The following is a 72,089-nucleotide window of genomic DNA, read 5'->3' on the forward strand; positions in this document are numbered from 1 at the left end:
TAAGTAGACAAGCCATGAATTACATTCTAATGACAGATATTTTATAGGATTCATTTCACTACAACATACTAAACTTCAGTAGCTCCAGCAAGGTGGGAAAAAGAAGAATTTAGGTTTTTAGCCTAAATGCCAGAGTCTTCAATTTGCAAGGGCAACATACCATCAGCATCCACTCCTCAGCTGTAAAATTGCAGTGATACACAGAAAATGTAATCTGGCTTTAGAAACAACAATGCAAACAAGTACTTAAATACTGAAATACTGGCACAAAAATGAGCAAAGAGGTTTCTGGTGGCATCCTTGTGTACCTGGACCATAAGATGTGTTAGCAGAAGTATCTCATGAAAAAGCCATTGGTTTGGCTTTGCACAATGCTTTTTTCCACTTACTGTTAGTCAGACATTCAAATAAAACTGTCCTGACCCTGCTGCAGGAATCCACCTTGCTGCTCTGGAGGTACAAACTTCTCCCATCCTTTGACAGGCAGAATTCAGTCCCCAAGAGGTGCACACTTAAAAATGAAATGGAATATAACAATACCTTAACTGAAAAAAGTGACATTTCGTGAATTTCTGGAATGTCAGGAGAGCAACAGTTGTAAGTGAACCTGTTAAAAACTTCATCCCAAACAGTTATGAAAATGACAATATAATGAACTGATTTAAAACAACAGTAATTTTAAACACGAAATTGGACTGAAAAAACATGATGTTCCAGGAAAGAACTGTGTGCTTTGTGATCTATATTTATTTTTAAACATATTTATATTTTTACAGTACAGACTCAATCATTTATACATATAAATACAACAGTACTGAAGTTCTACTAAGATTTGATTTTTAGGAGCAAATAGACCAGATTTTTACACAGGTATGGAAGCCTTTCAGCACATTTTTAAATTTGATTCCTGCTGCAGTTGAAAAAGTGGAAACATTCTTTTATAATTTTATCATAAGCTTCTTTCCCCTCTAGTGAAAGGGAAGACAAATTTAACAAAAAGAAACATCACAGTTCTTAATCCCAACTTGGAACACATTTAACAGGATTTGCTCAAATCACACAGATCAGCTATTACAGTGATTCAAGAGAAAAATGTATTTTCACACAGTGGAATCCCAGTCTGACAGACAACCTCATGAAAATGGAGTTCTCACTCCTGGGTCACCTCCTCCTTCGGCTGTTTGAGTTCAGCCAGCAGCTCTTTCCCACTTTCTCCTGCTTTTGAGGCAAAGAGCAAAGCTCCCTCTTTGAAGCCCAGGAGCTTCAAGCTTCTGGCATAATCTGCATACACAGCATGGATCAATTTATGTAAATGAAGCATTAAGGAAAACACAAATGAATAGCAAAATGAAATAAAGTGCAGAATCTTATTTTCTCCCCTTCTTACTCCTTGGCTCTCCCAAGGTGAAATGCTGAACATTGCTGCCAGTTGTGTTAATCCAGTATTTTTCAGCACAAATAAGGAGCAAAAACTTGCTTTATATCCTCTTTTTGAAACCATATTAGTATTTATAAAGCAACATGCAGAGTGCTATGAACTAAACCACATACTTGTCAGATATCCTTAAGTACCTACCATGGTTCAATGGTATAACTTGCAACAGAAATTTTAATATCACATTTTTTGTTAACTACACCTGAAGTTAAGTACATGACTTATTAGTGGATTTTTTAATTTATAAACTGACATCAGCAATGACTCCATAAAACATGATCAGGTAGTATTTACATATGCATTAGTATTTATTGCATATAATACAAAAGTTTGAGCAGCTGTTCAGACTTTGCAGAACACCAGGTTAGATGTGAAGATTTTAGTGAGCAAAGAGGATTTCAGGAAAAGGATATTTGTATCATCATTAACTTCAAATGCCCCGTACTTCAGACAAGCTTCTACAAATAAAGCTGCTCTGTCAAAGTACCTCATACTGTTAAATGGAGGAAAAAAAAAAAATCATTTGTTAGGATACAAACCAGAAAAGTATTCCAAGACATTGCACCAAAACACTCGCACAGAGGCTTTCTACAACTTGCACTCAAGAACTGACATTTGCTATAAATTTTTCTGAAAGATCAGGGCTGAAGTTACTCAGAAAAAAATCACAGATACTACAAATCATTACTGCCTGGTCCATGGGTGCTGCCAATCTTGAAGCCTGCAGTAAAATGAAATGCCAGTTGCAGCCGACAGGTTAAAACTAATTAAAGAAAAACATGCTAAAACAGAAACAGATGTCAGAAACAATCCTGGACAAGAGAAAATACAGAAAATACTGTTTCACCTTTACCTGTGCAACATCTCTGCTACTTTTGTGAAGCAGCCAAGAGACAAAAGGACGAGAATGGCCTTGGATTTCTGGTTGACCTGCGGGGAGCAGAGGTGATCCACCCAACGCCGGAGCACATCGGCACACTCCTCCGAGTTCAGACGGACCTGGGAGACAGCAGAGCCAGGGCTAATCCCAGCTGCAGCTACACACAGCATTCTGCTGCTGCTCTGCTCTTTCCAGAGCAGAAGCAAAAGCATCTGACATGATCAGTTTTTAATAAAAAGCACACATATTCCTTGAATTAATACGACATAAAGGGAAATTTGAAATATCCAGGTATAAAGATAGTGCACTTGGGTCACTCCATTTTTACATGTGATTAAGATTACTTCAACCCCAAGGTTTTCTAAATCAAGAAGTTAGAAATCATCCTTTCCTGAAGCTTAAGGACGAAACATCTTTATTTTGCTTAAAAGCAGGATTTACTCATTCAGAAAATCTAAGTACAACTTTTTCCATTCTTTCTTCAGGAAACATAACAGAAACTTTACCTAAGAGATGGTGAAAAATCCTTACTGACTGATGCCCATTTATAATGTGGAGAATTAATGCTGTGTCAGGGCAGTTTAGCTGTAATTATGTCTGCACACCAAACCAGAAGGTGATGCAAATTTATGTGGGCGGTGCTAATTTTGAAATCAGCTCACACACTACACAGAGCTGAGCACAGAGTCACTGCCCAGCTCCCTATCCACATCCAGGAGTGGTTTCTTGTAGTTTATTACCAACTTTGTACTGCTGCAGCTATATGGACCTTCACAAACCACAGCTGGAAAATTAGGAAATTGAGTATCCCAACTCTGTTTAGGCCCCAGTCCTGTAATGTGGACAACAAGTGCAGACCTGTGTGGTGTGAAGGCTGAAGCTGTCAGCACTGATTGAACGGCTTGTTAAAACATGGAAAGAACGGATGATGGTATTTCTAATTGATGTTTCAGTTATTTAGGGAACTCCAGCACCCTCCTCAGCCTCCCTAAGTGCAGCTGCTGAGCAGGGGGTTGGTGTTAGCAGGCTGGGAAGTGAGGAATTTCACACCTTGGCAAGCCACGCTGCGCGGTTCCACTCGCCGTACGTCTGCAGGTAGCGACAGGCGTCTGCAGCCTTGTCTATCAGGCACAGCAGCTGCACCCCCTCTGCAAAAGAAAAATGCACTCCACTTAGCGAGTTCAGGGAAAAAAGAGTTGCTATCTAAGTGTGGAAAAGGATTTCCATCTCCTCAGCTTATCCTCTTTCGACATGAAGGTGTTGAAGCTGCCCTCCGGAGAACTGGGTGCCAATTATTGGAGCTTCATCCTGGGCCACACAAAGTTCTGATTTATCTTTGCTCTGAACACAAATTTGGGATTCAGAGGACTTCTCATCAGAAAGAAATAATCATATTTGTAAATCAAATAAACAGGTTTCATAGGTAATCCTTTATTTTAATGTAATGTTGTCCACATTGTAATTATTAACAGTCTACAGAGTAGGAAGTACGTTTTCCAGGCAAGTACAGACTTTTAACTTTCTCCGCATGTCAAAGTATTTCAGTTCTTGCATTAAGCAAAATTCACCTGTACTTGTGAGAAAACACGGATTTTGAAACAAGTTCTGAGCTGAAAAGGAGTCTAAGTCTGTATTTCATGTTTTGTAACACGACACAAAATTTTGATTAATTCTTTAGTTGGAAAAGTGGAAAATACATATTATGTGCTGAGTCTCTTTTTGTGCAAGAAACTGCTAGAAGATTTACTCCAGAAGTAACTTTTCCAGTGAAAATGAATCAAGAGAAGCTGAACTTTTTAACTGAGTTAGTGATCATTTTTGTGGTATCTACTCTGGGTAATGTCTACTACAGCAAATGCAACATAGAAGATCTATTACAGCAGGACTCATTCCTATTTCCACTGGCATCCTTAAAAACAATGAAAATTACTAGTTTATAGACAAAGAGAGGTATTTTACCTGCAAGCTTTCCATTTGCTATCATGTTGGTTGCCACCAGTTTGATGGTGCTTTGGGATGGCCCTGATGAGGTGACAGTTGTGACCAAGCAAGCTTTGAGTGAATCACAGTAATAATGGGCATTCTCTGAACTGGTTTCCAACAGGAGCTGCACTGCTCTGTCAGTCTGGCAAGAGAAAAAAATGTAACTTTGGCCACAACATACTCACTTTTGTTTAAAAGCTTTTGTATTTTTACCCTTAAGACATGGAACAAATAACAATGAAAGTTATTCTAAAACAGGCTACAAATATCTCCCAGTCGAGTAATGACTAAGATTTTATTTCAGTAAGGCACTTGTCATAAGGATAGCATTGAAAACCATCATGAATTTAACAAACTAAGAGTGCAAAAACTCTGCACTGGGTTAATACAAGCAGGAAATAACAAATATAGTTAAAAGAAGCTTTATTTGAACAGGCTAAATACACAAAACAGACAGGGAAGGAGAATAAAAAATTCAAATATTACCCACAAACCTGGCCCAAGAGAAGAAGCTGATCAGCACATTTCCTGGTATGATCATATGTTGATCTCTTTACTTCCTGGAGATTTACCCTTTCCAGCTGGAATTTCTGGACAAAGAAGGAAAAATATTTTAAATGGAAACCTACCATAAGAAATAAAACCTGGCATTTAAAAGGTATGTAAATATCTTGACAGTTTTTGGAACACCCTCTGTTTTTAAGTACCAGGAATGTTTTAATCCAGACTGGTACGTTACTAATAAAAGTGAAATATGTACAGTGAAGTGTTTATTGTGCTGATGACATTCTTATTAAATTTGGTTTTGAACTCTCTGACATACCTGGAAGTAAGAATTTTCACACAGTATGTCATAGCATATATCCAGAGGATTAACCAACTGCTCTTGAAGGACAACTGGGTCAGGTTTTGCAGGCTTCTCCTGGCATAAACTGTGCAAATAGTGGGCAGCAACAGTCCAGAAATGCAGTTCAGATTCATCCCCATACAGCCTGAGAAGACACAAAGCAGGATGTGAAACAGGTTTGTATTTTTCCATATGCCATGTAAAAATATATTACATTTAATTTTTTAGAAAGGCTGGGCATTGTTGTGGACTCCAGAAGTACTTTGCAAAACCAGTGGGACAAACTACAGGAGAGGATTAAGGAATGACATTCAGCAAGCTAGGGAATTACAACAGTAATTAAACTCTGGGAATCAAATTCAGCATAGAAATGCGTGGAAATGGGTATTTATTATTAATTTACACTTAATCTCCTCTTTCTCCTCTTTCAACCGCAAGTTAGTAAGTTGTAAAAAAACATTTCCTATATTTATCTGAATTTATTTATTTATTTCCTATATTTATCTGAATCTCTACTACCTGGCAACCAGGAGACATCTCTGCAGGAGAGTAAAATCAGGATCAAGCAGAAGTTTCTTTATGTCACTGCAAAAGAGAAAGTGTTAAAATCCTGTAAAATGCTGTGCAGGTTTTTTTGGTTGGTTGGTTTTGCACACAAATAGGATATATCACATACAAACTGGGAAAAAAAAACAAACAAACCCCCAAATAAAAAATTTATTTTCTGAAATGAAAAAAATTCATCCATGGAAACAATTACAACAGGAATTATATATAATTTGAAATATAAATGATTTCCAGGAGGAAGTCTAGTGAGTCCATCAGGAACTCCTTGTCCTTGCAATATAGGGAAACACCAGCAGGGTGTATGCAAAGCTGTCAATTAGTCTGCAGCAATTCTACTAATTACAGTATTAATTCAATTACAAATAATCTTGCAACTAGGTAATGTCACAACATAAGGGAAACACATGCAGGAATTCAGGTTTTCCACATATGCTTCAGACTGGAGAAAAATATGCTTTTACCTGTTCTGTCCTACTACATGAAAGGAGAAAAGGAAAATGGAAAAACTGTAATTTTCATGGTTTAAATGGAATGCTAAAATCTGTCTTCTGTGTAAACAGAGCAATGTGCATCTACATTACTCTGGAATTATATCTTCAATAAAGGATTTTTAGAATTGTTTTTTCTTCCTCAGAGCTTAAACATCCTAACAAAGCTCAGGGTATTTAAATAGCAGTGTCCAGTGCAGTCTGGGTCACCATAAAGAATCCTAAATCCCTAAGAAGTACTGCTAAAAACATCCCAAATGCTCACAGGTCAGTTACAAATCATACACTCACCCTATCAGCATCTTTACAGCACTAACTTTAAGGGTTACATGAAAATTAAGTTGTCTTTTTTTAAATAAAAACTGTCATTACTCAAGCTTATCTTTAGAGAGGCAAAAAAACCCCATTTCTCCTTTATTAATTGTGAATGGCCACAAATTTCAGATGTTTGGCCTTCTCAGAATTCGCAGCTTACACCAGTAATAATAGGAAAATTCTTACTTGGACAATGAATTCAACTGCTCTTGAAGAAGGTTTTTAATATTTTCATTCTCTGGATAATCACTGGATTAAAAAAAAAAGAAGAAAAAATAGAGGTTTTCTTTATTACAGAATGACAGAATGTCCTGAAATGGAGGAGCACTGCTTGTAGGAGAAAACCACAAGCACATATAAGGAAACAATCTCTCACATTCTTTTGGTAATGCCTTCATGCAAGATTCTTTATCCATTTATCAGCTCCAAAATAGTACTGAAAGTCTGGGTTTGCTTTCACTCAGTCTCAGAGTCAGTGCCAATCTTCCTTTGCCCATTTTTTTTTGATTCATTAACCTTACAATTAATGAAAATGGCAATGCCTAGAGCATCATTATGTGACCAAGAGCACAATCCAGAACACAGAAATGTGCTAGGATGATGTGAATGTGGCTCTCCAGGAGTACAGAGAGATCTATTAGAAAATCAGAGTAATCAATTTCATTCACACTTTAGGAACCACCTCTGACTGCTGCATTAACTTCTAAAGAAGAGAACACAGAGTTTTTCTCACAAGTAATATAATGCCATAAAAATATTGCCAGTACTTAAAGCAGACTGCAGTTTTTAATAGCCAAGTGCTACTGAAAGCCAAAAGAAATACCTGACCTTAGAGCCTTATCCATTTATTACTTTTAGTAATAAATAGTGAATTAATGATCTTTTTGATTGTCCCCAAGAGCAGGGAAACTTATACATCTAACAGCTATTTGCACAGAAAGACTAATAAAAGATATAGGCTTTAAAAAATAATATCATGTTATATATAGATCTATATTTCTTCTTACATGTCCATAACATCTAGAGAATATTTCTCATCCCACGGTTGATGCAGCAGGAATGCTTTTAAAGCTAATGAAGCTCTTGGAACAAGCAGGTAGGGACACCAGACAGGCTCTGAAACAAAAGGGAAAGATTCCTTGTCAAGAGGGTTCAGGAATCAGAAAATGCACCTCCAGAAAATGTGCCACAGGAAATGTACACCAGAAAATGTGTCACAGGAAATGTGCCAGCTTGTTTGCAAGCACCAGGAAAATCATAAATAAAAGTCTTTTTGTACACCCAGCACAGGCTGTTAGACATAAAAGCTTATCTCTACACTCCAGCAAAACACTTCATAGAAGGTACAGGGTTATCAACCATGCTCAAATGAGAATTTCAGGATATTCCCAAGTGAATTTAGCCATGGACTCCTGGAATGCATTATACTGGCATTAGGCAGAGCTGTGTACAATGATTGTTGCTACTACATGGACATGGTGCAAAGTAAGTAAAGCTGTACCCAAATAAAGCATGTTTAGTTTGGCTTTTTTCCCCACAGTTCCTACAGTATAATTTAAGGATTAAACCCCATAATCTGGAAAGGATGGTGGGAAGTTTAATAAGATAAAAAACATACATTAACTGCTGTCACACAAATGTAAAATCAGGTAGTCTGTGCTCAGTACAAGGTGTGGGTGACAAGCAGTAAATGCTACCCAGTGACATAGGAGTAAAACAAGTACCAAAACCAGCTCCTTTATTAAATATTCACAGCTCCCTGTACTTTGTATGCACTGAGTGAGGTAGGACTCTTGCAAATGTGATTTGGTAATTAAAACATAACCACAGAGCAGAAGGACAGCTAAATCACAGGCAGCCTTACAGCTGGCACAGCCTAATTTCAGTGTGCTTGGGTTTACAACATTCATCTTTATAACTTAATATTGCAGCACATTCAGCTGATAGCAAAAATGGCTGTGAAGAATTATATGTTTCCTCAAACACACCCCCAGCACAGCTCCCCACATCACATATGATGTTTGTTACATATGACTTAGAATCTACTGTGTTTTAAGGAAATGATTTACCAAATTTGTATGAGTCAAGGTAGGATTGAGTCAAAAGGCAACAAGAGCAATTATTTGGAACACCGGAAATAATAAATTTTAAAAATGTAGCTTAGTTAACTAGTTAAGTATTGAAATTCCTTTCTTAAATATATGGCTAAAATGGCAAACAACAGTTGCTATTTTAAAGGTTAATTTGAAAAACAATGAATCAGTTTATAAGCTGCCTTTGATATCTGGAAAACATCTGATAATACATTTGCACACATTAACAAATGATTCAAGCTCATGTCATGAATATCAGTGATGCAGGTACTGATATCTAATTGATGTACCAATGCTTTTTAAATCAACTCACTATGTATTTGTACAAAAAGCTCTTATTTTGCTCATACTTCAATTAAGATATTATAAAGTGTATGTTATTCAGGAGATTAAACTTGTACCCAAAAAACCATCCATATGACCTCGGCATAAAAAAATTATCTACAAAAAGCAGTAGAGAAGCACCAAAATCTCCACATGTGACAATTCTCTGTTCTAACAGACATGCTGAGCTCCATTTTCCAAGCAGGAGTGCAGAAGTATCAAGCAGTGGACAGCAAAAAAAGCCACGAGCATACCTATTAAATCCTGCTCATCCATCCTGAAACACGAGGGTTTCATGGATAAGTCCAGCACTCGGATGCATCCATCATCTGATGCCAGCACCACTTTGTCTGATGTGCACCAATCCACATCCAAGATCCGGAAATTCACATTTCTGCCACTCCTTAAACTGCTCACCATTTGTACCTGGAAAAGTTTGGTTATTTTTTATTTTTAGCAGCCTCTCCATCACCCTGGGTAAGGCTGTGTCACACAGCCAGGAGGCACAGCGCGAAATTCACAATAAAAGGTGAAGTTAGCCATAAATCATTTCAATAATGGTCTTTTCTGGAGAGCGGGGAATTTAGAAACCTTGGAGGAGGTCACATGGTTGCCCTGAAACAATACCATTTCCCAATTTAGAGCTGAGAAAAGATGTTTTTGAGCACAGTGTACAGCTGCCTTCTTGTTATCTTTTCCAACAGGACAGGATTAGATGTATAACAGAACTCAGACTAGAAAGTATTACTACAGATATTCTGAAAGATTTGTGACTGAAGATGTGAATTTAATTTTAAATGCTTTCATGTAGGAAACTCCTTTATCCTAGAAAAAAAAGAGGCAACAGCTACAGGAGGAGTATTTCATGGCATCAAAGCTATTCAAATGTGCTTCAAGGAGAGACTCACTGGATAATATCCTACTCTGCTTACATAATTCAGAGTAGTTGTTCATATCTGCTGTCCAATTCTTATCATCAAGAGTTTCATATTGCACTAATTAAGTGTCTGAGTTTGGAGCTGGTGCTCATTACAAAGTGAACAGGAAAGAAATTAAAGTTCCTGTTTCATACCCTGTTACCCTGAACTTATTCTGGGGGGGCTAAGTTAGAACAGTACAATTATTTTTCCTTCCCCATGGAACTATAATCCCCTAAAAGACCTACAAAGCAAACCCCAGAAGGTTTGTGAACATAACTACAGAGTTTCTGAGTAAGAAGAGAAGCTAGACAACACTAATGAACAAGTGTCTGGTTTTCCGGTATTCCCTAACAAATTAAATCTACTGTTGATTATATAGGAGAAATCTGTACTAAAAGCAATCTCTTGTCCACAGAATAAAGTCTCAGACTGGGGGCTCCCCTTATATTTTCAAGGTTTCCCTCAAAAGCACCACAAGAGGATGACGAAGAGGATCTCAGACACACTGTCAGCTTTAAGAGTGAAAGACACTTCTCATTGATGGCAGCTAAAAAGTGCTTTATAGGGTGTAAAAACCTTCTGAGGAAAGCCCTACTGTTTTATCATACAACTGTCAGCAAGAAATCATGACTCAGTAAAACTTAATCCCTCACTCCAGATTTTCAGAGGTGATGTGTGCTTTGAAGGGAAGTGTCTATCAAACCTACAGTCACTCACCTCTTTTGAATCCCAAATTTCTGCCCCATCGTTGTACATTGCAAGAAGTTTTTGATTTCCTTTTCCCGGGGCAAACCGGATTTTTTTCACCCAGCTCCGGTGGGTAGGAATTCCCCTAAAGAAAGACAAGATTAGGATCTATCACTCTATACCTAATATTACAGGAATTAAATCCTTTCCATGAACTTTGCAGATCCTGGTATCACACAGACTGAGGTGGAGAACAGTCTCTCTAGATATGCACACAGAAATGGATATTCAGATTATTAAAACTCAAATGATTAAATGATTGGAATAAATATTACAATACTTAATGTTTTACCAGAAGCCATTGCAAATTTAATGTAAAAAAGATCTCTAGCTGATTTTAAAACCTTGATTAAATGTTAATTCTCCTGAAAACACAAGAGATTAAATGTAGAGAACTGTAACACAGTAGACACTTTCTGAATTTTTATTTCAAAATACCTGCATTTTTCCCTACAGTGAAGAACAAAAATGAGGAAGGATGAAAACATTCCATATTCTAACTCTCATCATCTCAGGTTTGACAGACTCAATTTGCATTCATACCTGGATACTCGAGCTTTCAAATCCCAGAAGTTTAAGTTTCCATCAACATCTCCAAGAACCAGTATATCCCCTTTCCAGGCAATACATGTAATGCTACCCATACTTCCCTGAAAATATTTAAGGAGCAAAACAAAATCTTGTGATTAACAGACCCAAACATATGAATAAATATTTCAATATTGGTAATAATTTTTTAAAAAATATTATTTGACACAACAGACTAAATTCTACTCAGTTAAAACAGAAGAAATTATATGTAAGACATACAATGGAAACAGAATTGCTTTGGTTTTTGAAATTGGAATTTATATGTCACATTTCAAAGTACTGCATTAGTGACCCCTTGCTGCTACAAAGCTTACTCCTGATTTTTCTCTGGCAATCAAAGCTAAGCAAATAATTAAAGTATCAATGATATAAAAAATTGGAACTCACATCTGGAGGAATTCTTGCACTGTCTTTTACTGAGTTTCCTTCTACTGTGAGATGATAAACCTGCCCATCAGCACCTGTAAACACAAAGTGCTCTCTGGCAGAGATGTTCTGGCTCAGCTCTGATTTACTTTCAGCTTCCTGCAACAAGCTTTAGAAAGAACATGAGACACAATGATTTCTTTTTTGAAATCAGAATTGCAAGAAAAATGCTACCTAATCTACAGATGCAGCACCAAAAAAAAAAAGCAAATAACAGTTTTACTTAAAGAATCAGGTAACCAATGGACTGCTAGACACACCTGAAGAAATACATCAAACTACATCAAAGTCCCACATATAAAAACTAAATGGAGGCCCATAAAGTTGCTTTGCCTGCTACATACTCAAGAATCAGCTCCAAAATATTCTTTTCATTAGAAAAATGGCACATGGTGGAAAAAACAAACAAGGGATGCAGCACAGGATTCCTTCAGGAGGAGGGATACCTGATCACAGAGGATTCCACACTGCTGACTTCAGTGTCTGAGGCCACAGTCTGCCGGGCCATGGCCTCCCTGGCTGCCAGCTGCTTCTTCCTCAGGCTTTTTAAGTTATGGGAAGGTGACCACTCCTGTGAAAAATGGCAAAGACAAAGGTTTATTCCCTGAATTTACTGGGGATTTATAATAATTTCCAGGGAGACTGCTTTCTGTAATACCTCCCTCCATCATCCAAGGGGCAGAGCAGATTTCTTCACCAGAATGTCCTTTTCTCCTGCCTCCATTTGGTGCCAGATGAAATATTAAAGCATTTATCCCTATATGCTATAGCAACATTTTGCTGCAAAATTGTTCAAAGGTTTTTCTACTCTCTCCATGTTTTATCTCCTTTATTAAAGAGTAACAGAATTTATTCCTTACCAAAGCAGTGGCTGTAGGGAAGTTTTTGGACATTTCTCTGAGCAGAGTGCATGTTCTGACATCCCAGATCTCCAGTGGTTTGTCTTTAAATACCACAGCCAGATACTGCCTGAAACAAAGGAGAATTTACTGCAGCAAGAGTCATTTGAGCATTTTACTTCACAGATGTTGCTCACACCAGCACTCTGGAGACCCTCAGAAACTAAGAGTTAGCAGAGCAAATTAAATCCCTCTCTGAAGCTCGTGACTCCCTTGAGTTACTGAGGAGCAAAAGGATGTCTGACAAAGAGTTATGTTCAAAGCTAACAGAATTATACAATTCTGACAGGTGGTTCTGCACAATTACTGTGAAGGAGACAAGGGGAGTAATTCAGAGAGAGCAGCAGCACCTCTGCTCTCACCCCGTTCAGCCTGAGTTGATGGCACAAAACACTAGAAAGGCACACCAAGACTTCACTCTGGACAGACTTTTTTTCTCTCCTGCAGATGCAAACCACTTCCTAACCCAGGGATAAACGAGCATAAAATCATCTCACACTAAACCACTTGGCAGTGCTGCCTTCAGACTGTTAATCTGTGGAGCTGGATGAGTGTAAATACCTTTAATCCACCACTTTTCACATTTGACTTGGAAACAGAGAGGCTGTGCAGCAGTTTGTCCTCTCAGGCACTGCATTCATCTCTCTGCAAGTGAAGCTCCTTTCTTGTTCTCACTCAACACTCTCCAGACTCTTCAGCTAAGCCCATGGCTGTTCTTAATTTTTAATGCATTATTAAGAACATTATATGGTTGAACTCTTCCAAACTCTCTGGAACTCCTACACATAAAAATATTCCTAACCAAGCCAGAGGACATTAATTTTTTTTCCTCCACTGTAAAGAAAAGGTTTGTAAGATTTAGAGACAATGCCCTATTAAATTCAGCACAACTTTAATTTAATTTATACAAGAAAGTGAAGTAATCTTCCAGAGTACTACAGTTATGATTTTTGATACTATGAAGACCAAGGCCTCCTGTCACAGGCCTGAGCTCAAAATAATGAGGACTTGAAAGAGAACAATTTGGTCATTTATCAGCTGCCTTTTCCAACAATTGTATCTCAAATGTGGTTTTCCACTAGACAATTATTATAAAGGTACGAAATACTTACAGAAATGAAATAAATGTGAATAATGATTCAATCTTTAATGCCAAAAGACGCTTAAGTTATGGAAAAGAGAATTAACTAGAAACAGAATCAGAGCTGAAAAAAACAGCTCAGCACTTTTACTCTCCTTCATATGATCAAAATGCCTGTTCAGTAAACTCAGTTCTTGTAAGAAATATTAATTACTGATCTTGCAATATGATTGCATCCTGAAGTGACAAAGTCAATCACAGAAACATTTTGCGCTTGGAATTAATATTTTGAAGCATTTTCCTCCAGACACTGTTGAATATTTTTCTACACATACTGAAGTGGTTTTTTTTTCCCCTGAACTTCCATGATGTCCTGAGGATCTTCATGCAGCACAGTAACATTCAGAAAGTTGCCAAGCTGATGCACTTACTTCAAATGGGACACCTTTATCATTTCAATGGCTGGCTCGTCGTTGCCTCGCTCCCCTCGGAAGGCAATGCTCCTGCCTGGAGCACAAACCAGGGGGGAGAACAGAAACAGTTAATAAATTGAAGAGAAACAGAAAAACAATTTATAAAATATTCTGTTTGTAAACAGAAATAGTCTACAAACCAAACCAGAACATCTCCAAATCACCTGTCATCTCTAACATTACTCTTGTCATTGTCAAAGTTTTACTACATTACATTTTACTGCATTTCAAAGATTATATTAAATATAATGTAAGCTCTACTGTCAAATCTAACACCTGAGTTGCTTCCAAAGCACAGCAACTCAAATGGATGCATCAGGATTACATAAATATAGAGAAAGTTCAAAGAGTTACTATTTTCCACTCAAAGCTAATGAGAGATTCTCTCTGCTCTCCAAGGACGAAATTCATTAATAGATTTTAAGTTTGGTAAGAAAAATTAATTCTGCCATAAACTAAGTCTGATAGCATTTTCATGGTGAGCTACATTTTCCATTTATCAGAACAATTCTCTGTTTCTTTCCAGCTGAAAGAGTAAATCCTAAGAATGTATAGCTTTACCCCTAACAAAATTCTCACTCACTTGTACAAAGTGTTGCAGAATTATAGGTGTTATAGATATCACTAAAATAAATAATCACCTACCAACAGCATTTCCTAGGCAAGTTTAATTCTCCCTAGCTTTAAAGGAAAAGTCAAGCTATAAACTTTAGCTGTTCTTGTAGCTCACAGCTAAATTACTTAAGCTAATTACATGAATAAATCTAGTTATGAAGAACATTAGAGCTCTCATGTCAGAGGCTACAGGAAATCTTCCACCTCTATTTTCATGAGTCATAAAAATCTTAGGAATTTTCTTTCATATTTTTGTTCAGAAATAGAAATGTGAATTTTGTCAATGTAAAGATGAATCAGCACAGTTTTGCAAGGCCTAAAATAGAACGTTGGGCTTCTAAGTGATGGAAAAAGCAAAAATCAAACAGTTAAATTGCTGTGCCTTTCTTGAAAGCTTTGAAAGAGGAAATGCACCATTTTTAAGCAAACCAAATGCTAAGGGCTCAGGTATTTACATTTAATCAAAACTTGTTTGCCTGCAGAAATACCGAACCTTTTATGTCTTTTGTCTGTAAATGTTCTATACTGATTCACAAGCTGAGTGAAAAATCAGATTCCCATTTCACATCACAGTAATTTCCCCATGTAGGTATCTTTCCTGTTTTGATTTTAAACAGATGAACAAAAGACATTATATTAAAAAAAATTTACAATAATATTATGCTGCAAGAATAACCTCTCTGTGCAGCACCCTGGAAATGCAACAATTGAGGATTTTCCATAAGCTTAAAAAGACCCAATTAAAAAAAAATCACTTTATGCTACAGAAAGCTATTCAGAATTAGCCATGTATCATAAGATTCAGGCTCTTCAATTAGAAATTAAATGGCTCAAGGATTTCACATTCAAAAGTAATTTAAATTATTGAAGTGCTTCCTGGTCTGGGCTGTCTGATCTCCCCAGTTTTATCTCCTTGTATTGGGCAAATATTGAGCTCAATCACCAATATATTTATCATCCATTATAAAGCCAAAATAGCTGAAAAAACACACATAACCTGTTCTTTTTGCTACTGTCAGTATCTTTTAAACAGTTACTTATTTTTCAACTTTTGCCACTCTTTATAGAAGTATCAGATTTTATTGTTTAAAATCCACTTTACACTCATTCACAGTTCAATTCTGACCACGTGCCTGGGCTGCTGCTGAAACAAACCACAACAAAAGGTTCAACACTTTCAGGGGCTCATGAAACACTGGGTGCAGACTATGACAAAAGACATTTGGAAATAGGGAAATAAATGCAGTTTGTGATCAAAATCCACCATTAATACCCTGTGTGGCTGCTTCTAACACCCCTGCTGACACTTATTATTCTTTTTTTAAGTCCAAGATGTTTTTGCAAAGGTGTTGGTTTGAGTCTGTCTGCAGAGCACCAGGCAAAACACACTTTGTGGCTTCACAAAGAGCAGGGACAGTTAAAGCTCCTCTTTATTATTTCATTTTGTCATGACAACAGAAGGAATAAAATAAATGTAGTCAGAACTTGTCACTCCCCAGCAAATCTGTCAGCTCCTGGAGCAGATTTCTCAGGAAACACAAACCTGTTGGAAGATCCACCAGCTGCAGCTCATTCCTGACCAGTCCCAGATTGTTGGGTGTTGATGTGGCAAAGGAAATGAACCCAGTCAGGCTTATCCACTCAATTCCCCTGGGATCAGAAGGAAATATATGTATTTCCATGTTAGCAAAAATATCTGAATGGCTAGAAAAGAGTCTGAACTTAAGTACATTTGTTTTTCATGTATATTCTTCAGAAAACAAGCACAGATGTGATTTTCTAGACTTTCTGGAAACATCATATTTAAGCATAAAAAGCAGCTACACATTACCAACTATGATCTCAATATAAAGTTACTGAATTAAATTTAAGAGCAGCTTTCTTTTCAGTCTGCATTAGTTCTTCTTTGGTTAAAACAAAAAATTCAGGAAGAAACAGAGTTAACTTTTGCAAAAAGCCCTCACAGATACTCAGCACTAGGGTGGACTAAAAGCCCTGCTCTGATCAAACCAGTGGTTAGTACCAAACAACTCCCATTTCTCAGCACACAAGAAAATATTCATGTGGGTGGCACTGTGGGTAGACTTCACTCTATCAGTCCACAGAGAAGAGAAATAAAGATACAAAAAGAGAGGCCCTGAAGAGATTTCACAAAAGAACCAAAAATCTGGGGTTTTTTTTTGTTGTTTGGTTTTGGTTTTGGTTTGGTTTTGGTTTTTTGTTTTAGATCACAACCAAGGAGCTCCCAAGCAAATCACCTTGCAGTGCTGCAAGGATGTACACAGAACATATTGTCAGCACAGATGGGTTCTCAGCAAATTCCTGAAACATACCACAGGGCAAAAGGGACAGAAAGTGGCACTGGGTGGGACTGCTCCAAAATGAGACCCTTCTGCAGCCCATTTCCCACACACACTTGGTGAATGCAAAAATTTCTGAGTGCTTTAGCTGTGAAATAAATTAAGGAACTCACCTAAAGAAAATTGAGCTCTAATGCATACATGTGCTCAACTTCATTTTAACACAGACAAAAGGATTTACGGTTCCCTTAAATGCTTCAAACATTGATTACTTAAGAAGTGTTCCCAGGACAAGTATTCTGTTACATCAGTTGTGTGCTTTGCAAGAATGTATGTGTAGAATCAGAAAGATAAATAACAGTATTTATGATTTACTGTCAGTAAATCCAACTCACATTGTATTAAGTAGAAGTTTCCTAACTGCAATGTAGATGGGTGAAACCAAAAAGCACTCCCATAATATTTTGCACATATAATTTACAGCCATATTTATTACTTTAGTTCAAGCTTTAAAAGCATGGGAAGCTCTATTCCAAAGTCCTCAAGAAAAGTTAAAAGTTTAGGGCCCAGTCTTTTTCCCAGCAGGACCTATGAAAGTTCAACCATTAATTTTCATCAAAATTAGAAGTATTCAATCGTTAATTGAAACATTTCAGACATGATTGAACAGAAATCCACAACTGCAGTAAGGGGTGACATTGCAAGTCTCCAAAGGGTGATAAATCCAGGGAGCTTTGTGAAGTGGAAAAAATGTGAATTCTGACACATTTCCATTTATCAGTTCCTCAGCTATGTTTTTTGGAAAAAGTCCACTTTTAATGCATTGTTATTGCTGGTAGTTATTCACCACCCTCCTTCAAAGACCTGAAGCATTTTCTACACTTCTTTCATCAGCTCACATTTAAAAGGACAAGTCCTTTTTCTCTGCTGCTGCCTGGCCATCTGTCAATACCAATAAAAATCTACAGAAACCCAAGACACTCATAATCAAAAGGAAACTTTAGCTTAGCTAACTGCTTGCACCTGAAACAACATAATTTTTGTCACTGTCACACATAGAAACTGAGAATCTGAAGACAGTGGTTCAAATTTTAATGATGGAAACAAGTAATGCCTTCCCTATTGAAATAGCAAAAAATTCCTCATGAAAGTCATCTTTGCCTACGAGAATTAAGGGTTACATTCAGCTGCCAACCACTTCTCAGACTGAATCCACTCTTTTCAAATATAACATTTAAGGATTCTATACATTCAGCTTGTCTCAGTTAGTTCAAGAGTGAGACTCAGTTGTTTTGATTAATGTTTCCAATGCAAACAAATTACAAAGTGCACTGAAGTGAATAAAAACACAAATTACTTTTCTAGTTGGGAATAGATTGTAGTGACTTTATGACATGGCAGCTGCTACTTAAATTTAAGGATTGTAAGGGAAAAGAGAAAGGCAAAATGGGAAATAAAACCATATGTGCTACCAAAGTGGTAGTAGATATTTTTCATCCTGATTTCTCTATTCAAGGAAAGTTTTTTTTTTTAAGGAGGTGATAAACGTTTGCAAAGCAGTTTCCCAAAGAGCAGTCAGCTGAAATTCAAATGCTAAAACAGCTTCAATTCAACTGCTAAAATTTGGATGTAATGCAGTCATTTTCAAGTTGAGCCTGCAGGCCATAGACATTCTTGTTATAGTCAGTGAGATTTTAATTTTAAAAATAAAAGCTGTTGTAGCCTTGAACTTGCTGAGCTTCAGTGAAAAAGAATGAGCAGCACTGCTCCAGTCACAGCTATTCAGCTATCAGAACAAGCAAAAGCAGCACTGAGAGCTGCAAATGTGCCACTGAAGCTACACTGCAGGCATTTGATTTGCATGTCTCAAATATATTCCTCTCTGCACCGAAGAAATATTGTCAGCTCCTGTATTGCCTATTGTCCACAGGTATCACACTTGGTTATTTCATGGCTCTTCCCATTTCTCTTAGCAGTAAGAATGATTTCTATTTCTCTCTGTGCTGAAGGAATCCTGACCTCCTGCTCTCAGTTTCTGCCAGGCAGCACACAAGCCATAGTTCCCTTTTGATTTTCCTCCTCACTTATGCTGCTGGCAGTGGCCTGATTGATTTTCCCTCTTTGTGCTGCTTCTTGTCTCAATCTCCTTAAAAAAATAAAATTAAACTCAACAGAAAAGTATTTACTTACAGAATTCTAAACAAATAGCAAAAGCCAAGTAATATTCAAGGTTACCCACAAGTATGAACTACCTTAAAAGCAAGGACAGAAAGACAATTCTTCTTTCTAGTCACAATGGAATTTCAAAGTTTAAATAAAAACAAACAAAAAAATCAGCAGGTGACTACACAGCTAGAACACTTTAATGTTAAAACAAAAAAAAAAAATAGAATCATAAATGCTAACAAAAACAACTCAGTGGCTATTAATTTAGAACACGAGATTTGTAAAGGACAATTGCCTTATTTTTATTATGTTCTCTTCCTAAATAGAGAGCACTGAAAACTCTGCTGGCCTTGAGTTACAATTAAAGGTTTTTTTTAATTACATACTAAAATAATGATGGTCCCTGAAGGTGTACTTTCAGATAAAATGGAAATAGAGGCATTATTCAACCTATGTGCATTTTAGAGGTAAAGTAAGAATTCCCAGTGAAACAAAAACTTTTGCACTCCATGAAAATTAATTAAAAAAAAGAAAAGATTCCCCTGCCTTAATCTAAATTGCTTGAAGCATTTCCTTGAACTTGCAAAGATTACGTAGAAAGTCATTCAGATAACTGAGAAAACTACAACAAACATTTAAAAGACTTACCCTGATAACAGCTTATGGCTAAATAGAATGCACAGCATTTTATATGAACTTTAAAAATACCACTTGTTAAGGACATTTGCTAGAAACACAATGTATTCTTAAAGTTTCTCAAAAGCTGCAAACTCTTTACAAATTGAAAAGCCCAAACTAACAATACTTCTAATAATACACAAAGCTTTTTTTCCAAAGTGTGTTTATTTCCTCCTCCATCTCCGTCTTACTTTTTCTTTTTGATGTATGAAATGTGAGCAGTGGTTTTCATTTTGAGTTCTATAATCACTTTAATAAAAAAGGACTCTCCTCTTGTGCTGCATCACAGACAGTAAAATGAAAATAGTTTCATATGTAGTTAATGGTATGAAACCAAGAGATTCAAAAGGTTTAGAAGGGGAATTCTATTCTTACAGTGTCATGTAAGAATAGAATATATTCTTACAAGTGATCACAGCAAAAACATAGAGAAAGTGACTTAATTTGGTCTTAGCTTCCAAGAAGGTTTCTGCAATGGACTCTCAGAGCTGCCTATTCTCAGTTATCTGTACTTTTCTTAGCTTTCTGCAGAATGCAGAGAAAAATGCAGACCTTGGCCAGATGAAGGCTTCATGACACAATTGTCATACAAATTCTTACTAATATTAGTACTAGAAATAAGCATTTTTTTTTCATGCTTTAATCTGCCTGAAAATAGGTATCCAGCAAGCACCATCTTGAAGATCTTTGCCATTAGTTATCCAAAAAGTTCTGCCATTGTGTACACACAAACACAAAAAGTTTAAAACTTACTCTGCTCCTTTTTAGGATGGATAAATACTGATTCCTATACCCAGTCTTTAAAGATTTTCAATGATAAATTTATTTTTACTGCAGTTAGAACTGTCTCAACAGCAATTTCAGCCCCAAGGGGACAAAGTAAACAAACCCTGACATACAACCAGAATTATTTCAAAGGACTCAATCTCAATACCTATATATAAAGCACTGAAATAAAGTTTCCTGTCCTGAAAAGACTTCTTTGTCCTGCAGTGCACTGAAGAGACTGGAAGTAGTTGATATGCATCCCAGATCAGCAGGCACAGATGCAATTCCAGTATTTCTTTCAATGCAATTTTCATTACAGTTTTGTCAGGGTGTTACAGCTCATCCAGAGCAAACACACTGTCAGGGTAAAGCACTCCACAGGCAATTTTCCTGAGTGTCATTAACAGCAAGGCAAGACACCCACACTGCTGGTGTAACATCACCCAGGTGTTAGAGCATTTGTTTCCTAGAAGGATTATAGTAGGAATTAAAATGAAAATCTTACTTGACTTCACAGGAATGGATGCTTAACTCTTTGTGGAGGAGTCCACTTGTGAGATGGAACACTAGGACAGAGCCATTGCTTGTACCTATAGAAGTTGATGACAAAAATATAGACACACTTTTTATTCTTTTCTTCCATACTTTAGTTAAATGTAGAATTTACAGCTATTTCCCTCTCTGTCTCTTGTTTTTAGATACCTGTAATTATTACATTTTACAATTTTAGAAAAGCTATTATAATTTCTAGCACTTAAATCCCAAATATAAAACCCTCCAAGGTTCTCTGCAGCCACTGATATCCACTTGGATCGAGACATTTTCCCAAACCTTTTTGTAGAGGCTGTAGAAAATCTGATTATTCTTCTTGCATTTCCACAACACACCCACCCAGCTGCTGAAGAAAGGAATGTTTCTTTCAGTTTTGATTACTGCAGATGAGTAAAGGCCTCAAGGAAATGTGCAAACTGTTATGCACCAATAAGGCCATGGGAGAATCCTCAGTAGATTTTATGGAATCATTAAAGCAATTCTGCTTTCTCATCCCTGAAATAAGGACTTCTTTCAAATTAGAAATCAGTAACTTAGTAGCTATGAGCTTCAATTACATCAAAAACCTTCTGAACTACTGAAATTTACAATATTCCATTAGACACTTCTTTATATTCATATCAAATTTATGAAATGTAACAATGGATACCCGAAGAGCCATTAAGGTTTGTTAAGTTTAGAAAGACCTTGCTGTAAATGCACTTCACACCTATCTGTGTTTCCCAATCTTGATAGTTCACCTGTTTTAACAGTTACAGCTTATGGAAAACCACAAATTGCATTTTAGCATCATCACATCATGTCATGATAGATTGCCTATGGTTTAGAGTACAACTCTAAAAGAGGATGCCAGAAAAATCATGTTAAAATAGGGAGAACTGTGAGTTAATAAATTAGGTGCTCACTGGCAAGTATTCTAATATCTAGGTAAGTTTAACTACATTTGTAGTAAGACAGAATAGATTTGTTCAGGAAAAGTAAGGTGCTGCAAGTGTAATTTTAGAAATTCATATCAGATCAAAAGTAATCTCTGTAAAGTTCATTTACTTATTCTAGGAATGCAGGGCTGAGAAGTCCCTATTTCCTGACGTACAAAATGAAGTGAGAGCAACATGTAAAATGCTGAGGGTATCAACAGACCAAAATCACAGCAAATGACAGGATAAACACAAGTTTGCTATTATATTAACTTTTTCAGGTAGCATTGCCTAAACCCAAGGCAGGAAAAAAGAACCCCAAGACTATCACAGAAGCAAACTAACACAAGGGTCACAATCTGCAATTACTTACACAGGATCAACAGATTTTTTTTTCTGTATTAGCAACTATATTTGTCTTTAACACAGAATCTATTCCTTTCAGAACAATGAATAAGCTGCTGAAGGCACTTACCAACAGCAAGGATGGGCTCATACTGTTTGATGTTTTTGGTGGTGAGAGGAGGACACATGCGGATGGCGAAGGGCGGCAGAGGGAGGCCTGACAGAAGTCCTGTCAGCAGGAATTTGAGGTGCACTTCCTGCAGGAATGAATTCCTTAACTCTTCTCCAGTGCTTGCCCCTTGCCCTGCTTAAAAATTAAAGCTCTTGTTAGTATGAAATTTTAATTGGAAAGTTATGGAAAGTTTTCAGACAGAAATTTATATAATAAAAAATTACAAACAATGCAGAAGACATGTTTCTCCCTGTTGAGCTTTGTATGATGAAACGTTTTGGAAGACTTTTTGGAGATAGGATGTGTCAGACAAATTGGCTTCTAAGATTAGTATTACAAAAAGGAAAGTGTTTTGGCCAACTTCCATTTTGAATTTTTTTTTCCTCAGAGAAAATGAACTTGGAAATTGGTCCTCAACATAAAATCCTCAAGAGGATTCATTTGATAATTTCTTTACCAAACACAAATTCTTTTATTTCAGAGTTACTATCAGAAAATAATTCTACCAAATACCTTAAGTAAGCTAGGATGTACAGTGATTCAAAACCGTGAGAAATTGTTAGCAATAACATTAATGGAAGAAATTCTTACCAATCATGCTGTCTAATGAGAGGTCTGGAAGTTTATTTTGGGATGCTCCTACAGGGATTCCACAGAAGGAGACTGGGGAATACAAAGGTGATGCACTGGAACTGCTGTGAAAGGAATGGAAATTAGTTCCTCAGGCAAGGACAGTCTCCATCCATAAGGCTCTTATAGTATTACATTTTTCCTGACAAAGATCAACGTTTTAGAAATGACTCTTAAGAACAGAAGTTGTTAAAAAACCAAGCACATATGGATTCTGAACAGTTTTCTGGATATGCAGCACAAGGAATCCATCTAGCAGTATTTTTGGGAACACCAAGAATAAAACCACTAAATCTCTGAAGAGCAACGAAAGGATCTGATATGCTGAAAATCTGGTACCACTGACATTTAAAAGAATTCTATTTCTTTTATGGCAGCAAGTTATTTATTTTATTCCACAGTACTTTAAAGGGTTGTTGCAGCAGAACAACCTTAATACACTGAATGCTCAAAACACTGTATTAGTTCACACAGTATTTTGAGAGACTGCTGAAAATGTAAAATTTGAAAGTGTCTGTACATAAAAATGTTGTTTATGCCACCATATTCCAGTCACCTGCTGTGCAGCTCCATATTGCTCAGTGTCAAATTCACACAAATCCAGCAGAAAAGCCTTCCCCTACTGAAAGTGTAGTTTTTCACGTGGGACTGAAAGTGAGGGATCCATTCTTAAGGAAAATTATATGGTCTGAAGAAAGCCAAATGAGAGGAAAATGCTCCCCCCAAAATAATGTGAATACTTATTTTATCTTTTGTTTTCTCAGTCCAGACAGTCAGGATGAAATTGCCTTTTAAAGAAAGAAAAGTACATACAGTTCCTGCATTTCCTTAAAGAAAGGGAACTGCTCTATTTGGATGACACAGTTTGTTCCTCTTCCTTCACTAACACACATGTACAGCACATGAAACATTACCACACCCAGAAGGACCCCATGTTGCTTTAAAATACAATGAAATACTGAACATCACTTGTAAAAAAAAGCAGCTTTGGTAAGAAAAGTAAATCCCATTACCTGTTCCGCGCATTTCTGCCAGAAATACTGGATTTTAATTCCCAGATCATCACCCTGCCATCACTGACTATGAGAGCTGCAGAATTCTCATTCACTGGGCAGCACACCATGCTGAAGGGTCGAACTGTTTTGGTCACCCTGATGGCATCACACTGACTTCTTAAGTCATAAATCAGCTCCTGAACTGGGTCTGGATCTGCAACACCAACATCCCACAGGAGACAGAGAATTAGAGGGGAAAACATGGGATGTGATCAATCCACAGAGGTAAATCTGAGCTCTTTAATTGAAGCTCACATGCTTCCTGTGCAGCAATTAGGAAAAGCAATCAAAAACGACACATTCCTGATCTTGCTGTGCACAACACAGCTCTGAAAAGTTCTCCAAAATGTAACTCTGTCTTTATAATATTTTATTCCATATGAATCCTGCAAATCCTAACATAATAACTGTTTAACAGCTGGGCAGAACCTGCACCTACTCTCCACAATCCAAAACTCCAGGTTTATAGGTAAATCTGGAAGCCAGTAATGTAGCTCAGTAGAAATAAGCAAATTGCCCAGACCAAAATAAATTAAATAAGCAAACAAACAAATAAAAATCACTTATTTACATTCACAGATCTATGTTTTCCTATTCTTCCATTATATTTGTAAGACCATTCTTAGCAACTCTGAATGAGACAAAGGTTTAATAATTTAGATTTTAATCTAAATTTAAGCCCATCTCTTAGCTCTAAAATCAATTCTTCCAATTGACCAAATGACTTCAAAAACCTTGTGTTTGTCTGAAATAAGTTTTATTCTTAAAGATAAAAAGAACACACTAATCATACTTTATTTAAAATGTTACTGTATATGTGACTATAAAGCCACTTCCTAATTTAAGTATTATTTAGCAATGAAAGGATATTCAGGATATTAATACAATCTATTTTGCACTTAATATCAGGGAAGTCAAAAACTGTTTTGGGAAAATATAGCATAAGTATAAACTGAAATTCTATCTATAAGAGACAAAACATTAGAAGGCTGTAATTCACCATCCTGTTGGAGGCATGACGGTCATTAGTGGCGTTAAATTATTAATTAAAACCTATCAAAGTTCATTTCTGGAGATTTTGGACACAAAACTCACCTGGCTCCTCATTTGGAGTTGCAGTGATGCTGCAGTTGGATCTGCGAACCCTTAACGTGATACAACCATTTTCATGGAGGCAAAATAACCCATCCCTCTGAAAACATGGAATTACCTGGGGAAAGTAATCTGTATTAGAGTGCATATCCAAAATTGTATCCTTTGCAAAGGACACTTGTAAGTGAACATACAATTCCTGATGAATGAGCAAATCATTAAAAATGTTACATTAATGCAGCACCTCCATGAACTTCATCAGCTACAGGACTCATGATAGGAAGTCAATTAATTTGAAAAAATAATTGAAAGGTTTTTGCAAATTGAATTGTTTGCTTGTTCAGAGGACATTTACCCCCCTGATGAGCAGAGCTACCTCACTTTTATTTTCTAGAACTAATTAAAACACAACTATCATCAGATCACAAACCTATATGTGATTTTAATAAACTGTTACAATGATAAAACCCAACCAAATCTTCATTACCTGAATGAAAGGCACCCCAGTCCTTTCAATTGCAATCACACCCACTGTCTGATTCACTTCCAAGTCCAGAATCAGAATTTCCCTGGGATACAGTAAGAGCATGTAGTTTCTCTTGGAAGGCAAATATGACAACTGAAGACAGTCGTTGAGTGTTACAGATTCAGCACTGTAAAATCAGACATAAACTTTTAGCAGGTTTGTGGCAACAAACAGTTCAAAATCAAATTAACAGCATCATTTCTCCTGCTTTTTTTCAAGTAAGCCCAGTTTTGATCACAAGGCAACTGCTGATTTCCACTTATTTGTCAGAGCAGTGCAAAGCATCGCTGACTTCCAAAAACACATTCTGTTGACTTTTGTCTAAATAAGATTATAGAGTAACTTAAAAAATTGTACTTCATTCAAATGAATAAGTGTAATTCTTGCACAACTCAAATCCACAGCAATTTCTTTAAGAACAGTGCTGGCTGCCCTGACATACACAGGCATTCACAGGAAATTACCCTTAGATACACTGCTTATTTTAATTTTTATACTGTTGTGCTTATTACCTTACAGGCTTTAACTTCAGTATATTGATAAAATATACAAAGCATTACCTGAGAAGAAATATTTACAACCTACCTTGGTTTTTCATTACTGATCAGGATTTTTACTTTATCAAGGGCCTTTTTGGCCCCTGTAGCAGCAGCCAGCTTGTTGTGAGAAGGACTGGAATGGGGACTAGAGATGTAAACTTTCTTCCCTGAGCTGGCAGGAGCTTTGGAAGGGGAGAAGTCAGAGATGAACACTATTCCTTCACTAGTGAGCACTGTACCGAGAAAATAAAATAGCACAATTCAGTCTGCAATTTGACTGTGGAATTCCATTTTAATGACATTTGGGTGAGGAGAAATGCTAATAACTTTGGTAATGCTGTGTCACATAGAAAACTCACTTTCTAACTGAAAGAGCAGCAGATGGTCCATTACAATAAATTAATATCCACAAAACTCAACTTTTCCAAATTAAGTTTATATTAAAAAATGCTGTATTACTGGCAGAAACTCAGTTATTCTCTCTCCTAATTTTTCTTTAAGATTCACAATGCAAATAGAAGACAGAATACACACAGACTGTACCAATTTTTGTTTTCACGCAGAGCATGGCTCAAATAATCATTAATTCACATTATTTATGTTGCAGCATAAAGGTTTGGCTCAGCTGTATAGCTGAAATGTTTATAGAAGGTTGAATGGTATAACAGACAAAAAAACCCCAAAACTACAAAGCCTGGCAACTGCACTGTCTCATTACAGATCAGAAGTGATGAAGCTAAATCCAAGAATGAAATGGTGACTCTTGTTTTCCTCAGCTTCTTTCTGCTAAAATGAATAAATCTGCACTACATCCCCCTTGATATCTGGATTGCTTCTGGTAATGATCTCACACTGTAGTCCTCTAAAAGCCTTTCTGTTGCAAATAACATTTATTCTTGGTCTATTTATCTCAACGGGCTGCTCCCTCAGCACCCACCCTTTTATAGCTTTTTACATTTCACAGGGCTCTCTATCCTTGGCTTCTTCCAGCTCCCTCTCTACAGACTTTACCCTTCCTTTTGTAAAGTCTCAAACATTTCTCTTCAGATCTCTAACTTCTTCACTCATGCCTGCTCTTCCCTTCCCACAAAACAGCATTTTCTGAAATAGGATCCCACACTGGCCAAAGATTTCTTGTCTTTGCTTTGAGACTTCTCTTTGGCATTTATGACATTATTCTCTCCAATCCACCACTTTTAATTTCAACATTAACATTCTAGTTTAGCAATTTTCCTGGTCACACATACCCACACTGTTTTATACATATAAACTTACAAGCTAAATGTGAGGGATCAAAGGGGTCAAATGAAAAAGACAGGATATTTTCAGCATAGCTTTTCTTCCAAAGTTTGGTGCCTGTGTCTGCATTCCACAGTACAATATAGTTAGGAGGGTGAACTGCAAGCAATAAATCTCTAGAAGCATCTTGATTCCACAACCACTGCATGTCTGTCAAAAGAAAGAAGGAACAAAATTAATATTTGGGGTAGTATCAGTATTGGACCTGGAAAAAAAATATTTTCTCCACTCTAAATACTTTTAATCAGTCTCAAGTTCAAGAGCAAAATGAGCCTGAGTGTAACACTCAATCTTGAACAGAGGCACAATGCTTAAAGAAGAGAATCAGTCTGAAAGGGGTACAATCACCCTAGCTGGGCATCATTTAAATTCAAGATAAATGGACATAAAAGATTAAGTTTTCTGTCACAAAGAACAGAGAGGCCCCTCAGGTCCTTGGAAGGAGCTGCACAGAGCTCTGTAAATGCTCCCCAGGGCAGGGTTGGGGACAACAGGCAGGCAAGGGATGAAGGCTCCCCAGGGCAGCTCCTACCACTCACTACATGACCTCACCAGCTCACAGATTTCTACAGTTCATAGGTATCAAGATGTCAAAAAAAAGTCTCTCCCTTCCTCAGCCATTCTTCTGTTTTATCAATTCATTTTTTTCAGAGCTGGTAAGAGCTTTCTCTGGTTTCACAGAAAAGAAAAGACTTGATTTGGTCTGAAAAACTGTAGAAACTTCAAGTGGCACAGTCCAAACTCCTTTAAACCTTCAGTGAATTGGTGTCAGGAGTAAATAAAAGCCAATCTATAAAGCACACACAAACAGAAAGTAATAAAAGTAATAAAATTAACTACAGTCAGTAAAAGAAATTTTCAGTGGTCCACTAGCAGACTTACAATATTGCATCTGCTTTCACAGGATTTAGGACAAAATGAGTAACAAAGCCCAGCAACCTATTTACATAAGTGTGCTTTCATATAATAGAATTTAAAAAACCCACCAGGTATAACATAAGCATCATCACAATTTTTAAAATAGCTCAAATGCTCAAAAAAACCCAACCCCAGCTGAAAAGCAGGAAGATGTACTAGACACTAAATGTTATTATTTCAATCAATAACATTCATAAAAATAGATTCTAACTTTTTGTCACAAGATCTTAGAAAACATCACCATAATGAATTAAATCTCACAGCATTCCTCTGGGGGACAGTAAATCTTACATTTACTCATAAAATGAACAAGCAAACAGACAGAGGTCTGGTAATCCCACCAGCACAATTCCCTGCCAGTACTGAGCACAGTTTATAAAAGGCAAGTGATGGATTTGTACACAATGCTCCATAAAATAAATCCCATATAAACATCATGCACTATCATTACCTTGAATAGGTTTAGAATGTTCCTGGATTTCACAGCGAGCTGTTCCTGTTGCCACATCCCACACAATGATTTTCCCTGTGGCATCAGCAGAGGCCAAACGTAAGGAATATGGAGAGCCAATATTGTGGTGGTAATTTTCCTTAGCCCATTTAACCTGAAAATACAGATGGGAATTGGTTAGACACAAACATATATAACACAGACACCACATTCTGTATTTTTCAGATAGATAAATAATGAACTCAATAAAAAAGCATGGTAATAGTTAATGCCAACAGACCTGTGACATACCTTTAAGCTACCATCACTTGAGTAAATTTAAGGTAGGTCACAGCTCTGCTGCATGACTGCATGGCTGACATTCAAAAATTACATAAATCAACAATACTTGTACCTGAAGGTAACTACAACAATCCAAATATATATGCCATGTATATAGTTTACTTAGATGTTTAGAGGAAACTAAATGGCAATGTTTAAGGTTCTGTAGGCAGCCACAAACCTATACCCACTGACTTCCAAACAAATGGAAGCCGAAAAATTATCATTCAGTTTTTATATACATCCTAAAACATGTAATTTTCCTAATCTGACAAATATATTGTGGGATTGGGGAAGAAGGAAGGTTAGTGTTTCATCCATGTGCTGGCTTATAATTAAATAATGAAATAAGGTATTGCTGCCCTTTGAGAACTTTTTGGGTGTTTTCAACACATTGCCACCACTGATTTCCAGGCACCACTTCCCACTTTGGGATTTCAAGCTGCACAGGCTTGTAAATTGGCAATACTGATGAGAAATCTGTGCCTTGGAATCCGAAACACACTGTCTACAACTCCTCCCAGATTACAAGGGGATGGGTAACACTGACTCCTTCCTTATCTATCCCACATGGAGCTGTTTTGCTGTCTGCTTTTAAGGTGAACTTCTACCCCAGGAGAGACTGCAGACACTGACAGAATAAAGAAGCATTACTGCTAAGCTAATGGGAATTTACCTGCTCCAAAAATTCCACCCTAGCCAGCTACCTGAGTGCTGTCACACTGCATGACACAAACAGGATGAGGCAAACACAGGACCTTCTGTTGACACTGAAAACATGACATTTTAAAAACTGAGACAGGATTATCATTAGGCACCACAAAACAGATTTACAGCAGCCTTTGTGTTGCCCCTCTCAGAGGTATGAGAAGGATGGATCTCACAAACCAGCTGAATAAATTGAACAAATGTGACACATGCACAGCACACAATCTAGCTATAAATTCAAAGTCTGTTTCTACCAGAATCACAAAGAATTCTTGAGAGACTCTCCCCTACCTAGAGATTTCATTTTTGCCATTCCTGCTTCCCTGCTGTTCAAGAAAGAACTTCCCTTTCTGTTCAAGAAAGAACTACCCCTGAGGATATCTGCATGTGGCTTACAACTGTAATTGTAAAAACCTACACAGCTATTTATTTCTCAGTTAAATGTATGTTTCTTCAAAGCAAAGTCCAAGTCTGGAAAACATAATTTCTCAAGGGAGGAGTTGTCACCAAGTTCAGAACAACAAAAAGGAGACTTTTACATAACAGCCCTAACCAGAGCCCATGTGGTGCTCCCACACCATGAACCTCTTCCCTCTCTGCAGTCACACTGCTCCAACAAGGTCCCCACACAGGCCATGATCTTCTGCTAAAAGACATTATTTCCTGACAGCATTAGTCACTGTCTACCCTGACTTCAAAATATAGCAGAAACAGGAATCAGAGGTGACTTTTTTTTAATTTTCATAATCCATCTCACCTCATTTATAAAGCCTTAGTGTCACTGTTTATTAATGCATCAGAAATGACACAAATGTAATTTAAATCCTCTTCTCGAGACAGATCAAAAAATTTATCTTGTAATTAGATTTTCTTCTGTAAAAGCATGATTTCAAGACTCCTTGTAAAGGTAAAATCAGATATAATCCAATCCATACAAAGCCATCAGCCTCACACAAACACCTTTTGGACAGACAGACAACTAACATGGATCCATTTACAGAGAATCTATTACCTAATCCAGACACAGTTATGACAGAAAAATAGCAAAATGGACTGCAAAAGGATTATGAAACAATTGCTTTTTTCTTTGCTTTCTTCATAACAGATGTGGTGCATTCTGAAATTTTTCAGAACTGAAGCACAGGATTTTAGGGAGAAGATCCCCAGTGGACTGAGTTTACTGGTGTGAGCCTCTCCTACTAGGAGTTTACACCAGACTTACACATCAGACTTATAGATCCACTCCCTTTCTTATGCTCTTAGCATTTACAAACTCCTAAAGAAACCCCTCAATTTAGGAATTGAAGAAAATACCTTAGAGCTGTAAATGTATCTGCAATGATCTGCCAGTCAAACAATCCTCTAAACCCTAAGTGAATCTGTCATTGTCCACAACCAAAGAAATGATGTGTCAAAGAAATACACTTTGTTCCACACTCCACCCTAAGTCAAACTCTGCAATTTCAAGTCACAGACCTTCAAAGGAAAGTACAGGTACCCTACACTTAAGCTAAAATTTTAGCCATTTTATATCCCTAAATAAATGTTCAGTTCTGTCTGCTATTGTTCCCTTTCTATAGGTAAGAAAAGAAGGAAAAGCTTAAAAGTAACTTTCTAGAGGAATGGTGCATTTCCCACAACAGGGAGGATCAGAAAGGGCAGCAGCAAAGAGCTTCACTTGGTATTTTGTAATGTTCATTTGAAATCCTCTCATGCTAACAGCTTTCCTAGAAACATCTCTGTGCTCTATAATACTAACAAATGTTTCCAGATGTTCTATATTTTATATTCTCTATTTTCTAGAAAGATATACCATCAACCTCAGCTCAAATTTAGCATGTATGGTTTTACTGAGCTGCAAAAGAAATCACGTAAAATACATGTATTTTACAACAGATTTCATGTGAAAATCCCATGCAATATCACATCAAGTACTTACACTGATTTAGAACGATAATATCTATATCACAACCAAATAATATACCTTAAAGCAGGTACATCTCACCTTGACAACACTGGCTTTGTGTCTTTCCAAAACCTGTAAAGTCTGAGCAGAATTGGCATCTACTACCAGCACGAGGGAATGGCATCCATAAGCAATCAAACCCTGCCAGCCCCTGCAAGAGCACAGAGCATCATCAACAAGTAAAACAGAACAAAAGCTCTCCACACCAGCAATGAGGAGGTTTTTTTGTAAGTTGAATGCATGCTACTAGACACAGTATTTGATGTTTGTCATATGGTAAATACTATTTAGTGACATAAAAGCATTATAAAATACTATTGCACTGTCTCCTGGAACCCTAAGCCGCCACGAAGCATCTCTTTGTGTCCATACCAAAGTCTTCTTCTGCAAGTGTAAGACACCACATAAGAATTCATGAAGAGTGTTCCCAAATTTTAGACACAAGAACACAGGTAAGAAATATGTTTGCAATTAAATAAGGAATTGCATATATTTTTTATTTATTTACTTATTCATAGGCAAAAAAGGAGCACGTAAACAATTGTAAAAGTAACAGTGAAAATGTGCTGAGGCCTGTCTGACTTCAGGATAAGAGAATCACAGAATGGTTTGGGATGGATGAGACTTTAAAGATCATAGCGTTCCACCCCTGCCATGGCAGGGACACCTTCCACTGTCCCAGGTTGCTCCAAGCCCTGTCCAACCTGGCCTTGGACACTGCCAGGGATCCAGGGGCACCACAGCTTCTCTGGGCACCTGTGCCAGGGCCTGCCCACCCTCATGGGGAAGAATTCTTCCTGATACGGAACCTCAACCTAGTCTGTTTCACCTGGAACCCGTGTGTCACTGCCAAGGGACAGGGCCACGCTCGTCCCTGGCACGGCTGTCCCTGCCCAGGGCTGGACAGCAGCAGCTCCCCGGCTCCCTCAGGGCATCCCTCGCTATCCCAGCCCCCATCCCGGCGCAGCACGGGGCTCTGTGGACTCCCCGGAGCTCGCAGAAGGCATTGCCGGGGCAGAGCACCGAGCACCGGGGCAGAGCCAAGCCCGAGGATCCGCGGGGCACTGAGCGCCTCTGCCCTGCCCGCCCGGCCCCTCACCAGTCCGCCGCGCCGCGGTTGGCCGCGCTCAGGGCGCCCGTCAGCGTGCGCGCCGGCAGCTTGATGTTGACGGTGAAGCGCTGCATGGCGAGGCCGGCGGAGCGGAGCCCGGCGGGGCTGCCCAGCCCGGCAGCCGGAGCCGAGCGCCGCGGCCCTGCCGGCACCGCCCCGCAGGAAGCACCGCCTCGGCGCCGCGGCGCTCCCGGCCCGGCCGGGGCTGCGACCGCGATCGGCAGTTCCGCCGGCCCTGCCCTGCCTAACCCTGCCGGTGTCTCCTGGGATCTTGAGAGATCCGCTTGCAAGGCACCTCTGGAGGTCACCCGGGGCAGAGTCACCCGGGGCAGGTGGCACAGGAACGTGTCCGGCTGTGTTTGGGATGTCTCCAGACAGGGAGACTCCACACCCTCCCTGGGCAGCTGCTCAGGGCTCTGCCGTCCTCAGCGGGAAGTTCTTCCTCATGTTGAGGTGGAGCTCCTTGTGTTTTAGTTTGTGGCCGTTGCTCCTCGTCCTGTCGCTATCACTGAAGAGCCTGGCACCATCTTCTGACAGCCCTCAGAGACATTTCTATGCATTGATGAGATCTACTCAGTCTGCTCTAGACCAAATAATCGCTCAGTCTCTCCTCATCAGAGAGATGCTCCAGGCCCATCATCATCTTCGTGGGCCCTGCTGGAGCATCTCAGCAGCTCCTTGGCTTGCACTGAGGAGCCCAGGACTGGACACAGCGAGGGACAGGGAAGGGACAGCCCAGAGCTGCCACCCATGGCCAGGGACACGGTGCTGTGGTCTTGGTTGTGCATCCATGGCTGGGAGGGGAAAGGACCCGTGGGATGCTAGAGACTTCATCATCTCCTGGGGTGCTTGTGCTTCTTTCAGGCTGCAGCCTGGGAAAAGAGCTCCCTGTCCCATCTCCAAGTGCTTGGATGCTGCAGGACAGCCAGAACATTTTTGTCACCAGAGTAATTTCAGCTCCAAAGTACCTCTTCAATGACAAACCACAGTGACAGACCTCCTTGTGCCCTCAGCAGCAGGGATGCAGCGGCACACCTCGCACCACAAGGCACCAAACCCTTCCTAATGCAGCCCATCCTCCAGCTGTCCCCAAGCTGCCACTCCAGGCAAAGCCACCAGGGTGACACAGCCTTGTGCAGGAGCACTGGACATTTGCACTGGAGCATACCAGGCTGCAGAGCATTGAGGCTGGATTTGGTAATCTCAGAGGACTTTTCCAGCCTGTTGGTGTGATTCTGTGAAGCTTTGAAAACAATTTTCTGTTCCAAAGTATTAACAGGACAACAAGAATTATGCACTCCCAGGCTCATTATTTAACATATGTGGGCTGTTGGGGTGTTTGTTCCTCTTTGAACCAATAATAATAATTGTTTATTTGTTGTATTTTGCAGAGAAAAAGATGCCACTAGATGGCCAGAGATGGCAAGAGTGTAGTGCCAGCTACATGCTCTTACATTGCCGCAGTGTCACTTTGTCACAGGAGATGCAATAACACTGATCCTCTTTTTCCCTCTTTTCATTCTAATCACAGTTGAATTTGTGCAGGTGGGAACTCAAGAAACAACCTGTAGCTGGTGCCTTTTCCAACTCTCTTCTGAAGAAATTTGCTCTTGAAGCACAGTACATCACTCAATGCCATTTTCAGGTCACCATACCACTGGAACTTATTTCTTGAAACCATCTTGTCCCAAAAGATTCACTCTTTACTCTTAAAACTGAAAAAAATAACTGTTTGGAGAAGTAAAAAGCTTTTTTGTTCCTTTTTCTTTGTCATTATTTGAGGACAACATGATCTGCACCTCTGGAGATCAATTTTGTAAGAGCCTGAGCAGCTGCTACCTTCATTAATTTTAGTTATTTTTTGCTAATGGTGTGTTTTACTCTGTGTCCTTGGACAATGTGCTGCTGCTCATGTTTTTAGAGGATTTTGGTTATTTTCTTGCTTTGTTGGATTGGGGCTTTGTGAGAAGGGTCCTTTGGAACTTTTATTGCACAATAGAAACAGAGGCTCTTCTCGACAGTTTTCCATCTGTTGTCTTGACATCAGAAAACCAAGCAATAAATGAAATGCTTAAAGTAAATAGATACTTTAAGGTGGCTGAAGATAAGGACAGATACCAGAAAAAGGGACACAAAATAAGAAATGAGGGCTGTGTCACCAAACTGGCTAAAAAAAATTAAGAATCTGACTTAAGGTTTTCGGAGTCAGAGAGGGTGAAAATCAGGGTGCATGAGCCTGGAGAATACATACTGAAGATTCATCAGAGGGATGGGGAGGAGATGAGGAAGAGGTTTGTGAACAATGATAAGGCTCACTGGAAGAGCTGAAAGGAATAGAAATGTTGTGAGATGTCAGAGGGGAAGCAGAGATGAACTTCTGATTGCACTTCTGATCCACAGCATCTCACCAACACAGAGGCTGATGCACAGCAAATGGATGTGAGCTAATCCAGACATGTAAACTTCTATTTTTGGGGTGATTAACCTGTGTCCTCTTTCACATTTTATTGTTAATTTAAACCATTGCCAAGCAAGAATGCAAAATATATCAAGACACTTAGTCCTCTCACTTTTCTATAAATAAAATGACACACCTCTGACTGCTGTGCAAAAAATAAATACCAAGCTTTCAACTGTTTAACTGCATAGTCAGTAATGCCATTAAACTCACTAAAACCTCTGGGACTATCAAGTGTCCAAGATGTGATACCCAGTGAGAAAAATTCCATTCCAGACAGCTACAATTGTCCTCACTAAGTACATATGGAGAATAAAGTTCTGGGTGATCATAAAAAAACACATTTTAATGAATTAATGATAAAATAACTAATGAGAACTTTGATTCTACATAGCTTTTGGCTCATGATTGCAAATGATTTTTCTGTGAGTTTGAACAAGAGAAAATGGAACCAAAGCAGAGACATGTACAGTGTCCCTTTTAGGTTTCTCCTTTACACAGTAATTATTGCAGGAATATTCCCGTGAAAGCTTCTGGGACCTCTTTGATTTCCATGGCCTTAAGTTAGAGCTGGAAGAGCTCCTGGGATGCCCTGGTGAAGCCCCACGTTCTGTGTGCTGTGCATTCCATTTTACAGACCCCAGCTGGAGATCAGGGTGTGTAACCAACCCACATGTGCTGTGGGCCATGGCTCTATTTGCATTACAGATTATGCTGCTCTTGCCTTGGTGCTATCAGTTCTACTCCATGCATTTAAAGCTTCTGGAGTTTTCTGCTGGTGAAGTGTCCCTGGTTGGAAGGGGGATGACTAAAAACTGATGCCATTCTCTCTTATCAGAGGATTTTCACAGAGCAAGAGACTTGCACAGCTGAATTTTGCCTCACACTTTGGGTTTTTTCCCCTTTTTTTTTGCAAAGGGAATATATCTAAAGTCAAGATCTGTTTAATCAGAGTCTAACTTAATAAGCCCAGCAGGGATCTTTTTATTTCATGTTGTATTTTCAGAAAAAGATTAAATAAAAAGTATTGATGAAGGAGAGTCTATTTCTGGGACAGCAGAGTTTCGCTAAATTTAACACAGAAATAAAACCAATATATGAATTTCAGAGTGTGGAATATTTAGCTTCTAGAACTCTATCAGCTTGATGCAAAACCAGATGGCTTTAATCAACAACTCAAATACTTGTCTCCCTTTCCAAATGCTTTCAACTCAAAAGTTTAAAATTATCCAGAAACTTTCCTCCCTGTGAGCATGGTCTAATCCAGTTCCACTGAACTTGCTGGACATATAAATTAAATTTTCACAGGCTGTAGGGTGAAATACGAAGAGACTATAATGACTGCCTGCAGTCTCAATTTGGTTTTGACCAAGTTTCACCAAAGGAAAAATTTCTCAAGTGTTCTGTTGTGGGTTTTTTCTAAAAATATTTTGTTTCCCATATATACTTCTCTTTCTCTAAGGGTCCAAAAAGATGATGAAGTGTAGAATTATTTAATTCACATATTCAACTTAATTTCTCTGGTGCCAGTTTTGTGCCATTTCTTTCTAATTTCATCCTAGTCAGCAGTACCCATGACTGCTCTAAACAAATCTCTGAGGGGCTCTGGCCCTTGCATTCCCTCATGGACCTTTCTTTGAATATTCCTGCAGATGAGCATTTACCCACCTCCCTGAAATAAAGTACTATAACTGAGTGAAGAATCCCTGAAGGAATACTGCAGAAAAAAAGGACAGAGACCTGAAATATGTGTGATCCCTCACAGACACAAAGAGGGAAGGAGAATACCAGTCCCAGATATATCAGCATCCAGTGACAATTTGATTGATTTGGACTTTAAAAATTGGAGGTTTTCCCAAGAAGAGAAATCCGAATTTCCACAGGCAGAACCCTGAGGTTTTTCTAGTGGTGAATATTCCTAGAGTTCAGACACTGACTCTTGCTGTAGGTAAGCCTGGAGGGGTGCCAGGCACTGTGATCCAACAAATGGGTTAAAGGGGAGAAGCCTGAAGTGTTTCAAAGCTTGGGAAACATCCTAGCAACATGAGAGAGCATTTGTTTGTTATTTTATTAGGTAGACAATAAAGGATTTTTTTAGCTAATAATTAATTTATCAATATCAGTGCATTGTGCTGTAAGATACAGGATGAGAGGAACAGTGGTGTGAAGTTGGGATTTGAAATCTGTGTGAAACAATGCAGGATGCTCATCACTGATGAATCAATCAGTGTTCCTGACAACCTGAGGTTCCATGGCATAAATGTTTAAAGAGGAAGAAGTCTCTAAGAAGACAGGCTTCCTGAAAAAATAATGGAAAACGAAGCAAAAACTGATTTCAAGAGCCTTCTGCAACTCCATGACTACAGCTAATGAAAATGTGAACACAGTAATTTACTGAGTTTGATAAGGTGCATATTGAGGAATAGAAGTGTCCTCATCTATATTGCATATTAAATGGATGGAAAAAGTTTTAATCCATGTTATTAATGTTTTGGGCTGTGCAGGGTTTTTTAAACTAAATTAAAAAATCCAAATGTCCAGAAACCATGGTAACCATGTACATCCAGTAAAGTGTTATTAATTTCTGCACATTATATAACATACATATTATTATTTAAGGTTGGATGGAGCCCAAAAATAATTCTTATGAGAACATAAACCTTAATTATTTCATGGTGTATAATATTTCCATTAAATGGTTTTCACATTCTTTGGGAACGTCTACATTAGGACTTGTTGTATCCAATGTCCAATGAAGTTTGGCAGTCAGTTTCAAAGTGTGGTGCTGCTTCAAGGCTCTGGATGGAAGACATCCATGGAAAATAAATGTGTGTAATTCAACATGTGGGAAGTAAAGACCAGCCTGGCCCATCAGCCACTTGAACCACCATTCCTTCACCAGTGCCTCTCCTCCACAAAACGAGGGAATTCTGTGCTCTCTGATTAATGATGCAGTGAAGCTTTGAGTCCCTTAGAAGCTGAAGGGACACTGACAGTACCTCAGTCTTGGTCTGATAATACATTATAAAGTATCAAACAAAATGCTAGGATGACCTGTGAAAGAGAATCCTTCTGTGACTATAAAGAGCATTGACAGTCTGACAGTGCCATTAAAGTGAGGTTTTGCTCCCCACATCTGCTGTTCCTCCAATACTCCTGGGCTGTCAGGTGCTGCTGTGGCCACTGCTGGTACAGGTGATGGATTGATTCCCACAGTCCCTCTGAGAGCCAGCAACTGCCTCAGGGACTTATTTCTGAGAAGGCTTCACATATTCAATGCCAAAAGCAGCTTTATAATAATTTTGCCCCAATAAAATACATTTTAAGAGCGTTACACAAGGTTTTACTGTGGGATTTGAGTTCTTTGGTGAATTTTGCTGCTCCTTTTTGTAAAGCATCCTGGAAAATGCTCAGAACTCTTTGATATACTTACATACATTAGGTGGAGGGCCTGAGCCTTGCAGGTAAGCATGAGCAAAAAATAGAGGTTTGAGGAAAATCCCATAAATATGGTGCACAGATCTTGCTTTCCATCCCAGTGCAGTGATGACCTGTGACTTCCCTCTAGCTGTGCACGATTTCTTTTTCCTCTGGAGTAATTATAAATTGATCACAGGCAGGAAGAAAAGATGCAGCTTTTGGAACACGAGGTTTAAGTGCACCACAGTTCCCACACAACTTGGTTTGGGATTTTCCACTTTCCCAGTTTAAGAAAAAGAAAGAATGACCACCTAGGAACCAGGCTTTAAAAAGCAGAACATCACACAGCAGTCTGGTAGAACGAAATTATCATCTCATGCAATCATGTTGGCAGCAGAAAAAAATACACAGATTTGTGTCAGAGAGAGACAGAGCAATTCCACACAGCTGCAGGAATCAAAATATTAAATAAAAATATTTTTAAAATCAGCTTCTGGAGCTGGTTCAGTGATGATGCTTTACAGGCTGTGGCTCTTGTTGACAGCAATTAAAGTCTGGAAATCACAGGAAAGGAAAAAATCTGTGGTCAGTGCATGGAAGGTAGAAAACAAGAGCTTCTTCTTCAGTAAGGCTGCTTCCTGCCAGTGCTGCTTTTCACACTTTAAACTGCTTTCTCAGGGGCCATTGGGTTGCAGAAAGAAATCAAATGAGTCTTAATACTTTTTCAGATTTCAGGTTTTAAAGAGCTTATGTAAATATTTCCCATAAGTACAATAAATATTTGATCTGACTTTGAAATAGTGCTGAAAAAGCAGGTTTTATGATCACTGATAAAGGCAATGTAGAGGTAAAAATCCTCATAAGGCCCATAATTTTTGACACATTAAGTATCCTGTCCCTATAAGTGTCTGCAGGGTAGGAAATGACTTGGCTGAAATACTGCATCTATTAACAGACAAATACCAAGTATCCATATATATGAAAATCATCCTCTGAAGAGTCCATTTAAAAAAAAATAGACCTTCTGGTAGAGATCAGAACCCTGCCTCACCAACCATGAATAAAATGTATTTCTTTACAGCCCTGTTTGAGCTGTATAGGATGGTTTATGTTCTGTGGCATTAGCAGTATCCATCTGGTTTTTTCCCTTTTAGTGAAAATAGAGAAAAGATCTGGCTTCACTTTACTGTCGATTTTCTACAATGTTCACATCCTCTTCTTTAAAGATGAATCCTTCAAATGTGAAATTGCTCATCCCACACGCAGTGGAGGTCAGAATAATAATGATATCTGCTGTTTTAGATCATTCTCATATATACAAGAGACACTTTGACTGCCTTCAGTTGTGATAAATTGACTTTAAGGCCCTCCACACTGGGGTAATGTTCCCATCCTCGATTTTATGTACTTTTATTTACTTTTCCAGTTCTGACTTTTCTCTCCTCAGCACAAGAAAAACAAAGGCAATCAAAACCAAAAAACCACCAAAACCCACACGTGGACACACATATAAATCCCACCTAAACCCAAACAGGCCTTCAGGAGTTGGCAGGAAAATCTTTTTAGGAATTTGATCAGTGAAAGACATCTCATGCCTGAGAAGTATGAGTTCAAGTGGGAGCTGTGATGCCAGGCAGGACTAAGACATCCCTGAAGTCCAGGATTTCTAGAGTGAACTGCCAGGCCTCATTGAGCTTGCCTGAAACGAGCCAATTGGTGTTGAAAAAATTCAGAAATAATAAAGAATATTTTTTTTTAAACTTCACTCATTGTGGGGTCAGAGAGCAGAGCTACAAGAAATGCATCTGAGAACTTAAACTTACAACAGGGCATTTCATACAGGAATGCAGAAACGTGTGGTGAATTTTTCATGCAAATAATATTTGGAAGCATCTAAAAACAGCTTTGGCACGAGAAATTTACATGAAAATAAGCTTTAAAAGCACCACTGTCTAAGAGAATTTAAGAAATCAGATTTTTCCACAGTGCAAGCAGCTAGGGAATTTCAAATCCATGTTAGATTTTCTTACTCAAGAAAATGTACCTCTGTCTCTTTCTTTCCAAGCATTTTCAAATTGTTGTCTTGAACCTCAGCCATGAAGGAGTGGCTGTATTCCTGTGCTACAGATCTTGGGGATGGTTTCAGTATTTCATTTTTTCTGTTCTTTAGAGTAGGACTGCTGGGAGAGCAGGAAGGGTGGAATATATTCAGTTGGATGCCAATTCACTCAGGATATATTTACAATAATATACCTCATGACTGGCACTCTTAACGGGGCAGAAACTGTGAGAGTAATTCCAAATATTGTCCTATGTAACCATGTCCCTTTTCCTCTAAAACAATAAAACAAATTTCACTCTAAGCCAGCTCTTCAATTCTGACAAAAGGGCTTCTTTCCATCAAAACTACAGCTGAACTTTTGCCTCTCTTTTGCTGATTTCTGTACGTGGATCCCAGAGGAAATGTTCTTTGTGCTGCACACTTGGGTTGAGTTCCCTGCCACTGAATCCTACCCATCCAAACTTCCAGGTTTCCTAAATTATCAATGTGCTGACAGTAGACTGAATAAAACCCAGACCTGTTTATTGTCCTCTGTGGAGCAAAGGGAACATTTTCTCTGCTTCAAGAAATGCAAAGTTCACTTTGTGATGCATTTGTCTGCAAACTTGACCAGACCTGGCAAGTTTAGATGTGATATTTCTGTTCTTGGTTATGCTAAAAGCCTCCAGGTCCCTGATAATAGGATTTCCACAGTATTTCCCATAATGGGGAGCAAGAATATTCTTCTAAGGGGGGACATGATATAAATTAAACTTCCCTTCAGAAGGAATGAATTGAAAAAAATTACTACTCCAAAATCTGCATGATTTAAGGGCTTTCTATTCCTTAATTCTTAATGGCTATAATTCAGTAAGTGTCTGCATTGATGACCATGTGGCTTCACTATACTTGAGGCTTTCAGAATTGGAAAAATTACTTTTCTAATACTGTCAGTGCTTGTGATGGATGCTGGGAGAAGAATATTTCCTGAACTCTCTTTGGGAAAAACCAGTGGTTTTCAAGGCTTATAGATCAGTATTAAAAGCCCAGGATCTGCTGTCACCAAAGTTCCCATCTTCAAAACTTCAGCAGGTGAAAGCAGGTGAATGTCACCATTGCTTGTGGTAGCAAGGGAGAGGAACTGGGGAGATGAAGGACTACAAGACAACAATGAAGATCCCCATGAAGCTGAGAAATGTGACTCAGAGCTCAGGGGAAATAGTCTGTGGTGAACACAATTTTCCCAGGCCAAGTGTGCAGCTATTCTTTAAAGGCTTCCTTCCTTTTATTTCCTATTCCCCTGCAAAATGTTTCTTGCAGCAATTCTGGAGGTTTTGCTATGAGAAGGCAAAACCTTCTCCTGATACTCAGTTTTAACACAAATTAAAGAGCCACTTTTTGACTGACAAGAACCAGAGATCTGAAATGGTGAGCCCAAAGCACCTTTCCCCTGCTTATCAATTCTGCTCCATCTTCATCCTTATATTTTCATGTTCCTTCTCTTTGTCTGTCTTTGCTGCATTTTGCACATAGTGGGGAATAGAGATGTTTTTCACATAGTGGATTATTGCAGATGAGTTTTCCATAATAAAACAGTTCTCCAGCTCCCTATTCTCCACAGAATTTTAAATAAAATATCCCTGATTTGAAGACAGAATGATCAATCTGACTCAGATCCCAGACATGCAAGCTTCAGAGCAGAAAACATAAAAAAATAATTAAATATTCAGCACGAGTTATACAATATTAAAGCCAAAGGGGACACAAAGTCAGAGGAATGATATTTACAAAGCATTCTTGATTTTGACACACAAAAAAATGTTTAACCTGTTAACTGAAATATTCCTCAAATAAAACCACAAGTTCCTAGACCTAACTTTCTAACTTTTGGTAAATGTAGCTTTAAAATTTGAATACATACTACTTAAAACTTCTGACTTGCATTTTTAATAATTAAACTTTTTTGTACCAAGTAAAATATGTGATAACCCTTACAGGGCTGTTCTCAGCCTAGTGAGAACCCCAATCCTTCTGTCCCCAGAATTTTCCTTCTCTCTGCAGGAAAGGAGGAGAAAACATCCAGAAACAGAGAATGAACAACCTCAATTAAGCCTCCTCTTACTTGGCCTGAATATAAGAACCTTTTTCTCCCCCTATACATGCAAAATTGTTGAGTGCACAAAGCGAGCTGTAGAAATTAGGCATAAATCCACAAGGTTTTGTGTTAGTTAAAATTGTTTTCCAGAAGATTTTAAGTCCTCTAACTTTCCAGGGATAAGAAATGTTGATTGACATGTAAAAGTCAACAAATTGGATAGATGCAGATGATTTGTGTGGCCAGCAGACATTATTTCTTGCATATTTTTAGGAAAAAGAGACAGTTTTGGAATGTAGTCTTGTAGTTTGTAGTATGCTGTAGTCCTTTGTAAAGTAATTTAAACACAAGTAACCTCAAGGGCTTGTTTTTCACATGGTATTGACAACATGACTAATCCATGGTGCCACAATTTACTGAGGGGTAAATGCTCATTTACAGAGATTTAAAAAAAACCAAAAAAACCAAAGAAACAACACCAAAACACAAAAATATTAGCAATTTTCTTCCTTTAAATGATATCAGCTTTCTTCAGTTTTTCTTTTATTTCCCATGTTTTAAAGCCTTGGAAGGACCCATGATGTGACTTTGAGGGAAGTATTTTTGCTACAGGTAAGACTATGTTGTCCCTGTGAATATTTGCACTGTTCTAGTTCTCTTCGTATTCTTATTTATGCATTAGAAGTTGGGCAGTAATTTAAAAATTGTTGTAGCAAGATTAGGAATTACACAAGGAAAGTGGCAGGGAGAAATAAGAAGAGAAGCAAATAGAAACCTGATTACTTCAGGTATTACCATTGGCATTGTATAATTAAGTGCATTCCTCATTTCATTACAGAATTCAATGAAAAGCATACCTGCATTATTTTTCAGTCAGCAACCTTTTTTTAAATTTTTTTATTCCAATTTCCATATTGATCTCCTCAGTCCTCAGAAGGGTTTTGGGGCAGAATGAGTTCTTGCATCTTTGATTAGGTTGAGAACAATCTGATTTGTGGTTTTTCCATATCTCCTCAGTTCAGTGAGTCACTGTGTGAGACACTTTGTGCACAACCAGATCAAGCAATGGACAACACTGTCAGCTTGCAGACAGATCACAAAATCCTAATAAATTTGTGGGGGTGGGAAAAGAATGGCTTTGTTCATAAATAGCTCTGAAGCAGGAATAGATAAACTCTGCTACCCAAACATTCTGCTTTTCAGTTACACAAATAAAGCCTTTTGTGGTCCAAACGCAGTGGTACCCTAAATACCAAGAAGTTTCCCCTTGATTAATGGAGATTCCTCCCATGCTCTGACGTGGTGACTGCAGGGGTAATTAATCCTGTTAAGTGTTTGCTGCTGATATCCATCAGCGTTAATGGCCTGGCAAAGGCATTCACAGCAAGGGATCAACCACAGACAGCTGCTTTCAAAAGGAAAAGTTTCTCTTGTTAGAACTGAAATAACGGTGCTTACTTTTTGTAGGGCACTGAACATTCCTCACTATGCAACTTCTCAAGGAAAAATCACCACCGTGATGCTTATTCTGCTGTAGGAAAAAAATGTGTCCCAGGAAGATGAAGAAACTCATCCAGGTCACCCAAAAAATTGGTGGCACAGCTAGGAAAAATGGGAGTTTGTTATGTCCCAGTCTGACACCCTGTGATCCTCAAAGAAAAAGATTTACAAACAGCAGGAGGCTGAGCAAAACCTCCTCATTAAACTGCTCCATTGTGGATCTCACATCAACTCCTCTTTGAAAATCAGTGTTTAGCTGTGAGTAACCACAGTGTTTCCCATAAAAGTACTTGTAACTCTGATACCATTTACAGCTACTAGGATAAAAAGCACATCTGTCAAAAGAAAATCCTCTTTAATAAAATATGAGAATTCTGGCTCTTCCACAAAGCCTTAATGTGGCACCAAACCTGTCTCACTGCTTGTGATAATTTTGCCTTTGAGAGGAATGAAGTTTTCTAACGTGGGCTCACATCAGTGGAGTTCCTGCAAGGAGGAATTTGATCCCTCCTCTTCTCTCTCAACAGCAATAAGAAAACAGGTGCAGTGAGAAGAAATAGTTGCACAAGACCTGTGAAAGCAGACCAGCTGTTCCAGCTGTTCTGGTGTTTGCACATCTGGGGGAAGAGGTGATGCTCTGGTCCATCCCTCTCTCAGTGAAAATGCTCAAGCAGCATTTGATTCATTTGCTCCTGGCTTACCAAAGCACAGCCTAAATGTTAATATTTATCACCTTCATTAACATCAGATAGGATCCTCTGCTACAAAAGTAAACCAGCAGCAGATTAATTATTTCAGTGAAAAATGGTTGCCTTTTCAAACAAAGCTTTCAAATTTTTACAACAGCCACTGGTGTGAAACTGGAGGCATTTCCATTTTTCATTTCCCCTTGCCATGACCGGTTTTAATTAACAAAAATTATGGTGGCAATGATTGGCACGGAGAGATGCTGAAACTAATTACTAAGATGGCATGAGTTAAGATTTAAAATGTAGATTTAATTTTGGAAAAGAACAATATAAATAAAAATCAACTCCAGAGCCCTTATAAAGATTACAGATTGCACCAGTGAGCTGACATGTCTCTTACAGGAAAGGGGATTTTGTCAGCATATTTCTGTGCAGTGCTCTGCCATATTTAGTGAAGCCTTTCCCAAAGGCTCATACATTTGTAATTCCCCTCCATCTCTTTGATTAAACAATTGAGCCCCCTTGTAGCTTTTCTATTTTTGCATGTTTTGATCCATTTGGACACTGTGGGGATATGTTTTCAAAGCTGTCTCGAAGCATGCAAAGACTTTTGATTTTACCTCCTGCAGTCCTCAAAGGCAATGGCATCTCATAATTAACAAACAGCTCTGAGTGTATTAAAAATGTATTCCCACAATTTCATGGTGGAGGGAAAAAAAGATTTAGAAATTAGCTCGACTTGGGTTTTGTTATGTTTTATTGCTCTTGGGTTTTTATATGGCAGGTCTTCTAGAAGTCAGAGAATAGGGAAAGAAATGTCAGAAACTGGGAGAAAAGCAAATGGAAAGAAAATGAAGAGAATGAGATTTCAGTCCCATCTAGCAGTGATAAATTAAATGTTTCTAAAAACCTAGGGTGAATATGTCTCTTGTTTATAAAGTCACTTGCTGACTTTATAAACAACACATTTTTCTGTGTATAAAACCACATTTTTCTGTGTGATTGGTGGAAATAATTTGGGCAATTCTCTTTTGTGCACTACCCAAGTGAAACTATTTCTTAATATCTTAAAACATTTGGATATTAGAAGTCTTTGCTTTTAATTGAGCTTTGGTATATAGTCTGTTTATATATTTCCCAACATATGCCATAACACATAAATTTTATATTCACAAGTTTTATTTACATTTCTGTGTTCCATAGGTAACTTTTTTTTTTTGGTAATGTCACTTGTAATGTAGGCTTTAAAATAGCTGGTTTTTAAAAAGGCAAGCAGCAGTTTCACCAAATTTCTCCTGTTCCTCCCACAGATTTAAAGTCCAGGAGGGATCTCCTCAAATCCCAGAGACTCAGTTCCCTCAGGCTACAGATCAGACAGGCTCAAGTCAGACCAATGGAGACTCCAGATTTCCTTCTGAATGCAAAATTAGAAGGCAAATCAGAACAGAGTTTTCTTTGAAATGATGGAAAAGTAGCCAGCAGAGCCTTCAGGGAATGAATTACTTCAGTCTCATTCTAATATTGTCCAAAGCACAAACTCTACAGACCCCAAAGTGTGCAAGAAATAAAATTTAAGGAAGAAAGGAAGGCATTTCCTCTCACCAAAATGATCAGGCAGAGGAAACAGCCAGCAGCTCACTGTAACAGTGCCCTGCCAGGTCTTTATTAACATTACTATTGTAATAATAATGCATTTAATAGGTGTTTTCAGCCCCAGAGAACCTGATGAGCTGATGCTTACCTAGTGGAAAGTGATGCTCCTCTGCTGACATGAATGCAGCTCTGCTGAGTCATGTCAAATATAAATTAGCTGATTACTGTGAAAGTGGAGAAGGGGAACAAGGGTGGGGTTTTGGCAGACAGAATTTGCTCAGATTTTAGGGATGGCAGGTTTAAGATTCCAGTATGGGCAAAAAGTGAAAAATAATCCTTCCTAACCACAGCTCTTGTGCACCTGACTGACATCTCCCACACTCAGTAAATTTGGATAAATCATTCCCTCGGAGGAGGAAGCAGAGGGAAAGCTGCTGCCCCAGACTGGACTCCAATTCTCATGACAACGTATTTCCCCCGCAGCCACTCAGCACATTTTCGCTTCAGAAAGGAGCTGTAAATGCCTCACTGTGCCACACAAACAGCACTTTTGGGATGGAGACAGTCATTAAGGAGTGGGTTTAGCCTTCTCACTTACTCTAGTTAGGCACTGCTGCAGAATTGGAAGAAAAACAAGCTTAGGAAGCTCAGGATCTCTTTAAAAACACATCTTTTTTGCCTGGAAAGCAAGCCCCTTTCAAGGGCATTGGCTCAATGAGACATTTTCTCTCCTGCATCTTCTCCTCCTTTGCCAGCAGAGCTCAAGGTGCTACTGAAAATTACAGCCAACCCTCCAACCCCTTTAGATAAAAACCTGGATTTCCCACTGTGGTGAGATACAGCAGACACTTGTACCATTCACCCCTTGACTGGACCAGAATAAAAATTCTCCTTGTGGTTTCCAAGTGTTCCCAAACTTCCTTATTTCCCTGGGAGAATCCCCTGTGGGACAGCAGTTCATGCACTCATGCTTGTTTTGTCATTCTTAAGCTCTTGAAATGAGGACAGACATCAACTGGATTGTACTTTTAGATAAGCCTGACTTAAACCCTGATGTTTACTCGAAGTTACAGATTAGTTTATTGAATTTTCCTTCCTTCCTGGCTCCCTTAGGGATACAGGTGTGCACACCAGTGCAAACACTGCCATTATCTCCACTTACATTGTGTAAAATGGTTTACATTTCACCACAGAGCTGGAAATCATGTCTGTCTGGCAAATTTAGTTGAAACAACTCAGTTTTCTTCCAAGAACCTGGTTCTCTCCTCAGACTGCTGAAACTGAATTGCACTGAGGAATAAATTATAGAAGGTGCTAAGAGCTGCCAACATTCAGCACCAAAACCTTACAAGAATCTTCTCTTACAGATGAAGGTCTGAAACTCCTCCAACACAATAAATAAAACCAGGATTCTTACTGCAGATTTTTAATCATCTCAGAAAACTGACTCAATTCCAAGATTCTTAGAGATGTTTTGCACTTCAAATACATTTATTACTATACCTGAGGAGCAGTTGCTCCCAAGTTGCCCTCACTAGAAATCCACTCAGACACATTGTTGGTGGAATACAAAATTTTGGTTAAGGAACTAAGCTGACCTTAATTTCTGTGTATTGCTGTATAGCTCACTGAGTTTGTTTTAATATGCTAATAGAAATTCAGCTGGTGCACAATGCTTCTCTGTTGTTGTGATTTTCAAACAAACTCAGGCATAAAGTTTAGAGCAGCACATTAATTCCTAGTCCATGTAATTTCCTGAATTTATAAAGGGGAGGATGGAACTGTTCAGAACTGCTGCTTTTCATTTCTACACCAATCTCCTGCAGAGATTACAGCCCAAGCAAACCTTGCAGGTGAGGCTGGCCATATTCTCATTAATGGTTGTGCAGGACAGGATGTACCCAGGTGAGTTTATTCCTTTTTTATCTTTTCCTCCATCCTTTGCTACCAACTCAGAGCAGCTGTCTGAGTGCTGCAATCCACAGCTGATTCCCGAGGTCAAATGACCTGATTTCCCCTCAAATTAGAAGATGCTGATTTGCTTAATGCCTTTGGGAAACAGACTGCCCTGTCCAAATACACACTCTGTGTATTTATAGGCCTTCCATACTCAAGTCTGAAAAACATTGGCTTCCTTCCTTGGCTGAAAACTGGGTTAATGAAGAGGAACATCTGCCAGTCTGGAGGTTCAGTAGTCCTGGCCATGTGGCAAGCATTTCAATAAAGTAATAAAATCCAACAACTTAATTTAGGAAGAGCACTAGGAATAAGTTATATACTTATGACAAGGCTGTCAAGAAGCATCCTCTCTTTTATTTCTGAGATGAGCTGCTGAAAGTCTCAGGAATGATTTGTCTCCTGCAGTGAGGGCAGGAGATACTGGAAAGCACAGGGAGCAGTGACAGTGACATTCCCTTACTCAAGGCTTGTGCAAACAGGGAACAGAAGAGGGAGAGATGATGCTGATGAATTATTTGTGAGCAATAATGCACACTCTCTGTAGGGATGGATAGATGAAGCTCCTATCTCCATTTCTTCTCCTCTGAACAGCTCAAGAACAACTCTCTCAACTGCCAACTCCAAAACCCCAGCATTTTGTTCTATATGGGATGAGCAACAATGTGCAAATAAATCTGTAAGCTCTCTAGAAATGCTTCATAACCTTCCACACAAGGAACAGTTGTACAGCCCCAAGCAGCACACACTTCTTTATTAAATTGCCTGGTTGAAGTTTTGAAACAAATCAGTTTATTCCTTCTGCAAGATGCTGCACTGATAATCTGTCAGTGACCTTGAGAGCTCCACTGCTCTGTCCAGTGTCACCTTTGTGCTGGAAGCACCTGTAGTGATGGGAAAAGTCTTCTGTTCAATCTCAGTCTAAGGGCAGCACATTCTCAGGCTGTCAGTCTTTTGCTAAACAATCAAAGATTCAGTTTTTAAATGGTGACTCACAGAAATTTACATACAGAGAGTATGAATATAAAACCTTTGATCTCATTCCATGATGTCCAGTGGGTCCTAAATGAAAGTCCAGGAAACTTTAAGTCCTGAAAACTTTTGCAAATACTTTTAAAAGGAAGACTGGCCTCTTTGTAGGGCATCATCAGTAAACAGGAATCCAAAATCATGAACTCCTTTGCAGAAGGGACAATATCAGGAAAAAGACTAACTAAAGCCCATGGGTGATGCACAGTGTCTTCAGTTTGTATCCATTGTGATTGCAACTCAATTTGAACATACAAGAGAAGTCTATTTTGAAAATCAAACAGCAGATTTTGATTTCTGAAACAATTCAGAGTCAAACGGAGTTGATATTTTTTTTTCTTAAGCATTTTATTTTGTTCTACTGAGCAGGCAGAATTTCGTGGGGAAGGCTGGGAGGTGGAGGGGATTTGCTACAGCTGACATTGCTTTATCAAATGTGCCTCAGGGCTCTTTGTGGTGCCTGAAATGGTGTCAGACATGCAGGAGCTGCACTAATGCTCAGTGTTTGCCAGGTATGCTGCACCAGTGCCCTTCTGCGCTATGAACAAGTGGAGCAAATGTTCACCAGTTCATTGGGAGTACCCTTTCCTTAAATAATGAAAGGAACTGTTTTATCCACTGAAACAATCCCGAGGAGCAAGTGATTAATTTGTATCTTTTCTACTATGAATCACAACCTCCCTAATATGAAATGTAATAGGATTGAACTTAGTTCTTTGATAAAAATGTATAGTGTTGGTAGAAAGATGCTAAATCTTCAGTTTGCAGAATTGTTTTTTTTTTAAATCTGATACAGCTGCTGTTGAAATAAATTGTAGTCCCAAGGGGTTGCAAAATGGAAAAAATAATTAAAAATTAGCATAATCATTTCACTAGAGGGCTATCATAATTTGGATGCTTATTCCTTTTCTATTTCATTTCCTCCTTATCAGTGACATGACACACACACACCTTCCTGAAATATGGAAAGAGAAAGGGGTAATATTGCAAGAGCAGTAAATCATTTAGGACAGGAATTTTTCTATCTCGATGCTGTGGGCAAAATTAGGTTTAGTGGCAAGCAAACGCTGATGTGAGTAAAATGAAAACCATTTTCCACCACCAAAGTGATACTTACAAAGCTTTGTCCCAAGGATGATGGCTGTGGCAGCATTTTAATTGCATCTGTTATCTGTGGGCAGTGAAACCCATCTGAGAGCTGCATGGATGTGTCTTCATTAACTGATGACATTAAGCTAATGATAAAATGATGATCTGTGCAGGGCTAATGTTTTTACTGGAATGTAATAACCCATGAAGAGTGTGTTTTGGATAGCTTTGGTATTTCCTTTAAATAATTCCCGAACCTGATTTTTTGAGGCTGTTTTCTTCTCCCAGGATGTCCAGCAGAAGGAAACACCACAGCAGGCTGCCTTTCCAGCATGCAGTGAGCTGTACTTTGATAAAGAGCTGTCTGGGATGACATTTTTGGTTGTAAACCTCACCCATTTTTGAAAAGCCTGAGGCTTGAAGGGACCTTCACACCAGTTAAACCTGGACCTTTACAAGCTGCAGTAGAACTGCAGCCTGTGAGAAGCCATGTCAGCAGTTCTGTGAGTGATGACAACCAGGGTGACACAAAGCTTTTGTGGCACTGTGGGGCCATGGATAGTTATGGAAAAATCTGAGTGCACTCCAGAAACGTGAGGAAGTCACACTACCAAACCCCTGAACTTCCCAGAGCACTCACAGAGGCTAAAGCTGATGACTTTCCTGACTCCTTCTGGAGCAAAGGAGGGCCAAACAGTGAGGAAACTCAAAGGGCAAGGACTGAGGTAAAATCTCCACCAACAGCTGGGCAGGGAGTAACCTCCTCATCTTTCCTGGCTGCACATCTCCCAGCTGCCAAGCTGTTCATGCCTGTTCTCTGCCAAAGCTTTTCTGATTTTCCTAATCCAACAGCCCCCCACCCACCTCTTCCTGACAGAACTACACAAAATGTGTCACTGTAGCTCCCTTCCATCATTTCCTCACCCCACTCAGCAGACCAGGCTGGCCCAGGCTGAATCTTTTCACACACCCAAGTCTGACTTGCTGAAGGCTCAGCTTGTTGCAGGGTAATTTTCTATACAATATTTCATTTACTAGCTTAACTAAAGCTCCTTCCCTTGGATGCCCTGAGTGTGAGATGTAGGAAAGGGTTAATTATTAGAGCTGGATAGAATAAAACAAGTGAAATGTTTTGTGTGATTGAAGGCACACAAAGCAGTGAGTTGTTCATAGATCCTTAACAAGACTCACAACAAACTGCACACAGCCAGTAATTAAGAACACTTAAAACCAGCAGCTGCATTTTTTAGGTATCCCAAGCACTTTGAATGTGGGAAAAGAGTCTTTGATTGCATGAATTAACCTCTATTTTAAAAAGTAACAGAGTAATTCAGACGTGAAAATCCTGGAGTGGTTCAGAAAGACAACAAACAAATGGTTTAGGACAGAGGCATTCAAACAATGCAAGGTTGTTTCAGCTCTCACTCAGTTCTGCTGGCTCAGTGTGTTCAGTGAGCCACAGGATGCTCTCAGCTGCCACATGGCAAACTTGTTGGACTCTACACTTCACCAAAGCACAACAGGTTGTTGCCATCAACTCCTAAAGGTAGTTTCTCTAATTACAGGGCAGAGGAAAATGTGATAATGACATAGAATTTGACAGCAGCTATTTATTCCTGTTCCATAGCTTGTAGAAAATCTAAGTTCAGTAGGAAGAATTTCCATAAAGTAATAGGCTCCATATTGGTATTTTCATATGCTCATTATCTAAGCACACTCTTTAGAAAGATGATTTATTGCAGGCCACTATTTCCCCATTATTTGTGGTGTGATTTGTTATTCCCACACTCAAGTGAAACATCTGCTCACACAACTCCAGCACACCTCCTACAGAAACATTCACTTTTGCCAGCACAGCCAGAGCATATCAGAAAGGGAATCTCACTGCCTTTGCTTCAAATCACTGGGGTCAGGAGGAACATGGACTGTTTTACATTTTGTCTCGAGAGAGTTATAAATAATGAATTCTCCAGCACAGGGTCACTGAATGTCACTATTGCTGTTTTCACCCATAGGATGATGGCAAACCCCAGTTTTTCTTCCTATGTATTCTCTCTCTCTGACACCACCATCAGAAATTCAGCTGTTGCCTCAATAATTGCAATCATCCTTCCACATAAAATTCTGCTGTTTTCACGTTGTGACTGACTGGATATTCAGGGCCTTTTTCCTCAAGACTCCTTGTTAATCCCTAAAGGAATTCTCTAGTTTCCTTTCATCTGCTACCACTTCTTTGATGTTGGGGGCTCTTTTCTTTATCTCTCTTGAAGCTTGCAGGCCAAATTTTCAGAATTAAAGCTGAAACTGCAAAGGGCAGAATAGAATGAACATATATATTGTTAAATTGGACTATGCTGGAGTATAAAATAAAATATAACATCTCAGCCAAGCAAAAATGCACTGCAGAACAGGAGAACAGAAAATAACCCAAGTAGCTGAAATCATAAATTGCTCCAAACACTTGGTTTTCTTGTCTTTGAGCCACAAAAAGGATGAGCTGCCTCAATGGTTTTTTAAAAATAGTTTGTCTTTAATGTAACACAGCTAAAGGAAAGTTATACACTGCATGTTATTGATCAGGAGCCATTAAAAAAAACCAAAGTCAAGAGCAGAGGTATGGAAGAAATGAATTCCTACAAGTAAAAGAAACACAGGAGAGGAGCAGAAAAGCCTGGAGAAGGAGCAGAACTCCCTGGAGCAGCAGCAGCTGCAGGAGGCAACTCCTGATGTTTGCCCTTCACTCCCCATGTTTTCTAATGTTCCCAAAAAAACTGCCCTTTTCTACAGTCTGGAAACCTGTATTTATAGCTGTTCTCAGAGAAGTTGATTACTTCTCAGACTCCATGATAAATTGCCTCAGTTAATATCTTTTTTCCCAGGAATTACAGTCTTCCGTTTAATAGGGTTATAAAAGCATAACTTGAGCTCTCTTGATTTCACTGTAAAGCAGGGAGATTTGGAAATATATTTAATAACTGATAATCTGCTTGGCAGAGAGAATAGAAGTGTTCTTCAGCTGTGGATTTCTGAGCATGCACAGACTACAAAACAGTGTTATAAAAACATCAAAAAGAATGATAAACTAGACAAAGCCAGTGAAAAAATATTATAGGTTATGGGATTCTGATAAGCACAGTATTACATTTTGTAATATGATTATATAATCATCCTAAAATGAGATCTATAACAAAATCAATGCTCCCTGCTCTGTTTGCAAGGGTTTAATAGGGAGAAGTAAAATCTGTGAAGCTCCTGCCCAGTCCTGGTGAACATCCATGTGACTGCAATAAATTACATGAAGTCGTTCAGGCAGTAAATTACTTGGAGATTGTTACAGATCCAAGTTGGCCAGAATGTCTCTTTTATCAACATGTAACCTCACAGGGAGAGCACTGCACTGGGAGTTTTGCCTTCCTAGGTCAGATTTTTCTCCAAGCCAGGCTTTATTTCCTGCAGTTTTACAGGGCTAGCACCAGCACAATTCTTTCTATCCATACTGATCTCTTTCCTCTCTCAGGCCAATTATTCAAATCATTAACTGTTAGTACTTAATGAAATTTCTTGATTCCAACCACATTAAAAGTCGATACTGTTTTGCAGCCAGGTGAGCACTCAATGCATTCTCTAATTAACAATTGCCAGTGATAACCTCTGCTGCAGCTCTGCTTTTAGTTCAAGCTCAGCCTATGAGTGATTACAGACGTTATTTTGTACAGAAAAATGTGTTGTTTAAGAAATAACTTCCATTGGAAACTGCTCTTTTCCTGTCTGTCCAAGCAGCCCTACAAGCTGAGTTGTTCCACAAGCTCACTCCTCACCTGAGCTGAAACAATGATGTTCTGCCTGTAGAAAATCTGAGCAGTGACTATAGAAAGTTTTCCCTTTTCTAGGGGAGATTCTGCCACTCTTACCAATTTTCTGGACTATTTACTCGACATGCACCTCCCTGAGATGGGAAATGTTGATGCATTACAGTGTAAGTCAGGGAGAATTGGTTTAGCAAAAGGTCAGGCTCAAAGGGTACCTGTCAGCTTTTGGTGAGTGATACCATCAGTGGCCTTTTGCAGAGAGGCTAAAATGGCATTAGTGATGTGGCCAATTTGTAATTTGAACAGAACAATCTCAATTCACCTGTAGGGGTTCTTTTTATTTTATATTTCCTAATCTTTTAAGTACTTTCCCACCCCCCATATGCTCACTTGCTTCCTGACCTTGGAGAAATTAGCACTGACTGTATCTTTATTTTCTCTCCTTTTAAGAATGTGGTAATACTTACCTAAATGCTGCCTTAGCTTTCAGACAAAAGCCTTGATGAGCAGCTATCATAAGGATAGGAATATTAAAAAATAGTCACAAGACAATAAAGAAGCTACATTTTCACCACTGACACAGAAGATTAAGTACCAAATATGCTGAAATATATTCTAGAGAGCAACAGAATAATAATCCTGAATAATAAGAAGAAGAAACTGCTGTTCAGGAGAGTTTCACAAAGCTGACTAGCATGGAGGACTTTCAGATCCCACTGCATTTCATTGCCAGAACTGGCCAGTTTTAAAATTCCTGCAAGTTAAATCACCAAATGTTTGTTTGAAGATGTTTCCAGTAATTTTCACTGAAGTTGGCAAGGAGAAAAAAAAGGAAAGGAAAGGGAAAGGGAAAGGAAAGGACCATGGAACTTTGTGTTTAACTGATTGTAAATAGGATTTTGATGGAATCCTCCTCTTAGCCCCATTGTATTCCATATAACACTGAACCTCCAGTGGGATGAACAGCTCCACATTTTTCCATCCTGACTAAAATCAGGAATCTTGAGCACCAACTCTGCAGTGATGAGAACTACCAGACTTGCTCTCCTGTACACAACAAGTGCGGCTGAGTTTGAACAAGCAGTGTAGGAGGTGTCAAGGGGCTGGAAAACAGGCAGAAATAGCCACAGGTTTGGGGTCTCAGCAGCCTCTGTCAGCTTGAGAATTGGGCTCACCTGGGGGCTGAGCAGGGAGTATCTGTGGCAGCTTGGCAAACACAAACACAACAATCTGGCTATGGCAGTAAAGACACAACCATGTCACACTGTAAATAACGCAGGGAAGGACAGGCTGAGTGAACCCCCAGTTACAGAAAATAAAGAGAAAAGCCACTCCACCTTGTTCTTTCTCATCACCACACAGGTTAACTAAGGAAAGCTGATCACCAGAGCTACTGCACAGCCTAAATTGATATTTATAATGCAGGTAGAGCACTCTATAAAAAGAACCTGATGATGACATTTTCAGGGGAAAAAAAAAAAAAGCAAAAATAATCAACCAATATCAGAACTTCTATCAGATTTCAATACATTGAATGGAAACCAAACTAATAATGTAATCACTACTTAGAGATCAGAACAAATCTGTTTCTTTAATTTTAGGGCATCAATTGTGCATCTGGATCATTAAATTCCCCTTGTTACTCACCAAACCACCCTTATTTATCAGTCCCATCTGACAGCAGCCAGGAGAAACCTGGATTTAGCTCCAAGACACACTGTGCTTTTTATAATTAAGACCAACACACCGAATGATTTCTTCTCCCACACTCTGCACCTGCAACATGATGCTCCAGGCTGTTGGCTAACAGATCCTCTCTGATTTACAAAAGGCAGGACAGCTGTTGTTGTGCCCACAGTTTCCACACTTTGTTTTTCCCTTTTTTTTTCCCCCCTCCCTCCAGGATGATTTAGAGTCTTAATCTCATGAATGGGCTGAACTAGATATCCCACAGGTATGTCCCTTTGATTGTCTCAGCTTTGAGGCTGAGAAAGACAGAAGGTGAAGCTTTTGATTGTGAGGATACCAAAGTATCCTTTAATTGGGAAATACTCATGCCTTGTTGGGAAGTGTAAACATAAGGACAGAAGGTAGGAAAAGGAGGTGGAATTCAAAATAATTTTTAGGAATCCTTTAGTTATGGAATGCAGTTTCCATCTAAGATGATCATGGTGCATGATGAAAGAACATGGGAGTTACCCCAGTGCACTAGAAGGAGCTAAATCAGACAGAACAGAACAAAATGGACCAACAAAGTGGAGAAAAATAAAGAAAAAGACAAAAGGGAGATACTGTCGTTAGGAGGTGAGAGAAATAAAAGCTACATGGACAAAAACATCATTACTAGAGTGTGAAAAGGAAAAGGAAAAGAATCTAGACTGGACGGGTGAAAGCAAAAATTCTTATTAATGAATAAACAAGAAATACTTGGAAAGAAAAACAGCTGTGGAAGGAATATGAAAAACACAAGAGAAATCCATGTTCTTGAAAGACTGTGAAGAGATGATGAAATAACAAAGTGTACACAAGACCAGAAATGCCCTGAGGGGAAAATTAGACCAATAAAGGGAATTGGAAAGTAAACCAACAAAAAGTGCTCAAGCAGAGGAAAGAATATGAAAAACATGGACGGGGAAGACAGAGTGTGTTGCACTATATTTTGTGGAAGGATGGAGCTAATTTACCACTTTGACTCTCTTCAGACTAAAGCAGTGAAACACCTTGAAATTAAACTCAACAGGAGCAGGTTCCTGGAGCCTGATGATGGACTCTGGATTTACAAGGAGGTCATTTCTCCTGTTTTATTTCTGTTTTCATGTTGCCCTTTTCCATTACCTTCAAATCAGCTCTCTGCTAATCCCAGTTAGCAAAACTTGCATTTCTTGCCTGCTTCCCAGCACCCCTTGCTGTGGATCCTATTTTATTACCTGCAGTTAGGTTTCTGCCCTTTAAGCAATAAAGTATAGGCATGATTTTATTTTCAAATTAATGTGGGGAGTCGCTGTAATTAAGCAATAAATAAATGAATAAATAAAAAGCAAAACAAGTCTCAGCCTTCACTGGTGCTAATAAGAAACAAGATACTGCAGGGCTGTTATTCCAAAATCAGATAATATTGAGAGCAAAAGTCCCCATGCAATTGGTTTTGACTGCCACACACAGTGCCAAGGACATCACAAAATAATGTGCTTTCAGGTTTAAAAAGGTGTTTCATTAATTTTAGTATGTTTAAGTAGCATATTTGCTTATTTAAAATATATTTTTTGCAGTCAGGTCTATTCAACAAAATAAATTTTAAAAAGGCAAGGAACAGTCTGTTCTTTCTCAGAGCAATAATGTACAGAGAAATGAAAGCTGAAGCAGAGAGCTATAGAAGTACCAAGGCAAGGAGGAAACTGTGTTTTAATTAACAGTCATTGATCAGGATTGATCAGATCATTTATTAACAGTCACTGATCATCATCCAGGATACCTTGAATTTAAACATGCTGAAGTCTGATGGAAGCTAAAATTGACACGAGCAGGTATGGAAGTGCTCTGCTGAGGGATTTTAAAATCAGGTGCACACACATTCAGAACTGTAAATATAATTATTTGATGAGTCATTTACTTGTTAAATTTAATAGCAAAAAAAAAAGCACGAGTTGCTTTATAGCTGCAACATCAATGCATCTAAAAGGTGCCATAAAGCAGAGATTTATTTTGTGTTCATCCTTGCATAGCATTGTGTCAGAAGGTCAGACAACACACACACCCCTCTGCAAGGAGATGTTTTCAACAACTAAATAATGGGAGTGATTAGCAACACACCCAAAAATAGCCCACAGATGGTTGTAGACTCATTATGAATAAGATTTCTGGGTTTAGGTTTATTCTTTTTTTTTTTTTTTTTTTTTAGTTTAACTCCATCAAAGCAAATAAATGGATGGATTTGTTCAAAATATTGTTCATAGGCAATTTAATTGACTCTTTATCAGGAAAGTCTAAATAAGAGAGGGGCATTCATAGGAGAGTTTAATGACAGGGTTAAAACTCCCAGTCTCTCCTGAATCTCCTGCAGGCATCTGTTCAAAAAAACCACAAAAGACAATCCATTAAGATGCATGATTAGTGTTTTGGTTTATTTATTCTCTAGGTAGCACAGATTTTCCTGGGATGGCTCATTTCCTCCAGGAGAATTCTCCTCTGCACTTCAGAGATTCCAGCTCATCTCCAACCCAGTGTTCACTGCTCTCATGGGGTGGAGAAGGAGTTCAGCTATAAAGTGTTTTTAGCAGTGCATGGTTCTGTAATCCCAACTACTTCCACAATTTAAATTGGATAAGAAGCAGTGTTTCCTCTGTGCTATAATCCTACTCCTCCAGGGAGACAGGGCAGATTAACAAATATCCCCTCCCTGAATTTTGGGCATCAGCACCCCATGGAGATACTGGGAGATGGGGCACAAGGGTAGCCTCTGGCCTTTCCTTCACTCCCAGAAAAGCCCATGAGAAGGATGCCACGACAGACACTTCCCAGAATTCCCATAAAACTCCTTTCTCTGATTCAGCTCCAGGGTCTTCCCAGCCTGCACTGTCCTGGCCCTCCTCTGCTTCAAACAGCCACATTTCCCCAATTCACACACAGCACAGTAAAATGTGATCATTTCCCATCACCACTGCCCCTCAGTTCCTTTGCTCTGGAAAGCTATCAACTCACTCCGAGTTAACTTTGTTATTTTAATTGCATTTGGAAGATTTCCCTTCCAATAAGCTGACTTTGGCAGTGGAGCCATTCCAGTGGCCAATTAATGCTTTAACTTGCCCCTTGTCATTGTGCAGTAAAATATGCTTTTCAGAAGAAGTCACATTCATCTGGATGTCTGGGAACCACTGACAAAGAGTTTTGCCTTTTTTCAACAGCACTGAACAAGCCAAATTCAGTTTTTCCTACACAGTGCTCATAACCACCCTGGAGATTTTCAGAATATTATTTGTCATCGCGTTTCTATAGCTCATTTTCTCCCAGATGCAGCTTTTGTTAATGACAATGAGCTTTCACTTTAAACAAAGTGAGAGCTTCAGTTTTCAGGTACAAATATAATTCATTACAAGCTGCCTGCCACAGAAAGCAAGCGCTGGGGCTGTGCATGGATGGAATCCAAGAGCACACAGCTCCCTCCAGCAGAAGGAAAACGCTTGGGACAAAGCCCCATCCCATTATATCAGTGTGTGGCTGAATAGCATTCACATATTGCTGCCTGGGGCTGTTGCACCATCGTTTTGTAACCCTCTGACAAGGACTGGTTTGGATTTTTAATGCCTTCCCACCGGACAGTAATTAAGGTGGATGAAAAACTTTTGTGCTGCAGTGATTCATGGCTTTTCTCTTCCTGCTAATAGCTTTGATTGAAAAGAGAAGCTTTGTTGCAGCTCTCAGGACAGCCAGGTGTTTTATAGCCCTTTCTGCAGAGCTGCTGGGAACATTCCTATGTGCTGGAGTGATTCCCCCAGCTGAGGATTGGGAGGATTTCATTGCACTGGGGAGCAGCACTGCGGCAGGGAGGGAAAGCTGTCCTGCCATTCCCTCCTTCTGTCCTGACTATCAATCTCCTACCACAGCTCTTGGCTATCTCAGGCAATGTTATTAGAAAACCTAATACAAAGAACCTTTTGGCCAGTTGAAGAGGTCAAAAACCAGAACAGAACAATCTATTTTTTTTTTAATACATCACAGCACTATCCATTCACCTGGCTGTTCTAAAATATATCAATATGTGCATATTAAATTTTCTAATTGAGATCTCTCTGTACAGATATCAGGATGTGCATATTAAATTTTCTAATTGGAATCTCTCTGTACAGATATCAGGATGTTGTTTCCATCCAGCAGCCAATTCAAAATAGTTGTTTGTCTGGCAAAAAAAATTAAAAAATAAAGTGCTTTCCAGAAGGTACTAGAAGGAAACAATTAACAGATGATCTTCCGTGACTGCTCTTGACAACACTGTACACTTCATTATTGTTTGTCATCTCTTGTGCTCAGCACATAAGCAGACAATGATTTTCCCAGGGGTAAATCTCTGTCAATATGTGCTGCTACACTGACAGGTTCAAATTAGTGGTTGATGGGAATTACCATAAAACTTGGCATCTTTCCTCTTCGTCACTGAAAATGAAATTTAATTGATGAAAGCAGCAGCAGGTGGAATTAAAGCTTGTCTGTTTAAAACTCTAGTGATAGATAGCAGAGATTTAGGAAATTAATTCTGAGTTTAGAGAGTAGCTGGTGTGAAAGAATAGATCAGAGCAGCAATTGGGGAACTTTGTTAATAAAAGAGTCCAGTGTGTTAACTATAGGGATGGGTGTGAGACAGCAGACTGAAAGCTAAAGGAGAGATTGTGGAATGAAAAAGAAAATAGGGGGAAAATTGACATGAATATGGAGAAGAATAAGGAAGGCAAAAAGTGTTTTCAATAAAAATGAATGTTTTTTATCCAAACTATTCACATAATTTTGGTTTACAGGCCAGTGTTGGTCAGTGGTTTTCACTGGCTAAATTTTTATTTCAAAAGGGGAAGGATTCTCTGACCTGAAAGCAGGAGGAAAACTGCTTGGAAATCTGTGCTCATTTCCCTTCTCTGCTGTGGGGTTTTTCTGTGCCCTTCAGCCAGCTACTTGTGCCAACATTTTCAAATGCAGTTGTCCTAACTAGACCATGACTTAGATGGTCTGTTGAACACCCAATGTCTACAGCAATAGAGACACTTGTAGCAAGAAAAATAAAACTCATTAAGCCCAGAAAACCAGTGAAGAAATCTACTTTTCTGAGCTGTCTGTTAATAAAGAAGATTAGATGTAGATCTGTAAACAAACAAACAAACCTGAATCTTTCTTTTATTAGCATTCTTTACTTTGTGTAGTTTTTAAAACCCTGAAGTTTTCCTGAACTCATGCTGATGAATTGAACAATACAACTTCAAAAGAAGTTTAAATAAGATTACCCAGGCTAAATCTCAGGCTTTAATACTCAGCTCCTTCTTGATCCACGTAGAACATTGCCTGTTGATAATGCAGGGCAGATGGTATACAAACCCCCAGTCTCCCAGAAAAATCATGTTAGCACAGCTTCAATTAAGAGGCTGGAAGTGTTTGGTCTGCATTTTAATACCATAAAACTTAATCTGTTTAACATGGCTGAGAGAACAATATTTTCCACTCTGCATTCAGAGTAACTTTCCATGACAAACACTGGGGAAAAGGTTTAAATAAGTCATGAAGAACTACTCTTTTTTTTCCCCCTCTAATTTCTTGATTTTTCCTATCCCAGCAGGAACCTCTGCTGCAGCATTGCCAGGTTCAGCCAGGCCAGTCACACACACATTTTCACCATCCCCTGCTTATTTTGTTGGTTCTCAGCTCGGGAGCAGGATTGGCAGAGATGGCATCTCTTGCTCTGTGCAAGGGATTCCTGCAGGATTTGTGGGAATTTAATCTGAGCCACAGCCAGTGCTGTTTAAACTGCTCCACTGACAAGGGCTGCAAAAGAAATTTGTAACAGTAAAGATTTTCTGTTTCTTTCATCTAATGGTATCAAATTATTGTGTAGTAAATGTACTTATTCTCTTCTGTGGATAATTCCATCAATTAAACAAACATCCTGGTCACTCTTTCTGTCTTTCTTTCTCACATATATTTAAGACAAAGACACTGAACTCTACCATCCCATTTCTGTGATCCTTCAGTGTGGCTGAGGATTTTTTCAGGAAATTCTCTCATCCTTCTCACAGGACAATGGAAACACTCTCCCCTAAATCAGATTCTCCCCCTCAGCAAAAAAAATAAACCACTTTGGTTTGCCCTTATTTTTTTGTTTGTGTTAAGAAGGAGTAACCCAGACCAGTATTTATGAAGATACCAAAGCGCAATTTAGGTTTTTGTAGGTTTTCAGTTTATTATGCTTAGAAATTACTTAACAAAGTCATCAAATTACCTGCACTGTTAAGTCATTACAGTATGGTTATTAGACAACAGCCAGAAAGACAGAAACTTCCCCATGAGAAAGGAAATGGAAATGTCTGGTAGGACAATATGGGAAATCAGCACCAGCAGGAAACCGTTGAATAAGTAGGGAGGTTCAAATGTAGCCCATGGGAAGCAGGTACATGAGGCCATAGAGCACTCATTTTCCATCTTTCATCCCAGTATTTTATTTAAACTGGCCTACTTGGCATTACAAAGATTTCAGTTGCTTCTGTTGCTAAAATAGCTGTGTAACTCACAATAAAGAGCTTGGAGCAACAGTCAGTATTAGTTTTACATTTGTAAACTACCTTCTAAAAAGTTACCTTTTAATTTTTTTTTTTTTTTGTAAGTCCAACCCAGGACATCAGTTTGGCAAGTTTCCTCCTTCTAAAAGGGAATGTGTAGTGAAAACAGAATGGAAACCGCAATTGTGGGTTTGTTTTATTTTTTTCCTTCCAAGCAATGGCTAATCCTGCCATCATCTGCTGTCTTTCAGGTGTGGAGCTGCCCAGCTCTCCGTTGCCAGTGGCTCCGGCCAGACCATTAACAGCAGAAATTATTATATGCTCCTTTAACTTGTACTTGGCCTTATACCAGAGGAATTCTTATGCCAAGTCATGTGTAACACACATAATATCAGACAGATTTACCTTTATTTGGTTTCTAATAAAATATGTTAACCATTAAGTCCAATGATGGAAGCCAACTCTGTTCTCTGAGCCCACTATTTCTCCTTTTTTCACTTAATCTGTTACCTAGGCTAGTATTTTGATTAGAACCAAAACAAGTATGTAATAGCCATTATTAAACATTCTACTCTAATTATTCCTGGCTCCCAGAGACAGGATTCAGGATTTTGGTGCCCAAGTGTTATGGTCCAGTTATTACAGATACTAGAAATGCCTCTGCCTGAATTAAGGCGCAAATGAGACTACATTCCAAAGTCAATAGTATGGGTTTTATTTAATAACAAATATGAGAGAGAGAGAAGAAGGAAGAGAAAGAAACAGAAAAGAGGTGAGGGGAGAGAAAGAGAGTGACAGAGAGAGATGAAGTAGAAAACATCACTGCTCTGAGGAACCCAACAATGTTCCATTGATCCTCTCCAGGTGTTAGAGGATCAACACCCTTGGTGCTGAGGGTTCCCAAAAAACTCAGAATCCAAGGGATTCATATATGCCCAGGCCAGGTGGGAACGCCCGGTACCTCCCCTGGTGGGGAGCCCTCTACTCCACTTTTGAGATCCCACCTGGAGCACTCAATCCGTGTCTGGGGGCCACAGCAGGAGAAAGATGTGGAGCTGTTGGAATGAGTTCAGAGGAGAGCGATGGAGATCATCAGAGAGCTGCAGCACCTCTGCTATGAAGACAGGCTGGGCAGAGAATGTGTTGTGATGGGATTAGGGAAAGATGCCTCTGCCCAAATGAAGGCACAAATGAGACCATCTGATGACAACATCCAGATTTTATTTCACAGGGATTTTATTTAACGAGAAATGTGAGGGAGAGATAGAGAAAGAAAGAGGAAAGAGGTCTCAGAGAGAGATAAAGAGAGCAGAAGAGAATCTGTTGGAAGTAGATGATCTTTGAGGTCCTACTGAAATGGAATTATTTTGGGATGCTAGAGGATGTGTGCATGTGTATTTTAACTTGATATTTTTATAATGATAATATTGTTATAATAATATATCATTATAATGATAATGAAAATGATGATAATAATATTAATTTGCGGCTACTACTACTACTTTTTCAAATTCTTCTTCATCTTGTTATTATTCTTTTCCCTATTCTTCTTCTTCCTCTTAATATTAGTCTTTACTACTATTTCGTCTTCTGTATCAACTTTTTTTTCTTTTTCCCATTCCTTTTCTTATTCTTAGTTTTCTTTTTCTTATACTTGTTTAAATTCCTGTTGTAATTTTACTATTCTTAAACATTTTTCTTTTTCATTTTTATATTTTTATTCTTATTATTTTTCCTATTCATATTCATTTTTTCATTATCATTCTTATTCCTTTCTTTCCATCTTCTTATTCTTAGTAATTTTCTTACTCTTATTCAATATTTTTTTCTTTTTTATTCTTATTCTTATTCTTACTCTTAATATTTTTTCTTTTTATTCTTTTTTTTTTCTTTTTCCTAATTTCATTGATATTCCTAATTCTTTTTCTTATTTACTACTAATTTCTTATACTATTTCTTTATCTGCATATTATTATAAGACCTATTCCTATTCTTTTTTTGTGGGTTTTTTGGTTTTGTTTTTCTACTATTATTACTATGTCTTAAACCCAAATTCTCTCAGTTTTGGAGGAATTGGGTTTGGCACAGCCATGCCATGGGCAGTGCAGTCCTGGGAGCATTAGCTCCTATCTGTGGCCATTCCTCATGGATAAAATCCCAAAGGATCACAATAATCCTTGGAGGATGAGGAAATGGCCTTGGATTCCTCCAGGGCAGGTTAAGATGAGTTAATTTGAAAGAATTGTTTCCTGACAGAGCGGTCAGGCATTGGGAGAAGTTGGTCAGGGAGGTGGTGAAGTCACTGTCTCTGGAAGTGTTCACGCGTCTCTGCATGTGGCACTTGGGGACGTGGTTTGGGGCTGCTGCTGGTGATGCCAGGGGGACAGTGGGACTGGATGACTTTCAAGGTCTCTTCCCACCCCCATGGTTCTCTGGCCTTCACCTCTGAGCCACGTGGCACCAAGTGTCCCCCACGGGTGCTGGTTTGGGGCTGGCAGAATGGGAATATTTGGCTTTGGGGAGAGTGGCTTGGGATGCTGCAGAGCAGCCGGGGATTGCTGAGGCTGCAGGGACATGTCCAGGCCAAGGCAGCCCGAGTGGCTCCCCCAGGACACAGGGCAGGCTGCAGGCCCTAATCCTGGGGCTGTGGAGCCAGGCAGGGGCAGAAGAGGCTGCACGGCGTCCGCAGCACCCGCCTGAGGCGGGAGGGATGCTTCTTGCGGGGAGCCAGCGGCTGGCTGAGGGCCTGGGCTCCCGGCTGGGCACCTGAGGGGCTGGGGTGGCTGTGGGGGATTTCTCCAGGGCTCTGTGTCCCTGCCGCTGGTCCCTGATCCTCCAAGGCTTGAGAAGGAGGGGAGGGACAGAGAGACCCTCGGGGGCTCGGCTCAGGTGACGGAGGCTCAACCCAAGCCTCGCGAGGGAAAGGCACGGGGAACCCGTCTCCTGCAAAAGCTGGCAGTCTTCGCTCTCTGTAGGTTTCCTCACAGAGCTCCAGGATGCTCACTTCATCCCACTCGTCCTCCTCCCCCAGAAAAGGCTTGGCCCAGAATCTCTCTTTCCAGCTCTCCTGCTGCACGTCTTGGTCTTGGTCAATGTCATTTTCCCAGTTCAAATGCCTGGAGGATCCCTTATCATTCTGTTTGGACCCTTCCTGGCCAATGAACTCTTCCCAATCAGAAGCTTCTTGGGAGCCAACAACATCTCCGAGGGACAGCTCATGCTCGCTGCATTCTTCCCAATCAGAGAGTCTTTGGGAGCTACCGAATTGTTCTTGGGAAAGGCCTTGCTCCAGGTCTTCTTCCCAATCAGAAACTTCTTGGGCACCAACAACATCTCCGAGGGACAGCTCATGCTCGCTGTATTCTTCCCAATCAGAGAGTCTTTGGGAGCTACCGAATTCTTCCTGGGAAAGGCCTTGCTCCAGGTCTTCTTCCCAATCTGAAACTTCTTGGTAGGTAACAACATCTCCCAGGGACAGCCCATGATCACTGTATCCTTCCCAATCAGAGATATTTTGGGGGCTACCAGCTTGTCCTTGGGAAAGGCCTTTCTCCAGGCCGTCTTCCCAGTCAGAGAGTCTTTGGGAGCTACCAACTCGTCCTTGGGAAAGGCCTTCTACCCAGTGCAAGACTTCTTCATAGCTACTGACACTGCCGTGGAACAGCCCCTGCTTGCTGTGTTCTTCCACATCAGAGAAATTTTGGGCGCTACTAACATATCCTTGGGAAAGGCTTTGATCTGTGCCTTCTACCCAGTCTGACACTTGTAGGAAGCTCAGGGTTCCTCCTGCGGACAGCTCTCGCTCGGTGCTTCCATCCCAATCGGAGAAGTCACGGTAGCTACTGGTAGCTACAGAGGTCTCATGTTCTGTGCAGGATTCCATTTGGGACCCTTCCTGGTACCCACTGGCTTCTGCCTGGGACAAGTCCAGCTCACTGCAGGATTCCCCTTGGGACATGTCCTGGTACCAACCAGCTTCTTCTCTTTGGGGCACCTCCAGCTCAGAGCAGGCTTCCCCTTGGGACACATCCTGGTATTCACCAGCTACTTCTATTTGTGGCACCTCCTGCTCAATGCAGGCTTCCCCTTGGGACTGTTCCTGGTTATTGTTTTTGGGGGTTGTTGGGGGATTCCCCTTGGGACTCTTCCTGCTTGATCCTGGCCTCCACTTGGGACAGCTCCGGCTCACAGCAGGCTTCCCCTGGGGACCCTTCCTGGAATTCACCAGCTTCTTCTAGGGACACCTCCTGCTGAATGCAGGCTTCCCCTTGGGACTGTTCCTGGTTACTATCAGCTTCTAGGGCCAGCTTCTGCTCTGGGAAGGATTCCCCTTGGGATTCTATCTGGTCCATGCTGGGTTCCACTTGGGACAGCTCCTGCTCAATGCAGGCTTCCCCTTGGGACCCTTCCTGGGAGATCCTGGATTCTACTTGGAAGAGCTCCTGCTCAATGCAGGCTTCCCCTTGAGATCCCTCATGGTATTCACCAGCTTCATCTGTTTGGGGCACCTCCTCCTCAATGCAGGCTTCCCCTTGGGACCCTTCCTGGTATTTGCTGATTTCTCCTTGGGACAACTCTGCATGTTCCTCATCTTGGCACAGGGAAAGTTCAATCTCCCCAGCCAAGGCCCCCTGCTCAGTCTCTTCCTCTGCTAGGACTGACCCTGTGTCTGCCTCCTCCTGCTGCTCACTCAGGGCCTGGGCTCCCAGTGGGCTGGGCGAGGGGCTGGGGGCACCGCAGGGGCTGTGTGGGGCAGAGATTGGGCTCTCTTCCTGATCTAAATCTAACAGAGCCTGGCTGCAGCCTGGGGGGCTGCGTGCAGCAGGGCCTGGGCTCTCTGTCCCTGCCGATGGCAGCTCCTCCCTGAGGGCAGGAGAACTGAGTGCCTTTTGCACCTGGGGAGGCAGAGGCTCGGGGGGCTCCTCCTCCTCCTCAGCAGCTCCAGCCGCAGCAGCAGCAGCTGCCAGCTCATCTTCCGAGGGACTCCCTGGGGCAGGAAAGGCACCGGGCAGCTCACGGGCTGCCTCTCCTGCCGCCTGGGAGCCCACACTGCTGGGAGAGCAGGGCCCCTCCTGGGCACAAGCCTGGGCACCCTCATCCTTCTCGGGGTGCAAGGGTTTGTCCCACACCTTGGAACTGATGCTTTCCCCCCACTGGTCCATGTGCAGGTGGCCTTGCACATCTTCTTGCAAAGGAGAGAGTTCCTGAAATCCCTCCCCTTCCCACTGGAACAGCTCTTGCCCTGTCAGATCTTCTTCCCATTGGGACTGCTCTTGGTACAGACTCTCCTCCTCGTCCCACTGGTAGAGCTCCTGCTCTGTCACATTTTCTTCCCTGTGGTACAGCTCTTGCTGTGTGCCATCTCCCCACTGGAGTGGCACACCTACCTCCCTCTCATGCAACTCTAGGTGTCTCAGAGCTCCGCATGGACAAACCTCCTGCATTGTCACATCTTCCTGCCACTGGTAAAACTCTTGGAAGGTGACTTCTTCCCAGAGGCAAAGCTCATGGCCGCTGAGCTCTCCCCAATGGGAAAACTCTCGGTCCGTGTCACATTCCCACTCGTCGTCCGTGTGGACAAAGGCCCACTCCTCCTCAGTGTCCGACAGCGGCAGCCCTGAGCCGCCGCCTGCCCCCAGCCACTGCCCGCTGAAGGCCTGGTCTGGCAGCCAGCTGGGCACAGGGCTGGGGGACTGGGAGTTGGGGGTCACCTTGTCCTCCTCCATGTCTGACGGCGTCAGGCGCACGGAGATCCCGCGAGCTGCTTCCTCCTGACAGAGAGGCTCTCACGGGACTGGGCACCCTGAGCTCTGTGCCCCTTATATACCCCAGCAGGGTGGGGCGCTGCCATGTCACAATGGCCTCTGGGCCCCTTATATACCTCGGCAGGGTGGGGCTCTGCCATGTCACAATGGCCTCTGGGCCCCTTATATACCCAAGCAGGGTGGGGCTCTGCCATGTCACAATGGCCTCTGGGTCCCTTATATACCCCAGCAGGGTGGGGCTCTGCCATGTCACAATGGCCTCTGGGCCCCTTATATACCCCGTCAGGGTGGGGCTCTGCCATGTCACAATGGCCTCTGGGCCCCTTATATACCCCAGCAGGGTGGGGCTCTGCCATGTCACAATGGCCTCTGGGCCCCTTATATACCCCATCAGGGTGGGGCTCTGCCATGTCACAATGGCCTCTGGGCCCCTTATATACCCCGTCAGGGTGGGGCTCTGCCATGTCACAATGGCCTCTGGGCCCCTTATATACCCCGGCAGGGTGGGACTCTGCCATGTCACAATGGCCTCAGGGCTCCTTATATACCCATGCAGGGTGGGGCTCTGCCATGTCACAATGGTCTCTGGGCACCACAGTGTCCCACATCAGCCAGGCCTGTGACACCACAGCGCCTGGGTCACAAAGGGACACACCCCGCACCCTTTCACAGCTGAGCCCACTGCCAGTGGCATGGAGCAGCCCCAGGCTCGTGGGCTTCTAGCCCCTTGTTGGGGTTTGACTTCAGCTACATGCCAGGCACCTCCAGCATTTGCTCTCTCTGCTCTCTGCTGCCACACAAGTGCAGGAGAGTGAAATAAAAACTGTTAATACACTCACACTGGACTCATGAGTTGAGATAAAGCACTGGTGGGAGGAGATGCACTGAAAGCACAACAGTTTTTAGTTGAAAATTTAAAATTGCAAAACGACTTCATTCACTGAACAGGCTCGGAGGATAAATGAGAAATAAGCTGTTCAGACACCGTTCCTTCACTCAGCCCCTCCCTCTGAAGACACTGTTTCTCTGCTCACCCTCCTCCCTCCTTCCAGCCAACAGCAAGGGATAGGGGGCAGGGCACGGGGTTTTTTCTTAGTCCCTTCATCCCCACAATTCTTCTGCTACAAACACTGTTTCTCTGCTCACCCCCCTCTGCCTTTCCAACCAACGGCACGGGCTGGGGGGCAGGGTAAGAGATTTTTATTCAGTGGTCAGTCCATCAGGGAGGGGGGTCATCTATTTTTCCACGGGGTCACTCCCACAAGAGAGTCCTCTGGGAACTGCTTTGGCGTGGGTCTGATCTCACCAGCAACATCCCGCCCAAATTTCAGCTGCAACATGAGTTCTTTTTTCCATAAGGTACTGTGCAGACTCTGCCGAGCCGAGGCCAGGCTGCTTCCATGGCAGGAGCAAGGAAAAGGCCTTTCTCTCCCTTGCAAGGCCTTTGCATCGTCACAGCTTCTTCCATTCATCCCCCTGCTCCTCTGGCGTGGGCTCTGGGTGGATCTCTGCACCCCTGTGGACTCCATGGGCTGCAGGGGAACCTCCTGCTCCCCCCGTGGCCTTCAGCACAGCTAGCAGAGGGTTTTCAGGTCTGGCACCTGGAGCACCTCCTCCCCCACCTTCTCCACTGACTTTGGTGTCTCCATGGTGTTCTCCCTTCTCATATTTTCACCTCCCACTCCTCCTCTAGCTAAAAAGTGGGTGTCTGCTTTGTTTTGATTTTTTCTTAAACATGTTTTCACAGAGGGGTAACTAGCACCTCTAAGTGGCCCAGACTTGGCCAGCAGCATGTCCAGCACTTTCAGAGCCATCAGGGATTGGTTTTACTAGACTCGGTGAAAAACTTGCAGAACTCTCACCCAGGACACACAGGAGCCATCTTTGTGCCACTGCCCACCCCTCAGACACTTCTTCAGGCCTACCACAACAGCTTCTGAAGGGTTTAAATTTCTCTCGGATGTTAAAGATACCTTGCTGTTGTTCTGGGCTAAGCAAAACCACCACATCCCTTGTTATGATCCTCTTATTAAAATGATTAGAAATGCCTCTGTCCAAATGAAGGCGCAAATGAGACCATCTGATGACAACATCCAGATTTTATTTCAGAGGGATTTTATTTAACAAGAAATGTGGTGTGGGAGAGATAAAGAAAGAGAAAGGAGGTCTCAGCAAGAGAGAATGAGAGCAGAAGTGAATCTGTTGGAATTAGATGATCTTTGAGGTCCTACCGAAAATAAATTATTTTGGGATGCTTGAGGATGTGTGCATGTGTATTTTAACTTGATATTTTTATAATGATAATATTGTTATAATAATAGATCATTATAATGATAATGATGATAATAATAATAATTTGTGGCTACTACTACTACTACTTTTTCAAATTCTTCTTCATCTTGTTATTATTCTTTTCCCTATTCTACTTCTTCCTATTAATATTAGTCGTTATTACTATTTTGTCTTCTACATCAACATATTTTTTTTTCTTTTTCTCATTCCTTTCTTATTCTTAGTTTTTTTTTCTTGTTTAAATTCTTGTTGTAAGTAATTTTCCTATTCTTAAACTTTTTTCTTTTTCATTTTCATATTTCTATTCTTATTATTTTTCCTATTCATATTCATTTTCACATTATCACTCTTATTCTTACTCCTTTTTTCCATCTTCTTATTCTTAGTAATTTTCTTACTCGTATGCTATTTTTTCTTTTTGTTTTTTTTCTATTCTTACTCTTAATATTGTTTCTTTTTTTTCCTATATTTTTTTCTTTTTCCTAATTTCATTGATATTCCTAATTCTTTTTCTTATTTACTACTACTACTATTTCTTCATCTGCATATTATTAAAAGGCCTATTGCTATTATTTTTGTGGGGTTTTTGGGTCATGTTTTGTGGTTTTTTTGGGAGTTTTTTGGTTTTGTTTTTCTACTACTACTATTACTACTATTACTACTACTACTACTACTACATCTTAAACCCAACTCCTCTCAGATTTGGAGGAATTGGGTTTGGCACAGCCATGCCATGGGCAGTGCAGTCCTGGGAGCATTAGCTCCTATCTGTGGCCATTCCTCATGGATAAAATCCCAAAGGATCACAATAATCCTTGGAGGATGAGGAAATGGCCTTGGATTCCACCAGGGCAGGTTCAGATGAGTTAATTTGAAAGAACTGTTCCCTGACAGAGCGGTCAGGCA

At 40.0% G+C, this 72,089-nt stretch overlaps 1 protein-coding gene across 4 annotated transcripts; it reads right to left on the reverse strand.

Annotated features, from left to right (window-relative positions):
- Positions 1 to 732: 732 nt before the first annotated feature.
- On the reverse strand, positions 733 to 33,364 carry WDR11 (WD repeat domain 11). 4 transcript variants are annotated; one of them, XM_085064705.1, is made up of 29 exons: positions 33,187 to 33,364; positions 32,127 to 32,238; positions 29,093 to 29,246; positions 27,700 to 27,873; positions 26,471 to 26,657; positions 25,847 to 26,012; positions 25,363 to 25,477; positions 24,226 to 24,421; positions 23,174 to 23,274; positions 22,541 to 22,714; positions 21,102 to 21,186; positions 16,228 to 16,334; positions 14,028 to 14,103; positions 12,477 to 12,585; positions 12,063 to 12,187; positions 11,578 to 11,725; positions 11,143 to 11,249; positions 10,570 to 10,684; positions 9,187 to 9,358; positions 7,523 to 7,631; positions 6,702 to 6,764; positions 5,665 to 5,730; positions 5,122 to 5,290; positions 4,793 to 4,888; positions 4,275 to 4,440; positions 3,366 to 3,463; positions 2,289 to 2,434; positions 1,846 to 1,928; positions 733 to 1,305 (listed from the first exon to the last, which is right to left on the reverse strand). In XM_085064705.1, exons 1-29 carry the CDS (start codon positions 33,270 to 33,272, stop codon positions 1,151 to 1,153), a joined length of 3,660 nt encoding a protein of 1,219 aa, XP_084920831.1. In that variant the 5' UTR covers positions 33,273 to 33,364; the 3' UTR covers positions 733 to 1,150. The 4 variants fall into 4 exon arrangements, with proteins under 4 accessions (XP_084920831.1, XP_084920830.1, XP_084920829.1 ...); XM_085064704.1 differs by having other exon boundaries at positions 22,541 to 22,717; XM_085064703.1 differs by having other exon boundaries at positions 23,174 to 23,277.
- Positions 33,365 to 72,089: the final 38,725 nt, after the last annotated feature.

The sequence above is a fragment of the Lichenostomus cassidix genome, chromosome 6, assembly GCF_008360975.1.
Source record: "Lichenostomus cassidix isolate B80296 chromosome 6, HeHo_3.0, whole genome shotgun sequence".
In the NCBI taxonomy this organism is placed as follows: domain Eukaryota; kingdom Metazoa; phylum Chordata; class Aves; order Passeriformes; family Meliphagidae; genus Lichenostomus; species Lichenostomus cassidix.

Coding starts and splice junctions, on each gene's coding strand:
- WDR11 (XM_085064702.1), bottom strand. CDS start 33,272: ATGCAGCGCTTCACCGTCAACATCAAGCTGCCGGCGCGCACGCTGACG. Junction 25,478..25,846: donor CTGGGGTGCCTTTCATTCAG/GTAATGAAGATT, acceptor TACTTTCCCCAG/GTAATTCCATGTTTTCAGAG. Junction 11,250..11,577: donor GTGCAAGAATTCCTCCAGAT/GTGAGTTCCAAT, acceptor AAATATTTTCAG/GGAAGTATGGGTAGCATTAC.